Raw genomic sequence first — 72,089 nt, forward strand, 5'->3', positions numbered from 1 at the left:
CTCAACTCCGTATCCAGTGCTCTTGCTCCTGTCCGTGGATTTTTAGATATAGGAATGCTGGTTCATAAAGATGGATTTTTTTTTCTGGTATTGGGGATTGAACCCAGTGTTGCTCTACCACAGAGCTATGTCCCCAGTGTCTCCCTAAATTGCTCAGGCTTGCCTGAAACTTGCAATTTTCCCGCCTTAATCTCCCAAGTAGCTTGTATTACAGACATGCACCACTGCGCCTGGTTTAAATGTCACTATTATTATCACAATTAGCAATGTCTGCAAACCTGTTTAATGCAGGCCAGTTCAACAGTCTATAAATCTAGGAATTAAATTCAGCAGCAGACAGAAAGGAAACAATGCATTGCTCTGTTTGACAGATTTCTGAAAACTCATCATGGCAGAGTTTCCTAAAACTCCACAGCCTCCTACCCTGGAAAACTGCTGCTTATTTCTGGCAGATGATTAAAACCAAAATCTGATGCTACAATGCGAATTGGGAACTGGAAAGCTGGTGCAATATGAAATTCAGAATTGAGTGTGGATGTCAAGAGGCCTCTGTTGGCATTCTGGCAGCTCAGCCCTGGCACGTGCAGCTTTGAGTCAGGCTGTCCAGGGTAATTAGAAGTCTTTTTTATCTGTCTGGGGAATGGTGAGTTCTAGCACTACCAAGAAATGATGTTGCAGGAAAAGGCTGATGAACTATATTTATTTCGTGGAATTCCATGGGATTTGTATCTACTCTAAGTGGATACAAATTTCCAACAACCCACTCAGCCAAATATTTATTTATTTGTTTATTTGTTTATTTATTTATTTATTTATTTTTGGTGCTGGGGATTGAACCCAGGGCTTTGTGCATGTGAGGCAAGCACTCTACCAACTGAACTATATCCCCAGCCTCAGCCAAATATTTAAAAATGAAAAATGAGGGTCTTGGCTTGTTGCTCAGTGGTAGAATATATACTTAATATGCACAAGGCTCTGGATTTCATTTCCACCACTGAAAGGAAACAAGAGAGAAAGAAAAAAGAAGAGAAAAAAATAAGAAAAATAAAAATTAAAAAGCACCAATTCAATTCATGAAATTCCATGAAATGTATCTTCCTGAGAATCAGCTGCCTTTCTGGGGGGCAAGAAGACAAACCTTGTAGGCCAGAGAAATCCTCTTAGCTTACTTGAAGAACCATCCAAATGAAAATAGAAAAAAGGATTCCTTCCAGCAGAAGCCTTAGGACCAGCCTCCTCCACTTTTATTATAGGCAATGGAAACAGTAGCATAAATATCTTGGTTACATGATGTAATGACAAAAGAAATAAAGTAACAGGAGAAGACAATGGAATCCAGACACTGAGATAAAAGACAAGGCACAATTTTGTTATTTGATGTTTTCTGAAAAGTGTCATGGTCTGTCTGGATTTTTACTTCTTTTATCCTTGTGATGGTTGAGGCCCTGATTGTAGCAATCAAATTTGAGTGGAGTACCAGTTGAATCAGCTCCTAGGATAATGCAGCTCTCTGGGAGAATTGTTGAGATCAGAGCTTTAAAAGTAATGTTTATCAGAATCATACTGTGATACTGGTTGTCAGGGAGACAATCCATGTAGGGAACCTTAGATAGTACCCAGTCAGGTGGCTACCAGGCAGCCAGCAGCCCAAAGTGTTCATCAATACATCTCGAGAACATCTTGTCCCTCCTCAAAGTGACACGGCACCAGAGAAGCTCCATGTTATTTCAATCCTATCTCTTGTACCTTTGTTGTTCATATCTTGCAGCTCAAAGAAGGCCAATGGCAGAAACCTCAGGGCCTGTGAGTCTCAAAGAAAACCATTTCTGATGGTGGCATGAAGCAAATCAAGGGGTATCTGTGGTGTATTGGAATACTGAGGATCTAGAGGTATTTCTTCTATAGTTATTGAGCATCTGCTAGGTGATCATCTCTCCATGAGAGGCAGTGAAGATCAGAACCACAGGAAAGAGAAACCCAGCCCTCCAGGAGTTCATAATCAGTTTCCCACAATGAATTCCCTTCATGCAAGGATGATGATCTTATGTAAAGAGCACTTTTGTGTCTGTGATACTGAGACATATCTCAGTCCATCCTCCACCCAAGAATCATGGCTCCTTTAGAACTTGAGACTCAAAATAAAAAGACAGGAATTGATTGGTTCAAAGAATCTTAGGATACTTATTGACTACCTGGCATCCATCACATGGGAGTCAGATAGTGTCCCACCTGGTGTGTGCCTGATTCCAAGAGCTAAACATTACAAAGGTTTGACAAACCCCAGGACATCAGTATTCTTTCTGGGCTTCTCCCATGCCTTCCCATCAGTAAAGCCACCCATATAACACAAGGCTGAGGTAGAGGAAGGGCCCTTTCATAGACCATGATTTATACTACTATGTTATGGATTTTAAAGATGCTAGGTTGCTGCAATTTGAGCCATCAGGGTCGGGGTTTGTCTTGAATTCAAAAACAGCAGAATCATTACAAAGCAATTCATCATATAAATAGAAGAGCCAGAGAGTTGAGGGAGACTGTGTATGTGAGCGGGTGACTTTATGCAGATGTTCAAGAAGCCAAATGTGTTCAGTCTTGAGGTTTAATTAGCTAGATCAGTCATCTCGACCCCAGACACTTGAGAGCAGTGGTTCTCAGCCTTGGCTGCACATCACCATGCCCTGAGGAGCTTTTAACATATACAGATGGCCACATCCTACTCCAGATCAATTATATCTGAATCTCTGGGGGTGAGTCACAGGACTCAGAATTTATTAGAATTTCCACTTCTACTGAGAATCATCAGATTGTCTGAGAACCACTGAATTAGAATTCTGGTAGAGAATTTAAGAGGAGCAGATCTTAAAAATCCTCTGCTCTTCTGAGTATACTCCAAATCTATTCAAATATAAGACCTCAATGTGATGAGCACCAGGCCTCAGTAATCCAACTTGTTATACTATTCTGCACATTTTGTATGTGGAGACAATACTGGATATACATTTGCACAGACATGTTTAAGTATATAATAATGTATGTATGTTTCTGGAACCAAGATAAAATGGCTTTATATTTATCAGGTGGGTATTTGCTTCTTTTTGTGATCTGGGCTCTAGAAAACCCAGCCATTCCTTTCTCCAGAGAATATGTGCTGAGCCTCTGCTGGGTACCAAAGCAGATAGGAGGGTGAATGGGACAGTAGGGAAAGTTAGTGGAGCCTGGCTAGTCTGTGGGGAAAAAGAACATCCTGGCATTCAATGGGTGTTGTAATGAAGTCCACTGGGTGCTAACAGAGTGATGGGGTCAGAGAAAAAGTTCAGAAGAGCTGGCTTTCCTGAGATGAGAGATGAGAAGTAGCTTGCTTGGCAGTGCAGGAGGGGATGGAAAAGCAAGATGGGGAAGGTAGGTTCAGGGGCAGCAAAGGAATTCCTCCATGAACCTCCTTCTTGTCCTCATCTATAATCTATAATACACCATGGAGAAACAAGACAAAGTAGGAGTGAATCCTGTTTGGTCTTAACATGGATTTGAGACACTTATTCATGTGGGTGAATGTGGATCCTTGCCCTTTTGGGACATTTCAGTCTAGTCAGGGGCTCAGGATTATGACCTGGATTACTGTTCTTTCCTTTTTAATTTTATTATTACTTTTTTACATTTTGGTACTGGGGATTGAACTCATGGCTTTGCACATGAGCCCTTTACCACGGAACCATACCCAGAGCCCTTTTTACTTTTATTTTGAGATAGGATCTGGCTAAATTGCCCAGGCTGGCCTCCAACTTGTCATCCTCCTGCCTCAGCCTCCCCAGCAGCTGGGATCATAGGCAGGCACCACCTTAGCTCCATTCTTCCCTTTTTGAATGGATTTTCCCCTAAAGCATATTGTTAAATCTGCTATAATCAAGCACAAAATAAACCTTTTGGAGGAGAATGAAAGATTCTGATGTAAGTATCCAAAGCAGGGGACCTGAGAGTTTAATATGGTTATAACATCCTCTGCTCATCTTATAATCTTCATAAAGGCTTATAATCTTCATAAAAGCTCTGTGAGGTAGACAATACAGTCAGTATGATTTCTACTTTATTTGACTCAAAGGGTCAAATGACTGACATGGAGTTACAAATAACAAGTTATTCTAGAAACCACTGTCTTCCTAGTTTTCTTATCTTATCCTCATTCTGCACATTTTCCCCCCATCTGGCTAAACACCCATTTGTCACAAATATCTCCATGTTATACCATTTAAAAAGAAGAGAAGGCTAGTTCTGGAATGACTCAATTTGAGGAGAATGTGTTAAAGTTAATTCCTAGTCTCCGGTTCAGTATCTTAGCAACCACATATATTTAGTAATGACTACTTCTATGCCTATAAAGCATACCAATGTGCATTTGGTTTCAAGTTGGATCATTATTTAACCACAGCTTTGGTCTAAAAACCCTAATGACTCTTTCATATTCAGAAAGCTTAATTTTCCCTCTCTGTGCCATGCATATGATGTGTGAAATTCGAGCACTTTCTCATTTTAAAAAGAAATCTTTATAAAGAGGATGATGCTAATGAGGGGTTTTTAAAGTTTGTTTATGACTTTAGTAAACATGGGAATTTATATAGGCAGGCGACCTTTTTAGAGAGCAATTTGATAGTGAGTGTCAAAAACTTAAAATATGCTCTCTATTTGACTTGCTAATTCCACCTCTGGAATCTGTCCTAAGGCAACTACCAAAATGCAGACAAAAATTTATGCATAAAAATCTTCATTAAAGCATTATTCATAAATAACTTAGCATTATTTAGAACAGTTAAAAAATGAGAAGAACCTGCATGACTATTAATTTAGTGGACCAGTTGAGTTAAATTTTATATACTCATAAAATGGAATACTATGCTTTCATTAGAATAAATAATTCTTTTAGTGGTAAAATGCTTATTATAATAGGTTAAGTGATTAAGTGGACTATCTAAGCATGCGCATATTATAAACCTAGCTATGGAAAACCACATAGACGACAGGGAAATATAGCAAATGTCAATGGTAGTTGTATCTGGGAGGTATTCTACTGAAATGTTTTTGCCTTGTCCTTATTTTTCTGAGTTTCTCAAGTTTTCTACCATAAGCATGCATTTTTTACAATCAGAAACAATTGAATTGTAAAGACTTTGTGTATGAAATGTAGATTATTCACATGTTTTCACTTTGCATAGCTTTAAGAATGTGCTTTAGGGAGCCCTGTATTACCTGGTTTTGCATTTCCCCTACTCTTATCTTCCTTATTCTGTGTTTCTCTATGTTGCTGAGAACCCTCTGACACTCTACCTATTTGGCTGATTAAATCTACATCTCCCACAACTGGAATGGATGCACATATCCTGCGGGAAGGGATTTTTCCTGTTATGTTTGCTGCTCTATTCCCACTTTCTTTTACTTCATAGGTATTCAGTCAGCATATATGAGTCTAAATAAACATGTGAAAAGGGCTAGGAGAACTCTAGGTGTATGGGGGGAATGATTAATAAGTAAGGGGTAGTGAAATATATTATGCAACAAAGATAATTAAAACAGTTTGGTTCTGGACCAAGAATAGATTGAGCAGTAGACAACAGAAAGTTCAGAAATAGGCCCAAATCTGTATGATCATTTAAACTATGAGGCAAGTCACATATTAATCAAAACAAGAAATGATGGGTTACTCAAAAAATGATTTTGAAGCACCTGTCTAGGTATTTGTGCAAAAACAAAAGGAAATCTCTCTGTCTCCCTCTGTACAGATGGACCACAAATATATATATGAAATAAAACACACTCAGCTGGGCATACAATCCCAGCAACTCGGAAGGCTGAGGCAGGAGAATTCATGAATTCAAGGCCAGCCTCAGCAACTTAGTAAGACCTTGTCTAAAAATAAAAAAGAAAAAGAACTGGGGATATGGTTCAGTAGTTAAGTGCCCCTGGGTTCAAACCGATTATCCCTAAATAAATAAATAAATAAGTAAAACACATACTCAAAATTCCAAGACTAAAATTTGGGGGAGTTAATTTACAATCACAGAGACAGCCTTTTTATGCAGGATACAAAAGTAAAAAAAAAAAAAAAGAGAGAGAGAGAGAGATGTTGGAAAACACAAATTTCAACAAAAATTTAAAATGTTCCTACAGAGAAATTGTCATAAATAGAGTTCAAAGGACAACATATACTGGGGAAAACTTTGCAACATATTTAATTTAAGATTAATTTCTTACAATTACAAAAAACTCTTATAAATAATAAGAAATAGATGACCCTATAGAAAAATGGAACAGGACATGAATAAACAGTTCTCAGTACTGGAAATTCCAATGGTCAATAGTGACAAAATTCTTTTATTTATAATATTAAAAATGCAAATTGGGCTGGGGTTGTAGCTCAGTGGTAGAGCATTTGCCTAGCATGTGGCAATGGGTTTGATCCTCAGCACCACATAAAAAATAAATAAAATAAAGGCATTGTGTCCATCTACAACTAAAAATATTTTTAAAAATACAAATTAAATTATCAATGAAATACATTTTTCCCCAGTAACAGATTGGTCAAGATTCAACAATTAGTCAATAGCCAATATTGGCAAAGAAGAGATACAGGTGCTCTCATCCACCCTTGGATACATTGTAATTTAGAGTCATCTCTTAGCACTTTGGCAGTGTCTATGAAAAGTAAAGCTGGGGCTGGGGTTGCGGCTCAGTGGTAGAGCGCTCACCTAAAACATGCATGGTGCTGGGTTCCATCCTCAGCACCACATAAAAATGAATAAATAAAATAAATAAAATGTGGGGGAGTTAATTTATTAATATAATAATATAATAATATATTAATTATTATATATATTATATATATATTATAGTTAATATAATAATATATTAATATTAATAAATAAAATAAATAAATAAAATGTGTCCAACGACAACTAAAAATAAATACTTAAAAAAAGAGAAAAGTAAAGTTGGATGTCTCTTTGATATAGAAATTCCATGTCCACAAATATGTCCTACAAATGAGTGAAAAAGACTTATGTCCAAGGATGTATATGATAGCACTTTTTGCATGTGAAAATAAAAACATAGTTGTCCAGTAATAAGGAAATACTGTTTTAAGTAAACTATTCTGCATCCATGCAAAGAAATGCTCTAGCCACTTGAGAAGTGATCAGGCGACTTTCATGCAATATGTTTTGATACACGATAAAAGATACAGTAAATGCAAGCCACACATGTAGTGTATTTCCATTTATAATAGAATGGATATCAATATATATTATTGTATATGAACAAAGACTTCCTGGAAAGAATTATAATGGTACCTCTGGGTAGTGGGACTTGAGTCTGTATTTGCATAGGAAAAACTTCACCTCTCATTTTATAGGCCCCCTTTATGGTTCTTGGTTTTTCATTTAATGTGCATGCGTTACATTTATTCTAAACACACAACACAGGTTAAATTACCCTCTAAAAATGGTTCTGACTGTAAAGGAATAGGGCTCAACTACGGATGGTAATTTATTCCCCATTCATATTATCTTTGTGAGCAATAATAAAAAGAGCTTTGTGGGGCAAGGGAAACTAGAATCAAAAGAGAATTTGAGAAATGGAGACTTGACTAAAGTCTATGTGGTCAGATGAGATTAGCTTTGTCTCCCAACTAGAGTAATATCCCTGCTTTCCAACCAAAATTCAGAGATGATTAGCCCCAAGGATACTGCAGTCTGGGAAAGTTAGGTTTGCACTATGAATCTACCACTTATTACAGGGTCATCGAGGGTAAGTTGTATAACCCATCTCAGAGTAGCCAAGAATTGGGACAACCCAAGTGTCCATCAACTGACAACTTGATAAAGGAAATGTGTTACATATACATAATAGAATAGTATTCAGTCAAATAAAGGATGAAATTCTTATCACTTCCAATGACATGGATGGAACTGGAGATCATTATGTTAAATGAAATAAGCCAGGAACAGAAAGACAATAGTGTACAGTCTTACATATATGTTGAATCTAAAACAATTGCTCCCAAGAAGTAGAGAATAGGAGTGGTTACCCGAGGCTGGGGAGTGTGGAAAGGTAGATAGTCTCCTAGCTAAGTTACAGTTAGGAGAAAGAAGTCTGGTATGCTATTGTACAGGAAGGTGACTGTAGATGACAATAATGTGCTGAATATCTCATAAGGGTAGAAGAAAGGATTCTGGATATTTTCACCATAAAGAAATGACAAATATTTGAGGAAATATGTTTAACCTGATTTAACCATTATACAACATATACATGTATTGAAACATCACATGGAACACCATTAATACATATAATTTTGGAGACTGGGGGTATAGAGCACTTATCTATAGAGCACAATCCCCAGCTCTGCAAAAACAAATAAAAATATGTATAATTTTATAGTTTTTTAAAAAAATTTAATATTTATTTATTTTTTAGGTGTAGATGGACACAACACAATGCCTTTATTTTTATGTGGTGCTGAGGATCGAACCTGGGTCCTGCCCATGTGAGGCGAGCGCTCTACTGCTGAGCCACAATCCCAGCCCACAGTTTTTGTTTTTATATATCAGTTAAAATAAATTTATATTTTAAAAAATGAAAGAAAGAAAAAAATCAGCTCAGAGGCCAGGCAGTATGAAGAAATGGTTAAGAGCATAAGCTATAGAGTCAAGATTCTGGCTTTAACTTACCTAATTCCATACTAGTTCTGTGATTAGATTGTATTATGTGGCAAATGTAAAGGAATTTTGCAGATGCAAGTAAAGCCCCTAATCAATAGACTCACTAAATCAAAATGGAGATACTACAATCCTAGGAGGGCCTGAATTAATCAAATGAGCCCTTTAAAAGAGGAGTTCTGTTGTCTTAAAAACGCAAATTGCATAACAGTCTGGGTTTAATCCCCAGGAACCACACCCAACCCTGACCCACCAAAAAAAAAAAGGCCAGTTACAGTGGCACACATCTCAGCAACTTGTTGAGGACCCTGTGTCAAAATAAAATAGATTAATTAAAAGGGCTGGGGATATGTCTGTGGGAAAGTGCCCCTGGGTTCAATTCCTGGTACCAAAAAAATAGAAAGAAAGAAAAACAAACTGCAGTATCATGTAGAGGGCCACATGGCAGAGAATAGTGGCCTCCAGGAGCTAAAATGGTCCTTGGCTGACAGCTAACAAGAAAACTAGGACTTCCGTCCTACAATTATAAGGCACTAAATTCTGCCAACAATCACGTGAACTTGGAAGTGAACTCTGAACCGCAGATAGAATGCAGCCCAGCTGGCTCTTATTTCAGCCTGATGAGACCCTAAACAGAAAACCCCGTCACACAGTGCTCAGACTCTAACCCATGGAAACAATGAGACAATTAATTTATTTAAGATGCTAGTATTTGTTTCATAGCTATAGAAAACCAATACAGGGAATATTTATCCTGGATTTCTCTAGAACAGAGGTCAACAAATCATGGTCTGGCCAACATGTTGAATTCATCCTACTACCAAATTTTGTAAATAAAATTTTATTGGAACACAGCTTATGTCCATTTGTTGACCTATCATCTATGACTGCTCTCACACTTCAATGCTAGAGGTGAGCAGTTGTAACGTTAGCTGGCTCTTTACAGAAAAGGTTTTTCTGGCCCTGCTCTAGAACAACAACTTGAGGTAAGTATTTGCAAGCAGTTTGCTTGGGTGGTGATCCCAGAAAATACTAGGGGTGTGGAGAGGTGAGACAGATAGAAAGCAGTAATCAATAAAGGGTATGTTATTGCCAGGCGCGGTGGCGTGGTACACGCCTGTAATCCCAGAGGCTCAGGAGGTTGAGACAAGAGAATCACGAGTTCAAAGCCAGCCTCAGCAATTTAGCAAGGCACTAAGCAACTCAGTGAGACCCTGTCTCTAAATAAAATATAAAATAGGGCTGGGGATATGGCTCAGTGTTTGAGTGCCCCCGAGTTCAATGCCTGGTACCAAAAAAAAAAAAGCATGTGCTGTTGAGCTGTCTGTCACTGTGAGTGACTGGGATTTTAATTCTGTCAGAATCTTCTAGGAAACAGTATAGAACATACACGTATGTGATGGGCAAGGGAGCTGGGGTATTTATCAAGGTGAGTCAGTTGTTGGTTGAGGGCTGCTGCATTATGGTTTTGGAAAAGCCCTGGGGCCAAAAGATAGCCAGTTGGACATCAGCCTTAATTGACAACTCCTCATGGATGGAGTTGGGGTAAAAACAAGGTCTGCTATGGCATAAAGAGGACATGTGAACAAGTCTAGCTCCCTTCCATGCCCTCACCTAATAACTCCTTCCATAGTCAAAGATGATACTTCTATTTGGTGAATAGAAGAAGATTAGCATGCTTGGGTCAGGGTTTCCTGGCTTATTTATTTTCCAGATTTGCCTGCCCACTTAGAGGGTTTATTCTGCCTTGCTCTCTGAGAGGAGCTTACAGGATGAATACTGGCCTAGAAACAGCAGAGCCCACAGTTAAGTTCAAGTTAATAGGAAGGTATTGGAAAGTCCATTTGGACCTGTGTTTAAAGCCACACTCTTCAGTTATGAGTAACATAGCTGATATTTCCATCTCCACTGGTAGGACACCTGAATTTATTTTTCAATTAGCCTTGAACTTGGGTAGAAAAAAGGGTTGCAAATTATTATGCTCGTAAATTGCACAGATGACTATTTCTATGGACTGAGTGACTTCCTTAAGTTCTTAACAGAACCTAACAAATTACTGTGAAAAACTCAACCAATGCCCAGTTTGTAGAATGGATGTTTTGTGGCTATATTTGCTCAGTACATTTTACTTCTTTATATGAAACAAGACCAAGTACTGAGTACACAATATCGTATCAGAAATCTGCTTTTCCAACTCGTACACAAAACTCTTTTTCTGGAAAGATGACAGAAAAGTACTGTGTACTAGAAAATGATCATGATGGATTAATACTCTTCATAACTTGGGCAACAATGGCTTTTTGTGACCTAGAGAGAGACACTATATCATTTCTAAACAGAAATAACAGATGTGCATGTCTACCATAAAGAGACACTTGCACAGGGAGTGCCATTTAGCCCTGGGAAAGCGGAAGGGAGTCATAGATGAGAGAACAGTAATGCCTTTTATAGTTTCATTTTAGAAACTTGATTCTTAGACCCATTTGCTTTTTACTTGATATATAACGAGGTTCATGCATAATGAGATTCCCTGCTCTTGTGTTGTTTCTATTTGGTAATTACTTCTATTTCTACTGTACATTTTTTTTAAAAGCTTACAACATCTTATGAAATTGCTCTAAGTGAAAATAGAAAGAAAACTGACTACTTATAGGAAGATGGAAAAGTTGGACAGAGCAAGTTATTATAAATGTGATTGAGGTGGACAGGAGACGTGAGTTGGGAGTCCATGAGGGGAGGAATCTGCCATGGCTTTCCTCCATCTTGAAAAGTTCAGATTCTGACTGTCCTGATGTGGGGCTTTCTTGCATTATGACTGGTGGTTGTCAGAAATGATTAGGTGCAGCTGTAGGTAAAAGACTCCAATTCATAATGGCTTGAGCAAATGAAATTTATTTTTCTCATGTAAAAATCAGGATAGGGTAGCCCAGAGTTGGTATGGCTATTATGCTTCATGAAGTCCTGGAAGACCCTGACTTTCTTCATCTCACTGCTTTACCACTCCTAAAATGTGACCTTTCATCTGTGGTTGAAGGTGAAGGTCAGGACCCCAGCCACTACGTAAGAATTCTGGGCAGCAGAAGGAAGGGATGAATAAAACTACACAATGGGCATGTGCCAGCTGTCTTTAAAGGGAGATGCTTGGCAGCAGCCATGAGACTCTTTCGCCAGAATGTATTCATATCTAGCAGCAAGGGCGAGTGGGAAATGTAGTCTTTCCGCATACCCAGCTAAAAATCAGCGCATCTACTACTATGGAAGATGAAACATTAGGTATTGGAGGACAACTGTGCCCTCCATGTGTTGCTCCCAAAGGCCATTTCTTAGGATTGGTGCTAACCTTCAACAAAGTATTCATTGGAGTCTATTGAAATGTAAACACATTTGTGCAATGTGATTTTAAAACAGTTTTCTTTTTTCATGTTCCAATGTTTATTTTCTGAAATTATTATGAGAATATTTAGTAGTTATAAGCTACTCTGAGTCCTTATTTCTAATTTATTTTTGTTCTAGGAATTCCGCTGTACCTATTCCTTGACTCTGAGAGGTAACTCACTCAAATATTTCCAGGCTGTAATGCTATAAAATGGCTTATTTACTTGTGTAGTGAGTTCAAATTTTGGTTTTCCAGTCCATATGTACAGAAATGAAAAGTTATTTTTCTGGCTGGGGTTGTGGCTCAGTGGTAGGGCGCCTGCTATGTACATGTGAGGTCCTGGATTTGATCCTCAGCACCACATAAAAATAAATAAAGATATTGTGTCCATCTACAACTAAAAAAAATGTTAAAAAAAAGAAAATAAATTTTTCTGCAATTGATGTCAATTTCTATTTCTTTCCTTTTTTGGGGGGTTCTGGGGATTGAACTCTCAGGGGCACTCATCATTGAGCCACATCCCCAGCTCTATTTTGTATTTTATTTACAGACAGGGTCTCACTGAGTTCCTTAGTGCCTTGCAGTTGCTGAGGCAGGCTTTGAACTCATGATCCCCCTGCCTCAGCCTCCTGAGCTGCTAGGATTACAGGTGTGTGCCACAGCACCTGGTTTATCCCTCCTCTTAACAAGTTACTGGGTAGAACTTAGTCACTGGATGGATGACCATGGCTGGTTTAGAACAAAAATGATTTATTCCCTGGGACTTGGTATATTGTCACTCAATATCTGAACAGTTCTATGAGATAGGTTATGTTATTATCTTCATTTTTCATATGAGGAAACTAAGTCAAGAGGTGAAATTAACTTACTTTTCCTGGGTTACTGTTGATTGACAGGCTGAACTAGGAATGAAGCTCAAGCTGTCTGGGTCTAAAGCCTATTCTATTATCTACTACAATTTACTGAATTTGAGTACACTTCCAGTTCTACAATGAAATCATTGATGGTTGTTTTTTATATGTAATTTTTTGATTTAATTTTTAAAGTTTTTTAGGTGGACACAATATCTTTATTTTATTTTTATGTGGTGCTGAGGATCGAACCCAGTGCCTCATGCATGCTAGATGAGCACTCTACCACTAAGCCACAACCCCAGCTCCTTGATGGTTGTTTATAATGGGAGTAAAGGATAAAGATCAAATGTTTGGAAGTGTAGCCTTATGTAAGATCTTAGTCTCTCATTGGCTGTGTGATCTCAGACAGGTTATATAACTCTTCTGAACCTCCTTTTTAAAAAATAATGTTGTTGGGCTGGGGATGTGGCTCAAGCTGTAGCACGCTCACCTGGCATGCGTGCGGCCTGGGTTCGATCCTCAGCACCACATACCAACAAAGATGTTGTCCGCCAAAAACTAAAAAATAAATATTAAAAAAAATCTCTCTCTCTCCCTCTCTCTCTCTCTCTCTTTAAAAAAAATAAAAAAAATAATGTTGGTAAGTAGGAGATAATACTACATATGTTTTAGGACTGCTTTCAATTTTTTGTTGTTGTTGTTGTTTTTGTTACTGGGAACTGAACCCCAGGGCATTTACCCACTGAGCCACATCCCCAGTCATTTATTTATTTATTTTTGCATTTTATTTACAGACAGGGTCTCACTAAGTTGCTTAGGACCTTGCTAAGTTGCTGAGGCTGGCCTCCAACTTGCAATTCTCCTACCTCAGCCTCCTGAGCCAGTGGGATTATACCACCATACCTGGCTCAAGATTAAATTTTTTTAAAAAATATATTCTTAGTTGTAGATGGACACAATACCTTTATCTTATTTATTTATTTTTATGTGGTGCTGAGGATCAAACTCAGTGCCTCACAAATGGTAGGCAAACGCTCTACCACTGAGCCACAACCCTGGCCCAAGATTAAATTTGATAAAAGTTTGTTAAGACTAGCTCTTATTATTCAGTCAACTACCTTTGGATAGCAGTCCACCCTTAACTTTCTCTAACAGGTAAGGTAAAACACAAGATGGAGTTATAAGCCAAAGAAAAATACAAGTGAAGTGGGCTTCTGTTGAATTGAGGTTTGCCCAAAGGATCATCCACTAGTCTACAGTGGAGTCATACTACCATATAGCCAACCTTCGAGAAGTTACCTTGCCAAAACAATGGGGCGGGGGGAGTATTTAAATGTGTAGAAAATTCTAGCTAGCTTAAGCATGGGAGTTAGCATGAGATGGGACACGTGAACCTTCTTTCTCCCAGTCTTTGTTCCTCATAGCTCTGATAGTTGAACACTTTGGAGCATCTTGCCTCATGGGTGAGGCCCCAACTGACACTTAGCAAGTGCTCCAGCTTCTAACACACCAAAAAGGTAAAGGTCCTATTCTAGGAGCAGGAAAGGGAACTTTCAAGTCAGTCAACAGATTTGAATATTAACCTTTGTAATCACAAGTCTGGAGAGATGATGTTTCTGCTTCTTCAAAGTTTCTGATTTTCCTGAAAGAAAATAGAACTGTATTAGAGTTTGGATCTTGAATGACTCCCAAAGGCCCAGGTTTTGAAGACTTGGTCCCCAGATCATGGCACTACTGGGAGGTGGTGGAACCTTTAGTAGGTGGGACCTAGTGGAAGGAAGTTACATCATTGGGAGGTGTGTCCTTTAAGGGGATTTGGGACCCCAGCCCTTTCTTCTTTCTTTGCTTTCTGGCTGCCATAAGGTAAGCAGCAACCTCTGTCATGATGTGCCACCTCACCATAGACCCAAAGTTAATGGGGCCAAGTGGCCATGTGAGCTGAGACCTCTGAAACTGAGCCAAAATAAACTTTTCCTCCTTTAAGTTGATTTTCTCAGGTTTCTGTTATAGTAATTGAAAGCTGGTTCGTACAAACTGTGTTGTAGAACCCCTTGAATTAAGGCCAATTGCCATTCTCTGAGTAAGAGCAGGTTGAAAGTTCAAGCTTACACATGAAGAAAAGAACTCTTAACAAAGGATTGAGAGGTTATTGTCTATTGTTCAAAGATTTTTTTTTTTTTTTTTTGGTACGGAGGATTGAACCCAGGGGTACTTAACCACTGGGCTCCATCTCCAGCCCTTTTTATATTTTATTTTAGAGACAGGGTCTCACTGAGTTACTAAGTGCCTCGGTAAGTTGCTGAGGCTGGCTTTGAACTCACGATCCTCCTGTCTCAGCCTCCCAAGCTGCTGGGATTACAGGCATGCGCCAATGTGCCTGGCTTATTGTTTGAAGACTATGCAAATATAGATTTAATGTAAAATTTCCATCTTGCTATAGATGGGCCCTTCTTTGTATTTCTTAGTATTTTTGTAATAGCTTTACTAATCCATAATTCACATACCATACAATTTATTCAGCTTAAGTGTAGCACTCAATGGTTTTCAGTATAGATCCAGACTTACTTAACCATCAGCATTTTTTTTTTTTTGGTGTTGGGGATCAAACCCAGGACCTCACACATGCTAAGCTTTACCACTGAGCTACACCCTCTGCCCCATTACCACAACTGCTTCTAGAACATTTTCATCACTCTCACAAGAAACCCCACACTCATTAGCATGTATTCCTCTTTCCCCCTCCTAGCCCCCAGCCCCTGGCATCTGGCAGTACTCTGTGTCACTATGGATTTGCCTATTCTAGACATTTCATATACTAGATGGAATAATAAAATATTCAGATACTGTATGTGGCCATAATTTCATCATCCTCATGAGCAGCATCTCTTCAGTCAAATAGACTAGAGACTCATATTTGTCATTAAATGGACATAATCATATAACCAGACTATTATCCAGTCATATAAATAAACAGGGGGGATCTGACCATTAATTCCCTTAGAAAAATAATGGAGCTATATGAAAATTAACACGTAGGTGGTAAAACCCATATTTTTCTTGACTTGCAGTATTATTAGTTGTGTTTAAAAAATGTCCTTGGTATTTCTTTTGTCTTTTGTCTCTCCTATTAACTCCCAAATTCAAGCCCTGCCATTCTGTCTGGGCTCATTACAAGAGGAAGAAGGGTCGAGATGCAGTACACAGGGTGATAAAGAAGCACTTACTGGCTTTTCATTTCAAAAGCCTGGCCCTTAGGCCAGATTTGTGCAGCATTGTCAGGTGGGCCCATTGCATCTCAACTGACCCTACTGAAGTCACTGGCACAGAGCTGCATCTGTTGGGAGGGAGAGGTGCCTTGATCTTATTTACATAAAAATGCCATAGGATCTAGTAGCACCCTTGCCCTTAGCTGGTAACCTAGAGGCTAAGGTATAGGCAATAGATTTAAGGGAATACTTGCATCTGAATCAGGTTTCACATACAAACCCCACACACAAACCTCAGAGAGACTCCAAAAGGTAGATCATATCCTTTTCCCCTTTAAAGACAGTTATTTGCTTCTCAATGCATATAATACAAATACTCATTTCCTCCAATGCTGATTATAAACCAGTTCTGTCCCATAGAACTTCATGTGATGATGGATATGCTGTCCATGTAACTAATGAGCAACCAAAATGTGCCTAGTGTGACTAAAAAACTGTATTTAAATTTTTATTTGTAAAAACTAAAATTTAAGTGTCACATGTGGTTACTGTATTTGACAATACAGAGGGTGAACATTTTCATCACTGAAGAAGGTTCTATTGGATAGTACTGTTTCTTGGGAAACTAGCCCTGAGATTAGACTTAGAATTTGTTTGGAGGGCTAAGGGAGTAGAAAAAGCAGACAGTCAGGAAAGGGGTCGTGAATGAGTGGGTCTGACCTGGGGGCAGCTGGAGCTAAGTCAGGTTGGGGAATTCTGGGAACCAACATGGAGCCTAAGAGGTGAAGGAGTTGGGTATCTCTCCACTAATTCCTACTAGTCATGGATTAAAGGCTGCTCCAATGGGGTGTGTCTTCTTGGACACTTCCACCTGTCCAGAAAATAGATGGGGAAGACACTGCAGCCTGAGAGGGCCTCAGTCACAGGACAGGAAGGGTTGGGTTGGCAGGGCCTGAGTACACAGGGGAACACAGTGCCTGCCCTCTTCTGCTCCTGACCCTCAGTCTGTTCTTCAGACAACCATACTGTTTCATGCCCTTGAGGATATTTTAGCATATGTATATATGTAAATATATATATTTTTCCATTTAGACTAATGGGCTTATTCCATACATACTTTTCTGTGCTTTACTTTTTGTACTTAATAGCATATCTTGGAAATATTCCATTGGAGCCATTTCTTTAATTTCCTCTTCTTGGCTGTCTTTATCACAAACAAGTTCAGGCTGAAAGAGAAAAAGAGCTGCCATGGCTTGGCTGAAGAATGTAAAGAGCCTCGTGTTTAGCTTGTGGATTTAAAAGGCAAGCTGTTTGTTGAGACTGCGGAGTTTGGTTCAAGGCATTTCAGGATGGCGTGATTTTCCTGTTAAAAACAAACGGGAATTTGCTTGGTGATAAACTCAGGCAGTGTGTGGGCTGATTAGACAATAGAGTGTGCAATCAGTGCATTAGCCTCCCAGGATGACTGTCGCAGCAGAACGCAGCAGTTTCTAGGGTAGGGTATCTCCTGTACAAAGGCATTGGAAGTCTCAAATTCAAGCCCAACCCTGACATTGACTTGTGTGACCCCCCCACCCCACTCTGCACTGGGGATCAAACCCAGGGCTTCACACATGCTAAGCAGATGCTCCACCACTGAGCTATATCTGCAGCCTCTTTTTTTTTTTTTTCCTTATTTTGAGAGAGGGTTGCTAAATTGCTGGGGCCTGGCCTTGAACTTGTGATCCTTCTGCCTCAACCTCCTGAGTCACTAGGATTACAGGTGTGAGCCATCATACTGGACTGATTTGTGTTTGTTTGTTTGTTTAAATTTTTAAATTTTTTGGTACTAGGGATCGTACCCAGGAGCGCTTAACCACTGAACCACATCCCCAGCCCCGTTTACGTTTTATTTTGAGACAGGATCTTGCTAAGTTGCTCAGGGCCTGACTAAGTTGCTGAGGTAGGCTTTGAAACTGCAATCCTCCTGCCTCAGCATCCCAAATTGCTGGGATTACAGATATATACCACTGTACCCAGTTTGACTTGTGTCATTTTTGATGCCTCTTGAACTTTCAGGGCCTTTGCTTTCTTGTCTATTATGTAAGAATGGTAATGACTATTCCATCCCTTCTCAATGGGTTTGATGCAGCCCAAATACATTCAGGGTCTATGCAGGCAAGTATGAATTTTGTGAGGCTGTTGTAAGAAGCAGGGAGTAGTGGGAACTATAGGAGAATAAATTACACATACTTATTTCATTTTTCCCTTTTTCTTTTTTCTTTTTGGTACTGGGAATTGAACCCAAGGGTGCTTTGCCACTGAACTACCCCTCCAGTTCCTTTTGAAATTTAGAGACAGGGTCTTGTTAAATTGCTCAGGGCCTTGTTAAGTTGCTGAGACTGGCCTCAAACTTGAGCTCCTCCTGCTTCAGCCTCCTGAGCTACTGCTAGCATTACAGGCATGTGCCACCACACCCAGCCTCTCCTGTTTAAATATTTAAACAAATCCTATCTTAAATGAAGCATGAGTGTGGGCTACTTGCAGCCTTTCAGCAAGAGTTAGCATCCCATAAATTTGAGTAATGAGCCTGTGTGAAAGAAGTGGTTCTGCTGTGACTACTTACTAAGTAAGCATCATCCCTATTAACTCTTAAAAAACAAGATTCTCCCACTCCTGTGGTCCCTCCTGGCAGCATCAGGAGAAGCTGGTTTGGGCTGTGGGAATGACTGAAATGTCAATGGCTTTAAATAGCTAAGGTTTATTCCTTCCTCATACTATATGGCCATTGACCTTGGGGATGAGGCCGACCTCCACATCCTCTCTAGCACAGCCTTGATGGAGCTCACCATCCAGGGCCACACATCATCTGAAAGCTGCTGTTGCTAGGAAGGGAAGGGAAAATTATACACAGGTCTTAAAGACTTCACTTGCATTTCATTGGTCCAAGCAAGTCATGGGGTTCATCTACCCTTTGGTGTAGTCCGCCTCTGGGAAGAGGATCAGAAATCTGTGCACAGCCTTGAGGCGTGTTCTCCCTCACAAACCCAACCATTTCTATTTCTACAGTTAACTGGATAAAGATGTTCAGTTTCCTCAGTTGGAAGGTCTTGCCTGCATAGACCCTGAATGTATTTGGGCTGTCTGCATCAAACCCATTGAGAAGGGATGGAATAGTCATTACCAATCTTACATAATAGACAATAATAAGACATAATAGACTGAGCCTTCTGGCTGTTTCCACAGCACTTGACACCTGGGCTGTTTATAGCTTCAGTAGACTAGTAGCTATAGTGCTGGGATACTTTCTTTTGGAAATGGGGTCCTCAATTTGTAGTGTGTATGCCTTTATTCTCTGGCAGTTTTAAATCTCAACAAATGAAAGATTTACTTGTACATAACTTAGGGCAGACTAAAATATGTAGTCCCTTACCCCATCTCTCCACACCTGATTGTGTCCCTTAGAGGCCACCATTTTCACGTGGTGATAGGCATGGGGGGAGGGGTGATAAAAGGAGAAGAGGTGTTAAGGAATGCCCTGATGGTGGAGGCCTTGCTATTTCTAATTTATTTTTAAAAGTATATTTTATTTTTTGACATCATATTTGTACAGAATGCTGTACAAATTATGTTAAATTATGGGGTACAGTACACCGGTTCAAGTTTAATACATGTATACAATGTGTAGTGAACAAATCAGGATAATTAGTATTTTCACATCCTCAAACAGTTATCATTTCTATGGGTTGGAAACCTTCAGAATCTTCTATTTATATTGTAATAAAATCATAATTTTTTAAATATAGCTATCCTACTGTGTTACAGAATACCAGAACTAATTCCTCCTATTTGACTGTTTTGGTTCCCATTATCCAGCCTCTCTAAGTGACATTTGAGTATAAGAGGGAAGAAATGATTTCTATGGCTCCTCACCTAGATGGTAAACCATTTCCAGAGAAACAGTGAGGGCAAAATCCTGGGGCTGAGCGTATGCTAGGCTCTTCTGGATCAGTGTTCCTTATACCAAGATATGAAGGAATCCCCTGGGGGACTTATGTCAAATGCATAGTCTGATTCTTGGGTCTAGAGTTAGACCTGATACTCTGCCTTTCTGATAAGCTAGCTCCCAGTTAATGCTGATGTGACTTGTCTCAGGGCCACATTTTGAGTAGCAAGTTTCCAGAAAAAGTTAGGAGAGCAGCGGGCTGGAGCAGAATGAGATAGTGGGCAAGCACAAAGAATGGACACCCAACAGATAACAAAGGACCAGATCTTGTCATGGTTTATAGGCCAGTAGAAAATTGAGTTGCAAATCAGATGGGAACTGAAAAGGGACTCGACTTGTCTTATGTTCTAGAAGTACCTCTATAGGAGCTGGATTGAGACTAGATTATAAGAGGGCAAAGGTACTTACGGAGCTATCAAAATCATCCAGGTAAGAGATAGATGGTGGTGCTTTGGGCATGGAGGCAGTGGTGGGATATAAGTAGTAGGAGGAGCTAACAGGATTTCTGATGGGTGGGTTGGAGAAGTGAAAGAGCTGCCTGGAAGGCTGGAGTTGCCATTTTGACTCCATCTCTCACACCCACCTTCTCTCTCCACTCTCACTGCCACTTCCCCGGGTCAGGCCCCTTTGATTCTCATTGCTATAATCACATTTAAATGGATGCTGCAAAACTTTGTCAGAAGTGGGTTTGTTCAGTTCAAGTCAGGTCTTTGTAAAGACCTGGCCATTGCTCAGAGTCTACAGTTTAGAAGGGAAGACCTGCTATGTTTTGTCCCCTCTGAAACTCAGGCTGGAAAAATCATTATGAGAGATTAAGAGGTAGAACCAGATAGAAACTTTAAGAGGTGATTAGGATTTTGTCTTCATGAATGGATTAATCCAATCATGGAAGCCTGCTATAAAAGTTCATTTGGCTACATCTTTTGGGTGCTTCCTGTCCCTCACCATGCAATGCCCTGCACTGCCTCAGGATTCTGCCAGCAGGAAGGCCATCACCAGACATGGCCCGTTGACCTTGGACCAGAACCTTGAGCCAAAATAAACCTCTTTTCTTCTTTTTTAAAATATTTTTTGAGTTATACATGGACACAATATCTTTATTTTGTTTATTTTTATGTGGTGTTGAGGATTGAACCCAGTGCCTCACATGTGCAAGGCAAGTGCCCTGCCACTGAGCCACAATCCTAGCCCAAACCTCTTTTCTTTATAATATACCCGGTCTCTGGTATTATTTTATTAACAACAGAAAACAGACTAAGATCCTTCAGAAACTGGTCCCTCCCAACATTTCTATCTTATTAATCTGCTTCATAAACAAATTCTAGACCAGGGCTTCACAACCCTCTCCCCATTATGATGTAGAGGATATGAAAGATGATGAGCCGTGGGATATTTGCCAATTGTGGCATAGCTGCTCTGATGACAGCATGTTGTCTCCTATTCAACACTTTAATCTACTATCATTAAATATACTTTTTTGTGGGGGTACTGGGGATTGAACTCAGGGACACTCAACCACTGAGCCACATCCCCAATCCTATTTTGTATTTTATTTAGAGACAGGGTCTCACTGAGTTGTTTAGTGACTTGCTGTTGCTGAGGCTGGCTTTGAACTCTGGATCCTCCTGCCTCAGCCTCCTGAGCTGCTGGGATTACAGACATGTGCCACCACACCCAGCCTTCATTAAATACACTTTAAGAAAGCAAACCACTTGCAAATCTTCCTTTCCTGCTCCTTTACTATGTATCAAAGTTCTTACATCCATGCTACCCAATGTGGCTTCATGAACCAGTGTGGCAGCATTACTTGAAGGCTGGACGGAAATATAAATTCATGGGCTCCATCCTAGATTCACTGAACCAGAGTCTCTGACAGCAGGGCCCAAGAATCTATTTTAGTGAGCTTCCCAGGAAATTCTTGTACGTGCCAACGTTTGTGAAATAGTGGCTCTTGCCACCCTTCAAATGGAACAACAGTAGGTTCCCACACCATATTGAAAACAGACGATTTGGCCTAGTGGCTAGAATCACCTGCAGAGCTGTATTAGCATCACCTGCAGAGCTTTATAAAACACAAAAAATAAAAATAGTGATGTCTGGGCTCCCACTCCCAGTGACTCTGATTTTATTGCACTGGGGTGGAATCCAAATGATTCTAATATGGAACCACTTCTGAGAGCCTCATGAGTCTGGCAGATGGATCTACATTCTGTTTCCCATATGCAATGGTATTTCCTGCCTCACGCTGTTCCCTCTTCCTGGAGTGCTTGTCTGTGCCACCTCTAAGTTGCCAACTCCATCCGTTGGAGAAAGTGGAGCCCAAATGTGACTCCCCCACACTGCAGCCCCTGATCCTCCCTCTTCTCCCTCAATTCCTGTAGCATCCTATAGCTGTATTCCTCTAACTACCCAAATTCTCCACTATTTTTATTCATTTACATTTTTTCTCTTACTATATAACATTCGTGTAATATCCATTTCTGATCTATTTCATATCTCCCTGTGACCTAGAAAATGGCAGATGCTTCACAAATGTTCACTACAAAAAATGCTTTATGTGGCATCAGAGAGAAATTCTTTGTACTGAAGCCCCATGGGTGACTACTAGGGCATTGGTGACCAAATAAGACCCCTACAATAAACTCTGCTAAAATGAGGCCTCATTCAGTGAGAAAGGATTTCTCTCACTGTTCCATGGAGTAGTGTTCTGGCATATTCTTTTTTTTTAATATTTAATTTTAGTTTTAGGTGGATACAATATCTATATTTTATTTTTATCTGGTGCTGAGGATTGAACCCAGGGCCTTATACGTCATGCTAGGCGAGCACTCTACCACTTGAGCCACAAACCCAGCCCATGTTTTGGCATATTCTAATATTATTCTATGGAATAACTATTCTTTGGGGAAAACAAAAAATTGAGAAATATTATATACCATGTGATTTCTGTGCATCACTCTTCAAGTTTTTCCTCCCATCTCCAGATCACAGTTTCTAAGGCAACTTTCAATACTCTTTTCATTACTTCCTCACACGGCAGAAATTCATATAACATAAAAGTAACCATTTGAAGGGGGCAGTTCAGTGCCTGCTAGTCCTCCACAGTATTGTGCAACCACCATTTCTAACTAGTTCCACAACATTCTGGTCACCCCCAAAGCAATCCTGGACCTATCAGCAGTCATTCACCATTTCTACACAACCCTCAGTGCTAGGCAACTTACTAATGTTTTCTGTCAGAGTTTGCCTGTTCTGGACATTTCATATGAATATATCAAGCAATATGGGGCCTTTTGTGTCTGTGTCTGGCTTCTTTCACTGAGTATAATGTTTTTGAGCTTTTTTTTTTTTTTTTTTTTTTTTTTTTATTAGTTGCTCAAAACATTACNATATATATTTTTAGCTGTAGTTGGACACAATACCTTTACTTTATCTATTTTTATGTGGTGCTGAGGATTGAACCCAGAGGGGCTTAACCACTGAGCCACATCACATCTCCAGAAGTTTTTAAAAATATTTATCTTGAGACAGGGTCTTGCTGAGTTACTGAGGCTGGCTTTGAACTCATAATCCTCCTGCCTCAGCCTCCCAAGCCACTGCACCTGGCCTGTTTTTGAGATTTCTTAGTTTCCTGTTATAGGTACTTTCTACTTATCCTTCAAATACGGAGTTTCCTCAAAGTTCTACCCTTAGCTCTTTCCTTTTAGCTTTTGTAGCCTCCCTAAAAGTTCAATTCTGTTCCCATGAGCTCTCCCACCACAAATAGACCCATAGTTGCTATTTCTGCCTCTGGCTCAAACTTCTCTTTAGGTCCAGAATTGTGTATTTAAATGTCCACTGAACCACTCGGAAACTGTAGGAAAACCTCCTCTTCACCTCTTTCCTTCTTGAATTCCTATCCCAGTCAGTGATGACATTCCTCCTAATCTCCCAAACCAGCAAGCTGGGGCTCACTTGAATCTTTTTCTCCATTTCGAGTAACTATAGCACAGAGACAAAGAGCTCAGAGAGACTCAAAACCCAGATTCAACTTTCACTCCTGACATTGACTAGGCTTGCTGGCTCTGGCAACTTATTTACTCCAAGTTCATTTCTATATCTGGAAAACGAGAAATTGACCTGTAGGTGTTGTGCTGGGATCAAATAAGGTAGCGTATATGAAGTGCTCTCAGCACATAGCAAGTTGTATTATTATACTCATCACCAATCAATCACACGTTTCTCATCTCTGAGTTTCCTGTTGCTGTTGTGACAAATTACCACAAACTCAGCAGCTTAAAGCAACATAAATATATTCTTTTACAGTTCTGGAGGGCAGAAGTCTGAAATGAGTCTTACAGGGCTAAGAGCAAGGCATTGGCAGGACCACATTTTTTCTGGAAGCTCTAGGGGAGAATCCATTTTCTTGACTTTTCCAATTTCTAGAGGCTGCCGGCTTTGCCCGATGCACAGCTCCTTCCTCTCATCACTCCCACCTCTGCTTCTCATATTCCTTCTTTCACTCCGACCCACCTGCTCCCTCTTATAAGGATTCCTGTGATAATATTATGGCCACCTGGAAAATCCAGCCTCCTGTTCCTATCACAAGATTTTTTAAAATATATATATTTTTAGCTGTAGTTGGACACAATACCTTTACTTTATCTATTTTTATGTGGTGCTGAGGATTGAACCCAGAGCCTCGCATGGGCTAGGTGAGCGCTTTATTGCTGAGCCACAATCCCAGCCCACGTGATTGTTAATATCATCCCATCTTCAAAGCCTTCTTTTGCGATGTAAAGAAATAGTCAAAGGTTCTGGGGGGTTGAGGGGAGGTGGCTACCACCCTCTGTAAGACCCATGTTGACAGCCATGCCTTCCCCTGTCACTTTTTGTTTAATTTCCACTCTGTTTGAGGCGAATTCTCAGCTCAATTAAATCTAGCTGGTGATGAGGAAGAACAGTTTGAAGACCTGCGTACTTAGTAAATATGCAACATTTGTCCCGTATACCCAGGCTCTTCACTTCAGTGCCAAGGGCTAACCCTGTCCACCCCCAGCTCCCCCCCCCCATTCCTTCCAATATTATTATCTCCTGCCCGTTTCCAACAACAGAAATCAAAATTTCTCAACAACCTAAGCTACTCTAAACTGCTTCTGGTGTCCTGGGCCTTAACTTACTTGGAATAAAATCCTAACAGCCCTGAATTTGTGTGGGAATACTTGGCTCTCTGGTCTAGGCTCTAAACCTCTGGTTATTTTCAGGGTTGAAAAATGATTTGGCTGCAAAGGGCTGGAGAGAAGCCATACTTCAGCTCTGTTCAGGTGCAAACCCAGACCCATCTGGGCAATTTTGCTTCTTGCCACCACTTTAGAGTACAATGATATGTGTAAAGTACAAAACAAATATTCTTTTTTATAACCACATAAAAAGCATGAAGAACAAAACGTGCAAGTGTTATCTGGAAGCATCTAGAAGTTCCCCAGTGAACTCTTCCTTGGTGAGAGTCCAGCGTACCTCACTGTAGGCAAACACAAAATGAGGGATTATACAGAATAATATTCACTGAAAAGTGTTCAAAATATCTACCACAATGGAGATGTAACTGAGTAGCAGAGTGCTTGCCTACCAGGTATGAGGCCCTGGTTTTGATTCCTAGCACTGAAAACAAACAAACAAACAACAAAAATGATTTTAGGTTTATAAAAAGTTACAAAGATAGTGGAGTTCCCGTGTACCTTCACCCAGTTTCCCCTATTGTTAATATTGTACGTGACCTTGGTATATTTGTCAAAATCAAGAAATTAACATTGCTACATTCCTTATAAAACGACAGGCCTTATCTGGATTTCATAAGTTTTTCCACTAATACCCTTTTTCTGTGCCAGGATCTCATGTTGTACTTAGTTGTCATGTCTCCTTAATCTCTTCTGTGACAATTTCTTAAGTCTTTCCTTGCTTTTGATGATCTGGAAGATTTTGAAGCATACTGGTCCTGTGTTTTGTAGAATGTCCCTCAACTTGGGTTTATCTGATGTTTTTCTCATGATTAGATTGGGGTTATAGATTTTGAGAATTCCACAGAGGTGATGTGCCACTCTCATTACATCTCATCAGATGGTCCATGATATCAATAGAACTTGTCACTGTTGATATTGACCTTGATCACTTGGTTAAGTTGGCTAATTTCTCTGTGCTTCAGTTTCCTTATCTGTAAAATGAGAATAACACCCCTTCACTACATTTTTCAGATCCCCAAAGCTCTGAAAGTTTTTTCTATTTTTTAAAATTTGTTTGGAAGCAAACCCTTGACATTGATGTGATGACAAAACCTGACCTGAATGGAATTGAAGACATTTATAGTCTTTATTCCACTTCAAATATTCTTCCATTTGATAGTACAACCATCTCGATGGCAGACTACTGCCTTAGCCCATTGGGATTAGTTCTAAAATTTGCTGTTTTGTTTTTCAAAAATACAATGTCTGAATTCTGAGACACACCAGATCTAAAGGTTTTGGAATCCAGAGTGTGTACCTGTCATAGGCTGATTGCTAAAGGAATTTATACTTGTAAAGCATTCATAAGTGTGGGGTTCATATTAAGTCAAATATAGGTGTTTGATAAATAAACATTTCATGCAACATTTAATGCTAGCAAGCAAGAAAGATAAACTCTTTTTATGTCAGAAGAGTTAGATGGATATGGGAGTCTCCATCAAAGCTGGGTTATTATCATAGCCTTTCTTATTTTTAATATTTTGTTTTAGTTGTAGTTGGACACGATACCTTTATTTTATTTTTATGTGGTGCTGAGGATCGAACCCAGCACCCTGCACACGCTAGGTGAGTGCTCTAGCCTTTCTGTTATAAAGAAAATAAGCCAGGCGTGGTGGCGCATGCCTATAATTATAGCAGCTTGGGAGGCTGAGATAGGAGGATCATGAGTTCAAAGCCAGCCTCAGCAACAGTGAGGTGCTAAACAACTCTGTGAGACACTGTCTAAATAAAATACCAAATAGGGCTGGGGATGTGGCTCAGTGGTTGAGTGCCTGAGTTCAATCCCCGGTATCTACCCCCATAAAGAAAGAAAATAAATATTAGAGACATGGAAAAAAGCCTTTTCAAATGGTGCACCACCCTCTTCCTGCTCAGAACTAACCACTGTTCTGAAGTTGGTGTATGAATCATTTCCATTCATGTTTACAGATTTTAGTACATATATGTGTTCATGGTATATTTTTTTAAGGCTTTGTATAAATTCTATCATACTATACCCATATAGCTTCCTTTTCGAAAACTCAACAGGATCATCATTGTGCATGTAGTCTATGTAAGGTCGCCCGAGAGCAAAATCTCAATAGAGCCTCGTTCAGTAGCCTTTTTAAATCTTCCTCCTTTTGGTTGCTGCTGCCTGACCTTAAAGTCTAGCTCAAGTCTCTTAAAGGCTCATATAGTATTGCTCTTCTGTGAACATTCTATAGTTTATTTACCCATGTCCCATAGATGGCACACTTAATTTATTTCCTATTGTGTGCTAATAGTATGCTGCAGTGACCATTGTCATGTGTGTTTCCCTGTGCCCACACTGAAGAGTGTCTCTTGGGCATATATCTGGGAATAGGATCACTGGGTCACATGTGTGGGTTTTAACTTTATAGGTCCCTGTGCTCTTCAACATGGTGGATTGACCTTCACTCTCATCTCAGCATGAATTTCTGCTCTCTACATCCTTGCCTTTACTTGGTATTTTCACTCTTTTTAAACAGTTGCCTATCTAAAGGGTGTGAAATATCACTCTTATTTTAATTAGCAGTTCTCTAATTACCAGTGGGGTTGAACATTTTTTTTTTTTTCTGGTACAGGCAGTCAGTATAGATGGGTAAATCAGGTCAGATCAAGGAGGCCAATGAGTGAGTCCTCAAGTTGAAGACTGTCCTCTGAGGGATTGAAATGTTAATTTCTTCAGAGCCCTTTCTTCACCTTTATCAAGAATCTCCCCCTGCTCCAACCTGTTGCCAAGGTAACCTGTCCCAGGAATTGCCCCTCCCCTATGGGAGCTGTAAGGTTGTTAATGTGTCCTGGGCTGCTCCATCCTGCCCTTCCCCCTTCAGCCCACCTGTTTCCCACCTTTTGGCTATCCCACTGAGCATTCCTGGGCCTAGTCATGCAAGCAGGAAGAAAAAAGATGAGGGGAAATGGGCAGGAGAATAAAGGAAACCTAGAATAAAAAGGGCAGAACACCTTGCTTCTTGGGATACTAGCTCTGGCCCCCTTCTCCCTCCAGGGAGAAGTCTATGTTACCCCTTTTTAAATAAATCCTGCTTTATATGCTTGCCTTGGTGTGTTTCTCTAATGTTCAAACTTCAACATTTGAGGGAGCAGAACTCGTCACCAGTAACCAGCAATATCAGTATCAGGGATTGAACCCAGGGTACTTAACCACTGAGCCACATCCCTGGTCCTTTTTTATTTTTTTGAGACAGGGTCTCCCTAAGTTGCTTAGGACTTTCCTAAGTTGCTGAGCCTGGCTTTGATCTTGTGATCCTTCTGCCTCCGCTTCCTGAGCTTCTGGGGTTATGGGTGTGACACCATACCTGGCTTTGTTTCTTTTTTCTTTTTTAAAATAGGTTTGTAAGTGGTCTGCCTGCCTCCACTGATGATATTGTGATACAAAATAAGAAATACTTATTTGGTCTTTGCTTCTGGCTCCCTACACAGAGCTCCTCAATCCCTTGGGATTTCCTGGTGACAGGAGCATCTTTTGTTCTAATGAGGCAACCCTTGGTGGGCTTCTGGATGGCCTCAGGATGGGCCAGGGAATCCAACCTTGTGATTATAGGTGTGAAAATTGTCAGAATCAAAATGGAGTTGCTTGTGTCAACCTTAACAAAAAATAAAGCCAGAAGGTATTGAAGGAAGGTTCTCACACATGGTAGGCTGATAGTAATTATCACAAAAGACCGCCAGCAACACAGCTTTACACAAAGGCCACTGCAACCTTATGCAAAAAGTACTTTCACAAGGACATCTGTCCAGTGACTGTTCAACCTTGGACTGATATCACTCTGGTTACTAATCATTATTGAAAAGGATTGTTTCAAAATATCTTATGTAATCCTCCTCATTTTGCCTTTGAAAACTTCCCCTTGCCTCAACCTCTTTGAACACACTCATGGTTTAATGGCATGCACATTCTCCTTGCAATGCTATTCTATTCAAATAAATATCACTATTCTTTGGAGAGCATCTCTATTTTTTTTTTAGCTTGACAGAGGGTCAGAACTTTTAGCCCCAACCATCTGAGAAGGGGAAGGAGCTGAAGGTCAAGTTGAGAACCAATGATTAATGATGTAATCATACCTACACAATGAAGCCTCCACAAACCCCCCAAAAGACTGGATTTGGAGGGCCTCCAGCAAGCTGAGCACTGTGGGTTGCCAGGAGGATGGTGCACCCAGAGGCATGGAGCTCTTCATCCCTTTCCACAGACCTTGCCCCAGGCAGCTCTTCCATAAGACCTCTTTGTAATATCCTTTAAAATAAATAGGAAATGTAAGGAAGGATTTCTCAAGAATCCTAGGAAATTCATCAAATCCAAGGAGCCATGGGAACCCTGATTTATAGTCTGTTGATCAGAATTATAGGTAACAACCTACTAATCGTGATTGTTATCTGAAGTGGGGGGCAGTATTGTGGACTGAGCCCTTAACTTGTGGGAATCTGATGCTAACTCCAGAGAGTGTCAGAATTGAAGTTCATTATGAGATACTCAGTTGGTGTCTGCTGAACTGCTTGGTGTCACAACTGGTGTCAGAAGTATTCTATGTTGTAGTGAGTTTGAAGGTAGAGAGGAAAAAAAAAAAACCTATTTTTTTTCCATCCAATATTGCATGTGCCAATCTGGGTTTCCCTCAAGGGCAAAGGAGACCTTTCGAAAAGGCCATGTGAGTCTATCATTTGAGTCATCCAGATTCTTTTATGACTGCCCAAAGAGCTAGAGACAATTAATTAGCTCTGTATGCCCTAATAGTCTTATATATTTATACATGAAAGATAAAAGCCATCATATTCCTGTCAACAGCAAAACTGGGATTTAGAAGAAAAAGGGAAAAATATTCGTGTACTGGGATCCACCGAGACTGGGATAAACTCACTGGCAGGCAGCTAGTAAAGAGGTAAGAGCAGATGGTCCACCCTTGAGCGGGCTGGTTCATATCCAAGAAAGCTATTTTAGCTCTGTGTGGACTTTGGGAATACCTTTGAGAGCCAAACTGAGGAGTTTACCTGATAGGCTGATTCCATGTGGTGTTGGGAGCACCCTTCCTTCAAGACCCTCCACCATTTTCCTGTCAGAATTCTTGGCTTCTTTTGCAGAGAGAGCATTGGGATAAAGTTCAGATTCATTTGTCAAGCACCCTTTGTGATCTGACCAATGTTTACATTTCCAGTATTTTCTGTAGCCAGCAGCCAAGGGACTCTGCCCTAGTCTCCCCAGACCATTGGGAGTTCCCCAACCACAGAAAGCTATTCGGCAGTCCTGAACTTAACCTGACAATCACTTTTCTCCTTCTTGCCAAATTTTGCCCCCCCCACCCCGGGAATGTTCAGCAATATCTGGAGGCATGCTTGACTGTCAAAATGGTGGTGGGAGTGCTACTGGCATCTAGTGGGTAGAGGACAAGGATGCCACTGAACACCCTATAACATACAGGACATCTCCTTTCCCACACAATAGAAAATGATCTGGCCCCAAAGACCAGTAGTACTGAGGCTGAGAAGTCCTCCCTCAGTGTCTCTCCTCTTTGCTTCCTGCTGCTGCCTCTAGCAATATATAGATGCAATTACTCTCATGGCACCCATTGGTCTCACTACCTAGAATATGGGTTTCCTGAGAGACTGTGGTGTAGCTAACTGGAATGGAAAGGACTCAAATATTTGCTGAATAAATGAACAAACAAGCCATGAGTGCTATCTATCAAATTATCTGAGACACTTGGGAAGGATGGATGGATATAAGATGTCCAGAAGCTAGCACACCCATTTGAAGAGCTAACAGGGAAACATTTCTCCATATTTAGAAGTTTTATACCCTGCATTCCTCCTGGCATGTTTTGGCAATTTTTAAAGACAGAGAATAGGGCTGGGGATATAGCTCAGTTGGTAGAGTGCTTGCATAGCATGCACACAGGCCCTGGGTTCAATCTTCAGCACAGATGTCAATGTCAATGTTAAGTATTTGCTGTGTGGCCAGTGCTATGTTTTGTAGGTACTACTCAATGTGGTACTCACAATGACCTGTGGGGGAACTATTAACACTCATTTCAAGGATGAGGAAGGAATGAGAAACACCAAGAAGTGAAAGGAATTCACCCAAGGGACCGCTTCTTTGGGGGAAGGTACAAGAGGCTGTGGCAAAGGGAAACATTTCATTTTTAAGTGCCTGCTGTAAAGACATGCTTTGGTTTGTATTTGTGTCTGGGTCCCATTTATTTTATAGTTAGGCATATGAGTTTTTAATAAAACAGAGAAATACTAAAGCTTTGAAATTTTAGTCATGTGTCACCTCAGGGGCAAGTGAATTCTGATTTTCATCTGTAGTACCTAAGCACAAATCGCGACTCCAGTAATGAGAGCTTGGAAAAATAAGCACCCGAGGCTGATGAAAGTAATGCATTTGTCTCGGGGCAGGGGTGGAATGTGAAGCTTAGCGTTCTTGGGGAGAAACATGTCAATACTAAATCTTTTCACCAACCTTTGATGGATGTGCTAATCTTCTCAGGTCAAGCCGGGCTCACCCTGGCAATGCACTGTAATAACTTATTTAAAAGGCAGGTGGCTATTATAAATGGACTGTTCCATCAACTTTTAGATTTTCATTCTCAGAAATGTATTCCCTTATCAAAGCAATATTTGCTATATATAGTAAGAGCTTAATTGTGCATTTTCTACAACAGAAGACGCTGCAGAAGTGAGCAGGTTGGGGAATTACTGTTCTTTGCTCTCAAATCTATATGACTTTCAAGCTCTGTAGAGAAAACAAGATTAACAATAATGTCAGGTGATTTTCATTCCAGTAGAGTAGCAGTTGGCAAACTACCACCTGCAGACCAAACCTAGCCCTCAGCCTGCTTTTATAAATAAAGCTTTATTGGAACACAGCCAAATCTATTTGTTTATGTACCATGTATAGCTGCTTTCACACTATAAGGGCAGAGATGAATAGTCACAATGCAGACTATGTGGCCTGCAAAGCCAAGAGTATTTATTCTTTGGCCCTTTACAGAACATGCAGGCTGACTCCTGCATAGAAAGAGGTGGTATTTGTCTCATTGCACATTCACATCAGTTTCAGCAAGGATTAGAGGAACTGCATTAGGAGAGAACGTCTGGCTTATTTAAAGCATTTGTGAAGTTCAGGCAGGTTAAAAGAAAACGTAAGAAGGCAAAATGGTAGGCAGTTATCACTAGGCAAGAATTTTTAATGCACTGAACACTATTATTGACATTAAAAATGAGTGGAATGATGATTTTTTTTAAACCAGGGATTGAACCCAGAGGCACTTAACCACTGAGCCACATCCCCAGCTCATATTTTTAAATTTAGACACAGGGTCTTGCTGAGTTGCTCAGGACCTCGCTAAGTTGCTGAGGCTGGATTTGTACTCCTGATCCTCCTGCTTCAGCCTCCTGAGCTGCTGGGATTAGAGGCGTGTACTACTCACTAAGCCTGGCTCAAAATGATCATTGAGAGAGAAGATACTTCATGTTGGCAATAGTATACATCCTGCTTACTTCCAAGTGGCTGACATTACATCCTCCTTCTGATGGTCCACCAGGATTTTGGTGACCATGCTGTATCTCGGTATAGAGGCCTCTTTCCCTGAGAACTGTATAGAAGAGAGATGATGGGAGTGCGTCCGAGAGGCAAAGGGTGAGGCTGGGGACTGTCTTTAGGGAGCATTCCCTGGGGGCCCCGTGCCCAGGATTCAGAACTTGAGGGGAATGACAGGCCAGTACTTGGGCTGCTTCCTGTCGCAATGTTTGTCGAAGCTCAGTTGCACAGCGGCCTCCATGGCCTGGATCTTGGCAGCACTCTCTCCATATAAGCGCTTCATCTCGGCCTGGCGCCGCTCTCCAGGCCTCTCACTTGGGGGCTCCACCGAGCGCCGGGTGTTGCAGTACAGGCCATGATCAGCATTCACGTAGTCATCTAGGCGCTCTGCGTCCAGCTGCTGCTGCCGCCCTAGAAGTACACCTGAGCATGAGCATGCATGAAACACACGTGCACACAGACACAGGCAGAAGAGCAGGATGGTGAATGCTGCTGCCTGTGGCCCTGAGGCCCTTTGGTCTTCCCTCCCCAACCGTGAGATGGGGCCCCGTTGTGCCTTCTCAGTAGCCCTCCAGATCCTGAGGCATGACCTATAGATTATTATCGTCTACTTAGTTATGAAGCTCACTCTTCACTTTCTAGGGATGATTATACACTGATAGAAATGGTAAAGAGCCTCAAGGACACTGGTCAGTCTGATCCACCAAACCTCTGCAGTGTGCCCTAAAAATATAGAAGACAAATGAAACCACCTGGGTTTCCTCTCATCATCTGCATGGATACCTCCAAACCTGCCAACCAGGAATGGATGAGGGTGCTCGCCTGCTTTCAAACACCATACCAGGCCAACATAGGAACAAAAAGCTTCCCGGAAAGTCCAGAGTTGCAAGAAGCAGTACATATCACCACAAATGAGGTGGTGGTAGGGGGAAATCACTCCTCTGAAAGAGGTTATTGATTTTAGGCAAGCTGGAAAACAAGCCCTAGTAAGTCCTGCCAGCACCCATGATCCAAGATCCTTCCACAGATGCAAAATGCAAATCATACCAGCAAACAAAAGGTTAAATGAGCCCATGCTTGCTAAAGATAAAAGAGCAAGGAAATTGCAATTCTACAAATAGATTTAAGATCCCCGACTTCTAATCTTGCTATATTAACAAATTTGCCACCAGGGGTTGGGTGGGGGGGGTTCCTCACTGGGATTTGACTTTCCACCTCTAGCCTAGGTAGAACTGCAGTGCAAAGCATATAATGGTATGTATAAATATCTCTGTATTTTTAATACTACTAATTTAAGTGGATTCCTGTAAAGCAAGAAATGCTTTATTCATTTTGCCCTCGTTCTACTTTTTACTATAGCAAGTCCCAGGATCATCATTTTTATTCTTATGTAAATACCAACATAAAAATGTCAACAAAAGAATGCTGCATAAGGTAGAATTTAGCCAACTCACATAGATTTTGTAAGTGACTCTGTCAAGAGAGAAATTGATAGCAGAAAGTACATTATCTGTAGCCACTATTGTTACCAAGAGAAATGCCACTAGATAAGGAGTGAAGATGGCTGTAGGGGAATAAAACAATGATATAAATCATTCTTTCCTTGTTGCTCTTCTCTCCACTTAGTACCTGGAAAGGAACACAGTAGTGAGCTAATCAACTGTGAAGGGAAAGATATTTATAAGGCTATGCACTGTCACTCTCATAAATCCCGTTCTTTATAAATATCACCTTGGAGTTGGAGAGAAGGAGTTTTACAGACTCGGAAACATTATTAAAAATGGATAAGGCCACATGTATGTGGCCACTGCTGTCTTAGTACATCTGCAGTTTGTTTTCCTCACACAGAAGTAATACCCAGATAAACCAAATGACTGTCAAACAAAATAAATGCCCGATGACTATGATCTTACCCACAGAAAAGAGATATGATTGACTTATTGTGAAATGCAGAAACAAACTAAAAATATGGGCCGAATACGCAAATGAATTAGAGGTCAACAAGTGTTTGATTCCAAATTTTGGTCTTTTTGCCAAGTTTGAAGAAACATCACTATTTATGCTATTCAGTTCAAATTCTATGCCCTTCTCAAACTGAGTTCTGTTGAACAGTGTGAGAGTAGATGAACTGGGTCCTAATTAGGCAGAAAAAAATGGCCATTTCTACACATTTTTCTGACTTCCAAGCTAACTTCCAGGGAGAGAAAAATAAATGAAGCAGTGGGTTAGAGAAAAGCACTGTGTGGTTGCTGTGCTACTTCTAAGACCCCTGTGTGTTCCTGGCGTTGAAGCTGGGGTGGGGAAGGAAGCCCAGCTGCATGCCAGCTTCTCCCTGGGAACATCTCTGTCTTTCTCTTGCCTCTCTCTATCCTGGGTAGGACTTTGAACAAAAGCTTAGCTTGTTTGGTATTTGCAGAAGGAAGAAGAAAGATGCCTAGGGCACTAGTGGGCAGTTACAGACTGGTAAGGTATGTCTAGTCACTAAGCCTTTCACACTCACCTCTTATAAAAGTCATAGGAAAAGTACTCTGTAAAACCCTGGCCAGGCAGGGGTGGGGCTGATGGTGGCCCTTGGGCTTTCCATTAAAGGCAGAATTTGACTGAAGGATCTCTTATTCAAGGAGTATTCTGAAGGCCTGACATTCCCACATTAGCACAACAGAGTCACTCTGCCACGTATGAGCACCTTAGATATATTACCGATGCTTTGGCTCGTGTCTTGTCCACCCAGAAAAGATGACCCCACACATGTGGTGCTGGGTGCCTCAGAGCCTCTGCATCCAGAGGGCAGAGCCTGCAGTAAGACATTCCCAGCTAACCATGGTATTACTCTCAAATTTGTCCCAAGACTATAATCCGCTTCACTGACAGATTCAGTGACACAACAGATGTTCAAGTGCTTGTCTAAATCTGAGTCTGTGAGTTTAGATGTTTTAACAAACACCAGGATCTTAGCTGTTTAATAAATGTTGCTCTTAGTTGGCCATTAGGGTACGTGAATTTAGCCTTTTTACTTCTGCACCTTTATTCTTTTTTTCCTTAAAATCGAAAGTGGTTATAACTATGCTTTTTGTTACTCTTCTAACAAAAACTATCTCGTGGATATTAAGTAGGCATGCGGATTACATGGAGAGATGATGTCTCTTGGTGCTGGAGTTTGTGAGAGAAACCTAATGTTAGCGTGTGGCAAGCCCAGTGCAGTCAGGAAGCCTGTGCATTTGCTTGTGTGTCACCAGCATGAGATTTTATTCTTAATCAAGTTTGTACAGTATGAGAACAAAAGAAAGACAGAGCCCCATGCTCCCAAATCTCAACTTGTATTTCCTTCCCATTCAGGCTTCCTCATGAAAATTTAAGGCTCAGCCTGGTGTGATGGTGCATGCCTGTAATCCCAGCCACTCAGAAGTCACTAAGTTAGGCAGCAAGGCAGGAAGACTGCAAGTTTGAGGATAGCCTGGGCAATTCAGTGAGCCCCGTCTTAAAACAAAAAGAAATAAAGAGGGGTAGGAATGTAGCTCAGTGGTAGAGCACCTAGTACCCACCTCCACAGACACAAAAAAATTTTAAGGCCCGGCACTTGTCCCCTCCCTGCCTCTTAGGAGATTTGTAAGTTTCATGGTTTCTTGCATAGTGGATATTGGATTTTTTTCTTTTAATTGAATCCAGTGGTGCTTAATCAGTGAGCCACATCCCCATTCCTTTTTACATTTTATTTAGAGACAGGGTCTTGCTGACTTGCTTTAGGACCTCACAAAATTGCTGAGGCTAGTTTTGAACTCGAGATCCTCCTGCTTCAGCCTCCCAAGTCACTGGGATTACAGGTGTGCACCACGGTGCCTGGATGGATAATGGATCTTAAAACACTGACCCAAAGGGTTAAAAGCCTGTCATCTGCCCTGACAGATATATAGGTGCTTGTGGTGTGCTTTGTAAGGACCATCTATGAGGCACTATGTCACCTTTATTGACTGCTGCATGCCTGGCTCTGGTAGGACACCATGCCTAATGCAAAGCAGGTGCTCTGGAAATGATTATTAAATAATGCTCCAACAAAGGTCATATGTTATTTGTTTTTAAACAACTCTTCCTTTCAGATGCTGTCAAAGAAAAAAGATGATAAGCCAAGGACAGAGAAATAAATGCTCAAATCTCACAAGTACCAGGCAAAGCTCCCCTGCCTGTGGGCTTCTCAGGGCCTCCATGGCAGATGGCAGAGAGGCACCAATGAGTAGGGGTTGGACCCTGATCCCAAATAACCTAGTTGCTTTGCCTCTGCTTACTCATAAAATTAAGAAAGAAGAAGTTTCAAGGTTGCATTAGAAATTTGAAAACCAGTTGGTTTAAAGTCAACTACCACAGGGTGTGGTGGTGCATGCCTGTAATCCCGGCTACTTGGGAGGCTCTTAAGTTGCAGGCCAGCCTCAGCAACTTGGCAAGGCCCTAAGCAACTTAGCTGGATCCTGTCTCAAAATTAAAAAAAAAATAAAAAGGGTGGTGTTCAGTGGTAAAGCCCCTGGGTTCAATTCCCAATGCCCCTGCCCCACAAATAAAGTCAACTACCCTTAGACTGGCTGTGTGATGATGGTCACGGCTAGCATCAGAAAGTACTTTAGTGTATCCTGACTAGGCGACCAAGTCAACTTTAGAATGGAATATCTGAGTTTGAAGGCCTCCACTTATTCTACTTATTTCTTCCTTCTTCCTCCTTCCCATTGAAAGAAAGAGTTCTCAATCACTGGCAGATTTTCTCCTGTCAAGGTAAGGTGAAGGCTCAACCATCTGGATGGAGAACCACTCAACTGAAGCAGAGAAGTTTCAACATCACACTTTGGATGTAATTGAATGGTTGTCTTGTCATGGACAGTTGTGTCATCTTATTAAAAATACCTGTAGGACTCCATATTACCAAGCACTTTTTTCTTGTAGGGTATGTGGCCAAAGGAAGTTATTTTACTACAAATCAGAAATAACTTTTTAGATTCTATTACAGCTTTAATATAGGGTTGAAGTGGATTGAATAATGTCCCCCCAAAAAAGTTCATGTCCACCCAGAACCTCAGAATGTGAGCTCATTTGGAAACAGTCTTTGCAGATAATAATTAACAATAAAGATGAGATCATACTGGATTAGGGTGGACTGCAAATCCAGTGAGCGTGTCCTCATATGAGACAGAAAAGGACACAGAGAAATGAGGAAAGCCATGTACAGATGGAGACAGAGACTAAAGTGACACTGTCAACAAGCCAAGAAATGTAAGGGAACACTAGATGCTAGGAACAGCAAGGCCCTAGAGCCTTTGGAGCAAAGATGGCCCCATTGACACCTTGATTTCCAACTTCTAGAACTGTAGGGAAAGAATAAATTTCTGTTGTCTTAAGCCACCAAGCTTGTGGCAATTTGTTACCACACTTCTAGGAAACTAATACAAGGATTAATATGCACACAGGGTTAAAACAAGAAAAATAGTCATGTACTATTAAGGAAAAACTTGACTGGTTTCTGTCTGGGTTTAGGATATATAGTCTTGATTTTATTTGTTTTTGGCTTCAATCTATATATCTACATGATGTAACCAATGTAGATTTATAGTCTATAAAGGAAAAAAAAAACCATGGGAAGTTACTTGGATTTTAGAGAATCTTACATAGCAGGAAAATATTCATTAAATATTTCATGGATAATTAGCCCAGAGGCAGAACATTTTAAAGGACAAAGCACTAAGGTAATGAGTGTTAAGAATGTTATTTCCCCTCATTTTTCTAGGATTAGCATGTCTCTCTGATGAGATTTGCTGCTATGTTGCCAAAATTAATGCTGGTAGCACAACCAAGGGAATGCATAAACTCGATTAGATCAAGAATGCCTCCATTCTGGCTCGTCAGCAACTTACTCAGAACACAGGCACTTGCCAGCTGAATGGGAGCCATTTTTGCTTGGTCTCCTCACCCTGTGTCCCTTGCTCCATGACAAATGTAATCCCCAAAATACTGGACAATCAACATTTTCACTTATACAATAAAAATACATCACACCCCCCTTCCACTTTTCTGTGACCTTTGATATCTATGGTCCCAATGACTGGTTTTATGAACATCTGGACAAGATGAAGGAGAAACAGGTGGGTCTGCAGCACACTGACTGAAGGCTCATTATGAAAATTAGAGTGAAAATCTTCTGACCTGGGTGCATGGAACACAATGGAGCAGCTGTGTCCCACAGGATGCATAAATGACACATGAGGGCCCTTTGGGAAGAACAGCACATTCTACACAGGGAGTAGACGCTCGTTCCAAACAGATTATCCCTTAAAGCCTAGAGCATGCTTTGTTTCTCCACAGCTACCCCACGAGACTCTACTCCTCATCAACATCAGTCTCGTGGACTAGACCTTGATATTCTTTTATGTATCATTTTAAGCTTGATTTTATCTCCTTTTCCAAACTGTTTTTAAGACTGTTACAGTCTGGGCTGGGGATGTGGCTCAGTGGTAGAGCACCTGCCTGGAATGTGTGAGGTCCTGGGTTTGATCTCCAGCAGTGCAAAAACAAAACACAACACAACAACAACAACAACAAAAGAATATCCTATTCTATTACTATTTCCCTATTTTGAATCAACATCCATCCCTAAAACTGTGGGCACAACCCCAAGACAATAGGGGCAGTGTTTGTTTTAGAGGGCCTGCTTCTCTGTGAGGGATGATGACATTCACTTAGATTCTAAGTATTAGGAATATGGTCTTGTAGTCTCAACTGATGGCCATTTATGACTAAAAAATACTCTTCTTAGTCAATGATAACATTCTCCCTAAGAAATGACTGAAAAAACAGCTGACCTTGAAAACTTCACAACTGTTTACTTTATCATATTACCATTGAAGTTTTAAGTAATGGGAATATCTTGTTAGAAATGATGACACATAATATAGTTGAAAGAATTCATGTTCTCATTGTGCAAAAGGAGACTTATGCCACTTAACTGTTTTGTGTTTTTATTATTGAAAGCTATTAAATTAGAGGTTACCTGGAAGGGCAGCAATCACAAACAAAAATATGCTGTCTAGTCTGAAGGGTTTCATCCTAAGAAAGTATTAGGCCTCATGTGGCCCTATGGTAGTGAATAATACTAAAAAGTTAAATCTTTTAAATTTAGCTACATTTTCCCTTGCTAGTAATATTTTATAAAATCCTGTGTTGTCTAAATGATTCAAGTTCCAAGATGAATTGGCCTTCACTTATTTTTAGTACTGGGGATTTAAACCAGGGGTGCTTTACCACTAAGCCGCATCCCCAGACCTTTTTATTTTGACTCAGGGTCTCACTAGGTTGTTTAGGACTTAAGTTACTGAGGCTGGCCTCAAACTTGCAATCTTCCTGCCTCACCTCAGCCTCATGAGCTGCTGGGATCATAGGCTTGCATTACCATGCCCAGATAAATTGGCCCTTACTGAATAAGTAACTTCTCATTGTTCAAAGAGCAAAACAAAACAAAAACCTTTGCCAATTATTTGCACTATCCAGGTCCCTATCTCTTTTTCTTTCTTTCTTTTTTTTAAGGTACTGAGGATTGAACTCTGGGCTTCAAGCATACTAGCCAAGCACTTCACCGCTCATCTACACCTCCAGCCTTTTTTATTTTATTTTGAGACAGGGTCTTGTTAAGTTGCCCAGGCTAGCCTTGAACTTGTGATTCAGCTTCCCGAGTAGCTAGGATTATAGGTGTGTGTCACCATGCTTGACTCCCTTATCTCTCTTTCTCTCTTTGGTACTAGGGATTGAACTAGGACTGAAAGTAAAGGGCACTTTACTCCAGACCTTTTTTTTTTTTTTATTTTTTATTTTTTTAATTTTGAGACAGGGTCTTGCTAAATTGCTGAGGTTGGCCTTGAACTTTCAAAGATGCTGGGATCACAGGTGTGTGCCATTGCACCCCTTATCTCTTTGTTAAAAGCTTTTCTGAATTGTGTTTGTTAACTAATCTCCATGAATATTTCTGGTGTATGTAGTGGGTTAGAATGGGCATTCAAATTACATGTGAATTCTATCCTTCTTGCCTGCTCCAAAGAACATGTGTCTATCCTGTACCCACCCAGAGTGCTGCTGGGGGGAAAAAAAATGCTAGTGACTTGTGGCCTGATATTTTCAATAGGAAAATAAGGTGCAGGATCAGGCCCTGGCAGCTTCTTCTAAAAATGACCAAGTCTTTGGATTATAGAGTCAGACACCATACCCTGTTCTCACCCTCACCAGACAACTCTCACATTTCCCAGGGACCTAATAATGCTTTCAGGGAAAGCTGCAGGACATGAAAGCATGGCAGAGACTCTAAGATAAGTAGTTTTGAACTGTGCTTTAACTATAAATTTTATTATTTTATTGGGAATAAAACAATGATATAAATCATCTGCAAACCCGGGGTCTCATATATGCTAGGGAAATGCTATATTGCTCAGTCCTAACTGCACATAAACCTGAAGCTTCTGTGTTTGGTGCTATTAGTGATATGAAATGGGTTCACTTTCCATGTATTTTACTATGTTAAATGTCAAGTAAGAAAAAAGAATGTCAAGAATACCCTTGAAACAGAACTAAAAATTGTGTTAATGACTAAATTTGACAGATAGCAAGATTTTAATCCTTTCATGTTTTTCATGTTCTAAATCAGTTTAAAAGTTTGAAAGGTGCTGCCTAGAGCAGAAATATATGACCCCTTTGAAGCCACATAATGTCTTTATGAAACATATGCAGACTCTCCACCAAGCACTAATCCAGGCAAACTAATCAGAGCAAAACTGATGCATGATTAACAATACATTTTAAAGGATTGGTTATTGCAACTAACCATAACAATTTACATTTATTGGGCACTACCTTTGTTGCAAGCACCATTCTAGTTACCCCTTCTTATATCATCTCATTTCATCTTCATAATAACCACCTGATTAATTAGGATCCCCATTTCACAGGTGAGGAGACTGAGGCACAGAACAGTGAGGATAGGGGCTCACAAGAAGATAAGAACTTCCGGCTAGTGAGTGGGGAAGCTAAGATGAAACCCTATGATTTCTTTTGGGTCTGGGATTGAACCCAGGGGCACCATACATCCCCGGCCATTTTTATTTTTTTATTTTGAGGGTCTTGCTAAGGTACTGAGGCTGGTCTCAAACTTTCGATTCTCCTGTCACAGCCTCTCAAGTCCCTAGGATTATAGGCATATGCCACCATGCCCAACTAGAAACCCTCTGATTTGAGTGGTTCTGCCATAACTCCCTCTGTATACTGTTCCTAATGATAATGTAAATATTGTAGAGTGAGGTTAAAGATGGAGATGGCAAACATTTTCATAAAATCCTCATTTTTGATGGTTTGCTATCTAGATTATATATGACCTTCAGGATGACTGAGGTTTATTCCCATTTTAATTATAACTTCTACCATAAAATATCAATCTCTGATGGGAAAAGTATGATATTTCACCTTCTGGCAAGCAGCACAGGAATAAGCCCTATCTCCATCACATTATCTTTTTTGAAAGTTATAAAAATAGCATTCCAACCAAGTGTGGACATGTTCCAATATCTACTCTTCCTCAGTTGTATACTTTTAAATTAGACTAATGGTGCCTGGCATGGTGATGCTGTAATCTCAGCTATTTGGGAGGTTGAGTCAGGAGGACTGTAAGTTCAAAGCGAGCCTCAGCACCTTAGCAAGACCCTGCCTCAAAATAAAAAATAAAAAGGTCTGAGGATGTGGCTGAGTAGTTAAGTGCCTCCAGGCTCAATCCTGGCACTGAAAAAAGTAAAATGTCTAGACTGATGGTTGTTCTGTATGAATTTTGAAAAAAGGTAAAATTTGTTTTGGCAGATCAAAGAAAGAAATATACCTGAATCAGAAAGTACTGTTTTAAAAATATTCATTTGGATATAGTATATATCCTATTGGCAGTTTAATCAAAAGAACGAAAGTAAAAATAGTTGAAGGAGTAATTTAGTGAAGAATCACAGGCAAATTTCCTAAAGAATATAATACTTTACACCCAGTCCATTGCTTAGTTCCTGGCATCCAGTGGGGATCAATAAATGCTAGCCCATAATTAGGAAGATACAGATATTTTAAGATGGAGACCCAGGTTTCTCTGTTTCTCCTTATTAGAAAATTCTGCTGATAGTGGTGGTGCATGCCTATAATCCCAGCTCCCTGGGAGGCTGAGGTTGGAGGTAAGTTTGAGCATACCTCAGCAACTTAGTGAGACCCTGTCTCAAAATAAAAAATAAATGGTCTGGGGATGCAGCTCCGTGGTAGAGTGCTTGTCTGGCAATGTGTAAGGCTCTGAGTTCTATCCCAAGGCTCATACACACACAAAAAAGAAAATTCTAGGTAAAATATTATACAATTTGACTGCACTTAAAACATTGAGATTCAATACTGGTTATAATAGGGAGAAAGTATATTTGTCAGAGGTACTTAAAGTATAAATGGTCTAGTAAATCTTAGTAGGTCTTTGCAGCAAGGTATTAAGAAATTAAAAAAGAACATTTCTGCTTTCTAACTAAAGATTTAAGACCTTTACTATAATTCTCTAACTTGCAGTATGAGACCAAACAGGAAAACTGTAAGTTCTAGGCATTTTGTTATTCTGTTTAGGTTCACACTGATCTCTACACTGAAGGGAGCTATTTAAGATTCAGAAATGTCTCTGGGTTGTGTCCCAGAGAAGTGGCAGTCTCAGGGACAAGCCCTGGCACAGAAGAGGAAGCACAGGAAGTGGAGGCAGGCAGACATGACTTGAATCCTAACAGCAAATTACTCGTTGTATAATTAACTTTTTTAAGGTTCACTTTCTTCATTTGTAAAATGGGTTTAATACCTTGAGGGACTACAGCATAGATCAGGGAATGCAGGCACACATGCACATATCCACTCCATCTGGCAGAATGTCTAAAGTTCAATAAATGGTAGAAGTAATTATTATTAGGATAAGCTCTGCTCTGGAAATAAAATAAATAGTCCTATACTAAAAACACTCTGGAAAAAAATATAATCGAGGTGCAACACCCCTGCAATTCTTCTAGGCTTAGGACTGGATTTGGAATATTACCTGCACCCAGTTGAAGAGATACAATAACTTGATATATTAGGTAAAAAGAAAGATGCAAAAGTCAGGGCAAGGAATGGAAGCATGAGGAAACAGAGGCTGGAACTTACTTCGCTCTTCTCTGTGTCTCTCTGTCTGTGCAAAGTACTGGCGGAGCTCGTCGGTGATTTCCATATTGCTCAGGTCACATTCTACCTCCTCGTCTGACTCCGACTCCATCTCTTCCTCTTCAAACAATGCTTGATCTTCTCTTGTAGGTGTCTGGCTCCTACTGTCACATGGAGGCTGTCCAGACCTTCTGTTGGGTGTATAACTGTAGTAGGAGTCCTGCCAGGCCACATGATGGTCATAGAATGACTGTGGATATCCACCCTCATTGTCATAAGAGCTTTGGGGAAAACCTGCAGAAGGGAAGTACCAGGGGAAACTGAAATAGGATTCCACGGCCTTCCTGTAGGCATTCTGGTGGCTTCGCATCCAAGCCATTGCTTGATGGTAATGCTGCCAATATCTTGCGTATACCGGATGACAATACCAAAGCTCAGTAGCTTTCGATGTCGATGCCTACAAAATGAAGACAAGCATAAGACAGCCACCAAATGGCACATCCTCAAGAGAAATCTTCAAACATTTAATCAACTAAGCAACAGACATTACTAGTATTTATTAAATACCTACTCTACATGAGGATGTTACTGGGCCCAAAAGGGCACAAGATAGGTCTATACCTACAACAGAAACCAAGCATATGCACACTTGTTTTCTGCAAATGTGTATATCAGGTACCCATGGGACAATTAGTTCAAAGTTATGGAGGCTTATAATGTGGGAACAGAGGCTAATAATGGTCGTTTTTAAGTAAGATTTAAGGAGAGATGAAATAATGATCGTTTTTAGATAAGATGCAGGGAGAGAGAAAAAAACCAACACTTATCATCTTGGCCATCTCTACTAGCTCAAGTTAGAAATGACATGTCAGTTCTAACTGATGATCATGATAGCCTTTGGTTCTTCCTCTTCTGCTTCCTTTCTAACTGCTGATCCAGCTCACTCCTCAATGTCTGGGACAAGATGTATAGTAATGATGGTGCTTTTAGTTTTCTTTCTTTCTTTTATTTTTTTGGTACTGGAGATTGAACCCAGGGGTGCTCTACCACTGGGCTACATCCTCAGCCCTTTCTATTTTTTTACTTTAAGACAGAGTCTCACTAAGTTGCTTAGGGCCTTGCTAAGTTGTTGGGGCTGGCCCCGAACTTACAATCCTTCTGCCTCAGCCTCCCAAGTAGGTGGGTTATAGGTGTGCACCACAGTACCTGGCTTTGTTTTCTAATGTACACAGTGAGTATCCTTTATCCAAAATGCATGGGACCAGAAGAATTTCAGATTTTGGTGTTTTTTGGATTTTGGAATATTTACATAGATGTTACTGGTTGAGCCATCCTGATCTAAAAATCCAAAATATGAAATAACCCCAAATTTGAAACCCTTTGAGCATCATGTTGGTGCTCAAAAAGTTCAGGATTTTGGAGCATTTCAGATATTTGGATTTGTGAAGCTCAATCTGTATTTACTCAGTCTTCTCCATCATGGAATGGGAGCATCAAGAATTTAAAGACTAAATTTTTTAAAACTCATATAAAAAAAGGTAATCTTACCTCTGCTGCCATCTCTGTGAAAGTCCAAATGGGCACTGAAACTAGGAAAAAACAACCAAAGTGAGAACACGTGATCAGAACAGCTGTGGAATATTCATGGCCTCTTCTTGAATTGCAAAACAGCTCCTGAGAGGCTGCCTTTCTGTAGCACCAAGCCTGCTTTTTAAGCAACATACTTTCCAGACCCTGGCACCTGGGTTATGACCTTGTGGTCTTTGCACAAGAAGAAACTCTTCTATTGGAGACTCAACTGAGGTACCATGTCGATTGCCTTTGCCAAATAGTATTGCTCTGGCACAATTACTTCTTATCCCACTGCCCACCTACTTGTTGCGATTTATTGATTCACTGCAAGAAATATGTAAAGTTTAATCTGTAGCTGCACACTTTTGACAACTTATTTAAAATACATTTTTTCCCCCTGTTCAGGGTTCGGAGCTATTAAAATGCCAGCCTACACCAGAAAGTACTTTTACGAAAGTTAAACAAAAATAGCATTCTCAAATGCATGTAAATTTAAGCTTCTGTGAGACAAACCAATAACAATGTGATACCAAGCAAGTAGCTATTTAGGTTTTGAAACTTTAGAAATCAGATACTGAAGGAGTCCTATTTTTCCTACTTCACTGAAGTATAGGGAATAATTTAAAAGTTTCCAGTCTTTTTTTTTTTGAATTTTTAAGATGTTGGTGGATCTTTATTTTATTCATTTATTTATACGTGGTGCTGAGAATTGAACCAAGTGTCTCACACATGCTAGGCAAGTGCTCTACCACTAAGCCACAACCCCAGCCCCAAAGTTTCCAGTCTTAAGAAATAAATGTGACTTCTTTTGTAATCTCTATCAGACTATTCAATATGGTTATGCTACAAACTAAGATGTCAAATTGATCACTTCTTTTTAAGATTTAGCCTGGGGGCTGAGGTTGTAGCTCAGTGGTAGAACCCTTGCTTAGCACATGTGAAGAACTGGGTTCAATCCTCAGGCACCACATAGAAATAAATAAATAATATAAAGGTACTGTCTATATCTACAACCAAAACTATTTAAAGAAGTTTTTTGTTTTTTTTTTTAAAGATTTAGCCTAAAGAGAATCATTTATATTCTCTCTTTTTTCCCCCAGTACTGGGGATTGAACCAAAGGATGCTCTATCACTGAGCTCATGCCTAGCCCTTTTGTATTTTTGTTTTGAGACAGTCTTGCTATGTTGCCCAGGCTGGCTTTGAACTTGTGATCTTCTTGCATACTGAGTAGCTGGGATCACAGGTGTGCACCTGGTTCATATTCTTTTAAAATATAACAAGCTTTAAAACGGGGTATTTTTAAGAGGACCGAAGTGAATTTCTATAAATTTATCTTAAACATAGCTCATATCTCTTTTTCCCTGTCCTAAATTCAGGTGCACAACATAATGAATGTAAACTGGGAAACAATTAACAAATAAAATAAAAAATGAAAATTGAATTCACATTACTTTAAAGCTATAATTTAAAGGTTTAGAACATGACCAATTACCTGGAAACCTAGCTAATGGCTATGTGCTTTATAGGCTACTGAAGAAATGTAAAAAGTCAATACTTGGGTGTCTTACTACCCAAAGAAATAAAACTAATACAAATTAAATTATGGTAGAAATTAGTACATATTTGAGTGCTAAACTGTAAGGTGATTTTAAGTGTATAATTCACTAAAGCAAGGTTTCATATTTCTATCCTTGAAATCTGAATAGCTTTTGGAGAGCCTGCGGCACATAATGATATTAAAGTGAACTCCATGTGTGCCTTAATCAAATTTGTTTCATAGATTAACAAGTAGCACAGAAATTACATTTAAAAAGTCTAGAAGACATCTGTTTATCTTCTAGAAATTAAGAGTTGTGAATCTAGACTACTTTCCGTGCCCTATAAGGCAGTCAGAATCAGGTCAATTATCCTCAATTGGGAAATCAGATAGGCTCAAATATTTATAGTAAACACCATTGTGATGTGTGTGGTGGCACTTGCCTTTAATCCCAGCAATTTGGGAGGCTGAAGCAGGAGGACTGCAAGTTCAAGGCCAGCTTCAGCAACTTAGGGAGGCCCTAAGCAACTTGTTTCAAAAATAAGAAAGCAAAGGAGATGTGGCTCTGCGGCAAAGTACCCCTGGTATCAACACACACACACACACACACACACACAAAAGGAAAAAAAATCCCACCACTGTGATTCAACACTACTGCAGACTAAATCCTGTTTTTTTGCACAGTTCTAGGGACTAAATCCAGGTGCTAGTGCATACAACCAAGGGCTGTACCACTGAAGTATCTGCCCAGCTTTTTAAAAATTTTGAGACAGCGCCTTACTACATTGCCCATGCTGGCCTTGATCTTGCAATCCTCCTGCCTCAACCTCCTGAGTAGCTCGGTTTACAGGCATGAGCCACCACAACTGGCCCCAAATATTGTTTTTATTTATATCTGGGAATATCCATTCTGGCATTAAAGGTATTCTGAAGGTTCATGGCCAAGAGAGGCTCCTTAGGCAGAACTAGAGGTTTAGGTACGGGTGATCACAGTAGACAACTGCTGAAGAGGCTGCTCAATGGCTCTGATTAAAAAGGGGGAAGGAGTTGGCCTGGGGTCCTGGCTCAGTAGTAGAGCGCTCACCTAGCATGCATGAGGCACTGGGTTTGATCCTCAGCACCACATAAAAATAAAATAAAGATATTGTGTCTACCTAAAATTAAAAAATATTTTTTAAAAAAGCAGGGGTGTGAGTGTGTGAAGGAGTGCCAATTTGAGGAGAGGATGCTTTTAACTTTGGTTCAACAGATAATCTGGAAGAAGTGCTGTGATCCATTGCTGCAGAGATTGTCCAGGCCCACTCAGCATTTTGGAAGAAAGAAGCCAGGAAAGCCAGCTGAGATGACTGAAGAATGCAGCTTCCAGCTTTCCAACCAGCAGTAGTTCAGATTCAGCCAAGGGAGCCCACTATCTATGGTATCTATCAGCTAAGGTACTAGGCCTTTTTTCTTTTTGTAGAGGGAAGTGATGCTAGATAAGTGTCCTATCACTGAGCCACAAACCCAGCTCAGGTGCTAGATTCCTTTAAGACCCAGGCCATGAAGAAAGACGAAATTATATTAATGATGGAATACAGGGAACACTGTTAGCAATTCTGCTTTTGGGTAACAGTAGCAGAGGAATTAAATTTGCTTTGGCTGCTGGGATACCTGTAATAAAATGTACTGTCATCCTCCAGCAAGTTTAGTATCACTGGGGCTATAGATCCAAAATGCTCATTTCACTCCTGGTTTTAACATTTTCTCTTCCCAAATTCCAAATGCTATTTGTCATATCCTTTTAAATTTTAAGTATTTTTTAAATCCCTAAAATCCTACAGATATTAAAATTAACCATTTTGAATAACTGATTTGAGTTTATAAATTAATCTCTTAAAATCAAATAGTATTAAGTATAGGAAATCACATCTAAAGGAACAGCAACTTGCATGGAGCTTTATAATTATTATTACCTTGGTATTTCCAGTATTACTTGTTATTTTATGCTAGCATTTTTTTCTATAATGGTCCAAATAGCAAATATTTTAGGCTTGTGGGGCACATATAATCTTTTCCATAGTCTTCATATTCATCTTTGTTTTAAAAACAAAATGAAACACCAAACACCACACCAAACAACACTTTTAAAATATATAAAAATAATTCTTAGTTCCTTGGAAGAACAAAAGACAGGCTGTGAGCCATCTTTCGCCCTTCCCCATTTTATGATAACATATTATTAAGTTGTATACTGTGCCCTCAATACATTGAGCATTCTAATTGCTCCTCACTTTCCATTTAGAAACCAGTGGATTCTCATTTCATGAATTATTAGGCTTGGAGTAAGACTAGTAGAAGCAAGAGAACCAAATATCCACAGCAATCTTGGTGACTGATTCGTAATATTTTGGGGAAAAAATAGTCCCCATGGCTAAATAAAGAAATGGGGCCATTTCTTAAGGATCTGCATAGACACTTAGCCAGGCATGGTGGTACACACCTATAGCCCCAGCTACTTGGGAGGCTGAAACAAGAGGATTATAGGTTCAAGGTCACTCTGGGCAACTTAGTGAGACTGTGTCTCAAAATAAAATGAAAAGGGTTGGGGATATATAGCTCAGTAGCAGAGCACCCCAGGGTCAACCTCCAGTACCACAAAAGAAACAAAAAAACCCCACAAACTACAGACATTAAAAACAAAAAAATGAACAAAAAACTTTTGCAAAACCATATCAATCCCTGGGGCTTAGAAAGCACTGACAGTGCCATGATTTCTGATGGAGACCCTGCTAACTGCCACTGCCAAACAGGACCACAAAATGACACAAAGCAGCATGGAGTTCTGAGTATCTATGCCCTAGGAGGAATCCATACTCACCTCTGCTGAATACCCAGGTTCATCAGCACCTATCAGTTTGTTTTTTAGGGAAGAGGAGAACCTCCTCTGCAAATGGATCCTGTTATATTGAAGCTGGTTATTTTCTCCACCTAGACAGCTTAAGGAACTAAGTAGAATGCCTGGGTTTCTGAAAAGTCAACATTTAAATAATTCTAGGCATCAGAAAAACACTTCAGACATAGCCACCTCTCACAGAGAAGGAAGTTTGTGGCTGCAGCAGATTTAGACACCCTTTCAATGTTTTTTCATTTTATCTTTCATCCTCCCCTCCCCAGGTGGCACAAGCCTTGGTGGACTGAACAGCAACTTTTCTCCCAATGGGCTGGTGGGGCTGAGAAGAGATTGACAATGTCAGGGAAGGCCAGGATCCACAGCTCCTCAGACCCAGCAGCTCTTCCCAGTGAGCACAATGGCATAATAGTCACCACCCAGCTGAGCCCTGCTGAATATAGAGACCATTCATTGTCTGTCCTCAACTAAGAAGGAAGGAAAACCACAGGGATGGGTTATTCACTAAGCACTGCTGAGGCCTATCAAGACAGAGCCTCTGAATCTTGAGTGATATATTTCCCAGATGGCCTCTTTTAAAAAGGCATTTATTCTGCAGTGTATCTGCTTACTCTGGAAGATTATTTATTTATTTATTTAGAGCTGGGGATCACACTCAGGGGCACTCGACCATTGAGTCATATCCCCAGCTCTATTTTGTATTTTATTCAGAAACATGGTCTCACTGAGTTGCTTAGCACCTTGCCATTGCTGAGGCTGGCTTTGAACTTGTGATCCTCCTGTCTCAGCCTCCCTAGCTGCTGGGATAACAGGCATGTACCATGGTGCCCAGCTTGGAAGATATATTTTTAAATACACAAATATATATGAAAAACAACAAAGAACTTCATAGTTTTCAATGGATGAAATGTGCCTATTTCCATCAAGTTACTAAAAAAAAAAAAAATCCTACATATAAGTAATGTGGTTTTGTTGAAAGGGAATGGCATCATATATACTTTTTATATTCTTATAAATACAGATCTAGGACATACCATGGCAACCACATACATAAAATGAAAACACAAATCCCACTCAAAACTATACGCAGTAACTAGATTTCCCTTTCTACCTCATCTCCTTGTTCCACTAGAATTGCGAAAACTAAATTTATGAAAACTCATTTGCTTTGACTTTTGCATAGAAACACAGTAAAAGTCAATCATTAAATCATTACTCTGGTCCTGAAGGTTGAACCTTCCTATTAGGATCCCACTGATCTGGCTGAGACAATCAGATAATTTGGGGATCTAATTAAGGCTCTCAATATATACTGTTTCAAAGAGGAAGGGAGTCCATAGGCGAAGTGAAGGTATGGAGAGAATTTGAATAACATAAATTGAGTCATGTGGCTCTAAGAAATCTTTCTATACAGGCTAACTCTATCTGGAAGATGTCTTTCAATAAAACATATTGGTATGAACTTCAACTCAGATAAATAAATACAATAGGGATTTGTGAGAGCACTGCTTCCTGCCCCCACCTACTTGGGGAGCCTTGCTGCCACCCCTCGCTGGTTGCAGAGGCTGGCAAGCTCCTCTGGCTTGATGCCCTATGGGCTCCCTCCTGTGGCTCTGCATGATCCCTGCTTAGTTATTTGGACATCAAAGATGGCACAAGTCCCAGTGGCCTTGTTTCACCGGCAGGAAGAGTGAAAGCTCCATCTTTTGGCTGGACATGGGCCTGTTCAAAGAACACATGCCACTGTGTTTGCAAAACCTGCACCTCCCTATGACAGTCACTGTTAAAACTGAGGGGTGAGGGAGTCAAAAAGCTGTTTTTTTTTTTTCTTTTTATTCTCTTAATCCCAAACCCCAATTTACCTTCTTCGGGATGTTGCACTAAGAAATGTTGTCACAAAGAAGGCATGGTGTGGGGAAGAAGATGGAAAGGATGTAGCTAACAATTCTTTTTTCCACACAATTGTCAATCCACCCACAGAAGGGCATTGTTTAATTTGTCAGCAAGGGTGATGGGTTTGTGAATGGATTTATTTGCAAGTTCACTGAGTCCCCATGTGATTGGCATCAGAGCCAGAATGCCACAAAAAAACAAAGTTACCCTCTGACTCCTGAGCACAACAGGAAATGGGAGAACTGAAAACTGGGATAACTAAGAAGGATATAATGGTCATAGTTTAAAAAAGGAAATGGAACTTTGTTTCACCGAAGGCATTTCTATCATACAGCAAAACCTGGAGTGATCATAAAAGAATAAGGGCTGAATAAGCAGGTATAGCAAATTAAGGATGTAGCAGCAAAAACCTTGACTAGTTTAAAAGTTTAATATCACTTTTCCATTTCCAGGGCCTTATTTCAAATTTACTTCTATAAACATTCATAGTAATTCCATGTTAATTTTTCTCTTTTCTAAATCCATATGATAGTCATTATGCCTCATATATTTGGGCACTCAAATAGAAACAGAATTTGCAATTTATTCCTTTTAAATTTCCCACTTTCCTTTCAGCATAAAATAATAGCTAGCATCTTCTGCCCCAGGATATTGTTGTAATTGCTGTTAAGATTGCCCATTTTATCCCTGTAACATTATTTCCTCTACCTCTACTTCTCCAAATTATTGAGGAACTCAAATAACTGACAATAAAGTCCCATGTCTTTTCAGGAAGCAAATATTTAAATATATTAATGTTTTCGAGATATTTTCAATTTGTCCAACTTTTCTATAGGTGGACTCTCTATTATGGAAAAGTCGTTCCGAGAGCTCTGTACCTAGTTCGTAAACTCTCCAGCTCTAGCCTTAATTGTTAAGTCTTCCTCTATCCTTCTCATCTCACCCTATCCTTAAATGCGGGATCTTAAGAAATATAAATGAATCTTTCATTATCTTGTAAAATTTTTAGAAGAGAATTTCTGTGGAAATTTAGTTTGTATACTTTTCCAGCTAGCAGTGAACATAGCAATTTATATACCTTATTGTGAATTTGCCTTCAGTTATGCTTATCCAAGGGTAGTAAAAATCTTTTAAAATGTAGTTTCTGTTCACATAGCCATCCCAAAGGAGCTTTTAACTCTGATAAATTATACTAGTATAAATTGTATTTTTAAAGAGTGTCTGTCCTAAGCCCTACAATTCATGCGAGCCATGCGAGTAAATAACCCTAGAAGCCTTGTTTGTATTCTTAATCTTTAATCTAGATTTTTCAAGTAATATTGTTCTGATTTAAGGCGAATAACACCTGAATACAGAACCTATCTTGTTAATTAAATTTAGCAATCATTTCTGAAAACAATAAAATTGTTCAGAACCATTTTAACTGTACTCAGGATTTCAGAGCTAAAAACTTCTTTGGCCACTGATTCAACTCCACCTCATTATTACAAAGGACAAGTGGGCAAAGGTATTCTCTACCTCAATAGGTAAGGCTCATCAAAGATTGCAGCTGCCAAATGGTCTCAAGATAACTACCACCAAAAACTCCAACCTCCCAGAGGCTAAAGTGCAAGGGTAAAGGAAGAAAACATTTTTTTTTTTTTTTAAGTAGATGGGCCAATATCCTACATATCCTGCAAGGATATGTCCTGGGCGCTCTTCTATTCAGATATTGGAGTCGATGGGCAAAATCCGAATTCATCTACAGAGCTAGCATAACACGGTGATTTCCAGCACATTAAAATCACCTGGGGAACTTAAAAAAAAAAAAAAACACCCACATCCAAGCCTCACTTCTAGAAATTCGGATTGAACTGGACTGGGACGGGGGCCAGGACATCAGAATTCTTAAGTCACCCAGGGATTGGGAAACACGTCGGGGTTGAGAGCCTCTAGAACTAGTCTTCTCTAAAAATTAACCTGCAATGATTTAGGAATCTCTTGGGCCTCTGGGCCCACCTTTTGCCGCGGGATGCTGATGGTTACAATGTGACCGCCGAGCTTCCCCCTGCGCCTAGGAAGGCAGGCCCAGCGGCCATCAGGCTCCTCCCTTACTCCCCCCAAAGAAACCCAGCCGACCCGAAGTCACCTCGTGGGCTCGCAGCTTGCAGATCCCGGGTGGTGGGCGAGCAGGGACCTATTTTTCGGTGGGGAGACAGGGATAATGAGGAGGGACTGTTGCCCGGGCAACTAAAACGCGGTTCCGAGGAGGATCCACGTGGCAGTGTCGCGCCGGAAGCCCCGCCTACGCCGTAGACGTCAGGTTCCCATCAAGGGCTACGCAATTCCGGAGACCGGCGCGGGATGGGAATCAGCTGCGTGGGGTGGAGCTTGGGGATGGCTGGTGACCCGGTTAGAGAACTGAGTGCTGAACCGGGTCCGGGCACCGGAGCGAGGACAGGAACGGGGGTCCTGGGCGGCGGGTCTGCACTGATGTGTGTGGCGGGACGGGAAGGCGAGGGATGCTTTTGCAGGGTCCCTGTGCTTTTAACTTTTTACCCTGCTCTCAAGCTCTCATTTTTATTCCCTTGTCTTTAGCCTTACTTTCTTCCTTTCTACTTTAACCAAAACGGAGGGTGGGAAATAACCTTGCTTTGAAAACAGATTCACCCAGATCAGAGCTAGTGAGATTCCAGTGCTAGTTTATTTAACCTCCCCAGTCTGGTGTTTCCTCATACCTAGGACGTACAGAACCTCTTGTAGGGAGTATTATAGCAAATAACCAGTACCTGCTATATATTTATTTATTTTTTGTTATCATGATTATCAGCAGAGAAATCCTTAAATAAGCAATAGACATCAAAGGGACATATCCTTCCTGGGGTAATTTGGCAAAATACAGCAATCCTTAAAAGGGGGAATATTTTGTGAGAATTTATTCCAAGAAAAAAAAAACAGGCATGAGTTGGATGTTTATTGCAGACTTATTCCAAAAAGTGAAAATTGCAAACAATCTAAGTGCCCAATAGGAGGAAATGGCTGACTATTAGGCGACCTCAGGAGTGGGACATTATTGTCATGCTATTTGTATACTGTAGAAGAATCAAAACAGAAGAACACTTGTTTAACAAATATATACTGGTTGGGTACTATTCTATATCTGCAACCTGTCCACTGGGGTGGCCACTAGCCATATGTGGCTGTGAGACCTTGAGATGTGACAGTCTGAACTGAGATATGCTGTAAGGGAAAATTACACACTGAATTTTTGAAGAAACAATGTAAAATATCTCAATTATAAAAATTAATGATAACACCTTAGGGAAGGACTGGTTAGTCTAAATAAAAGATTAAAATTAATTTAATTTTTAACTTTTTACTTATGTGGCCACTAGAATATTTAAAATTATAGGAAAGACAGTAGAATGAAGCAGACATAACTTTCCTACGCTCATATATGAATACATGACTAGTGTAATGTCACATCATGTTTAACCATGAGAATGGGATCAAAATTGTAATGGGTTGCAACCCATATGTGTCAAAAAATACCCTACTGTTATGTATATCTAAAAACAAAACATCAGAAATGTTGTATACATTATAATTTTATTGGGGAGTAGTATTTTATTTACTGGACATACAATGGTGAATAACTGTTTTTTTTTTTTTGGAGGGGGCATACCACCAGGGATTGACTTCTATAAACATTCATAGTAATTCCATGTTAACTTTTCTCTTTTCTAAATCACTGAGCCACATCCCTAAACCCTTTTTTTGAAAATTTTGAGAAAAGAGTTTCTATAAGTTCCTGAGACTGGCCTTGAAGTTTCCATCCTCCTGCCCCAGCCTCCAGAGCCACTGGGATTACAGACTTTGTGGACCACACCTGACTTTGAATAATAGTTTTTGACCTCATAAAATTATCAATCTGTTGTTGGGTAAAGCATAAATAATAAGTGAAATAGTACAATTAAATGCTGTGGTAACTTATGAAGAAAATGCTGTAGAGTATGGGCTGAGGGGGATTGTTTTAGACAAAATTCTTCCTTCACTGTTCAGAAAATGTATGTGGTAGGACAGGAGTCCTCTACAAATGGAAAGGGTAGGTTGGGGTGGGGGGTGGAGTGTGGTGTTTTCAGGGAAAAGTAAAAAATGTAATTGAGGCAGGTAAGTCAATTTGGGCCTGGTAGAATATTTGCTACAGGGAAGAAACCAGCATCAAGGGAAGAAGAAAGGAGAAGAAGGGTAACACAACCGAAGGAAGAGGTGAGGGGACTTCTGGGAAAGGCAGAACAAGACAGACTGAGAGTAAATATGTTTCAGGCAGAGCAATTATGGGAATACTATAAATATAAATAAAAGCATACATACACATTGGTTACAATATTATTGTTATTTTGGCTGCTGTCAGAGACCTAGAAAAGTGCTTAAACCCTTGGGAAGCATGTTTCTGTCTCTCACAGCAGTCTGGGTGAAGGCATTCAGAGTAGCATGGCAGCTCTGTGGTTCTAGAGACTCAATTCTACCTATCTTGTAGCTCTGTCCTTCCTGGTTTCTTGCTAGGGCCTGCATAGTCCAAGATGGCACACTGTTGTACCTTTTTTCTTGCCATTGGTAGCAGGGAAAGGGGAATCTGGGGGTAATCTCCTTTCCTTTAAGGTAGGATTTCTCTACCTCAGCACTATTCACATTTGGGAGTGGATAATTTTTTGTGTTGAGGGTTTACCTGTACATTATGAGATGTTTAGCAGCATCCCTGGACTCTAACCCAGTAGATGCTAGTAGCACCCCTCAGTTGTGACAACTAAAAATGTCCCCAGATATTGCCAAATGTCCCCTGGGGGCAAAGTCATCCCCAGTTGAGAACCACTGAGTTGCCCACAGCACTTCTGCTCACATCCCACTAAGAGTGTGAACTTCATTACTCATCCATCCAATGATAAAGCAGTCTTGGAGGTTTGTATCTTTCAGGTGGGCAGGTGTCTAGCTGAAAGTTGACTAAAAAGGAAACTAACATTTTCTTCATACCCTTGTTGCTTAGAGGGAATGGAAATTCTGTAGTTAACTGAGGAGGTATCTTTGTTCTGTTTATCTTCCAGAGTTTTAATCATTATTCATTTTAACTCATGTGAAATTACTGGAAGTGGAGAACACTAAGCACCTAAAAGGTGAAGATTCTATTTGAAAAGGATGATCATTATTACTCCAGTGGGTGATGAGGGAAAGAAACTATGGGGATGGGGGGCTGTGTGAAAATGGATGTTGGATTATTACTTGTGTTTTGGCGCCACCTGATGGAAGTCAGTAAATACTGCCATTCTTTATCCTCTACTATTTTCTTTCATTCGTTTGTTCCAGGCTTAAATTTTAAATGATAAATAACCATTAAATAGATTCCAGCAAAATGTAAAAGGGTCCTATCAGATGAGGAGCTCTTTAAAGTATGATTTGTCACCTTTCACATTTGGGTTAGTGAGTTTTTTGTCACTTCGACAAAATATCTGAGAATATTAACTTAGAGGAAGAAAGATTTATTTTGCTCAGAATTTTGCAAGTTTTCTGGGTCTTTAGTGAGACAGAATATCATGGTGGAAGGGCATGACAGAGCAGAGTTGTTCACCTTATGGCAGTGCAGCAGAGAAGCAAAGGGAGAGAGAGAGGAAGGGACCAGAGGACAAGATCTAGTCCCCTCCTACATTTTCCACCCCTTCCTAATAGTCCATTTAGTTATGAATCCATCAATGGATTAATCCAATTATGAGGTTAAAGCTGTCATGATCAACCACTTTAAAAAAGTTCCGCCTCTGAACTTTAGTGCACTGGAGACCAAGCCATAAACAAATGAGCCCTTGGAGGACATCTAAGATCCAAACCAAAACAAAAGTATTAACATTTGGGGCTGGTCAATTCTTCATTGTGGGGGCCACCCTGTGCATTGGAGGATATCTAGAAGCATCCCCAGCCTGCACTCACTGGTTGGCCTCCCCCATCTGTGGCAATTGAAATGCTGCTAAATATACTGCAGGTGGCAAAAGTGCCCCCAGTTGAGAACCACTCCTTTAAGCAAAGCATCTAAAATCCCATGATCTATTAAAGCCATATGCCATAGTAGTCTCATGTCAATGGATCCTGGAAGTGGAGTGTTTGGGACAGTGCTGGGGAAAAATGAGGCTACAGATGCAGCAGGATGTGTCCTCTTTTTAATCTTTGCAGAACTCTGTTCCTGCTAATCCAACCATAGGAGATAAGATTTATGGAGTGATGCTGAAAGTCATGGTGAGAGGAAGTCATTTCTTTAAATTTCACATTCTAGGGAAATCTACACAGGAATCAGAATGGGATAATTCCAGACTATGTACCTAAAATTTCCCTTAGGGATGATCAGGTGTGGATCATCCTGCCAACTGTGGAAGGCCATAGCTAATCTCTTGGGCTTTTTGGATCCCCCGCCATTTTGGGACCCATATGTTACTTGAGTGCTGTGGAGAAACAAGTTGGAAGCTAGTCCCCTTGCCCGGGTCAAGTAAGTGGTGCCACCTGCAAACAGCCCTGAATTCTTCCTTTAAAGCTGGGCAAAAGTGATTTTTCTAGGAGCACTCCCTGGCAGGTCCAGGCTTCAGGTCCCTCTTAGGTCCTTTCCTTCAGTATCTCCTTGATTTTACCTTCTTCTCATGCTCCTCCCCCACCAGTCAGACAGTCCTTTTCATCAGATGATCCCACCTGCTAATGACAAAGAAGGCTGGGCATAAATTTCATCACTTAAAAATGTATCGCCATTTGAGTACCATGCTTACCGTACCTTTTGTTCCAGAGGAGGACGGAATCTTTGCTTCTGCCTAGGCCAATCTAATTATGTTATTCTCTGGATCTTATGCCACTTCTCACCGGCAGCTCTTTCTCTTAGTTATGCACCTGTGTCTTCTATCACCTTTCTTTTTGGATCCCTTCACCATCATCATCGAACTTGTTCAGGTTCTTTGATCTTTAAAAAGTTTGGGTTGATACTCCCTCCCCAGCTTCCATTTCTTTCTTCCAGTTCTGTTTCTATTTCTCTTTTGGTTGTACTTTTGTAAAACGTTGACTACCTTTAGATTTTCACCATTTTTTCCTTTCTTCCCACTGCTGTCTCTCTTCCAGCTTGTTCATTTCAGTACAACTGTCTCCCTGATGTCATTGTGGATTTTTTTTTCTGATCTTCTATCTACTATTCTTTGGCTTCTCTGCAGCAGTTGATACTACTTATCATGTCCTCTTTCTTTGCAATTAGTACCCACCCCCCAAATTGCAAAAGTAACAGGTACTTAAAGAAAGAAAGAAACTGGGTACAGTGGCACGCCCACCCCCCAAATTACAAAAGTAACAGGTACTTAAAGAAAGAAAGAAACTGGGCACAGTGGCATGTGCCTGTAATCCAGAGACTTGGAAGGCTGAGGCAGGAGAATCACAAGTTTGAGGTCTGCCTCAGCAACTTAGCGAAGCCGCCCTAAGCAACTTAGCAAGATCCTGTCTCAAAACAAACAAACAAACAAACAAACAACAACAACAAAACGGGCTAGAGGTGTAGCTCAGTGGGTAAAGCACTCTTAGGTTCAATATCCAGTTTAAATAAAGAAAACACACACACACAACACACACACACACACACACACGAACAAAATCTCAAAAAGCCTGGGAAATTTAAGCTCAGAAGAAAACAAGAATCACTCTCAACATCACTACTTTAAAATAACCAGTCTTTATATTTAATGTATTTTCTCCTAGTTTTGCTCTACATTAGTAAATTTATACACATATTTACAAATGTATAAAACTAAATGGTTTCTTGTTGGAGATACTGTTGTATAATGGTATGAGTTCTTTTATTGAGAAGTACTTATTTGATAGTACTAAATGCGATTAAACTAATATTTAGTGATGTTTTGAATTTTCTGTGGATGTGATTCTTTATTAGTAATTTAAAAATGGTATTTCTGAAATATTGCTTAGAAAATAAGTATTAAAAACTTTTACTTTAAGTAGATATGACTATTAAAGCACTGTATTTTCTCTATGTATAATCTCACAAATAGTACCCATTTTCATCCAGCAGAGGGCACAGTTGTACATAGTTTTTGATGGAGAAATATTGTATCTGGGAAGATGAAAGGAAGTGCATTAATCTCTCAGTCAGAGAGATACTGTAGTGACATGTCACTCACATGTAAACCAGTCTAATACACCTAAAGTTCAATAATGAATTTTTTCTAGACAATATTTTACTAATGCATTTCTGACTTTATTCTTTCATATTAAATTATTATATCTTCAACAAGATCAGAAATAGGTAAAATTGATCTTTAAGTAATACTGTTAATTTCAACTGGCTATTGTTGTTTGAACCCAACAGCACATAAGGATTTTTTAGAGCATAATTTCACGTATGGTAGTGGAGCCCCAGAAGTAAAGCACACTTACATGTAAAGCACATATACTCTTCACTATCACCCTTAGAAATTAAGAGAAAATCAGGCTGGGCATGGTGGTCTCACCTATAACCCCAGCAGCTCAGGAGGCTAAGGCAGGAGGGTCAAAAGTTCAAAGCCAACCTAAGCAACTTAGTGAGGCCCTCGGCAATTTAGCAAGACCCTGTCTCCAAATAAATAAAATGGGTTGGGGATGTGGTTCAGTGGTTAAGCACTTCTGGGTTCAATCCCTATTACCAAAAAAAAAAAAAAAAAAAAAAAAAGGGAAAATCAGGTTAATAGTGCCTCCCCCACAATGTTGTCAGATCTTGCTTGGCATCAGTATTGTACAAAATGAGCTTGCCTGGTGAAATGGATGAATACCTTGTTCCAGGTCTAGCTTTGTCCCTTACTAGTTATGTCATTATTTCTCAGAACCTTTCTACCTTCATCTGTTAATACAGGAACAATGATGCCCTCTTGACAGATGGGTGACAAGTGTTTATAGTATAAGAGCTGTGGGCATCCCCTCTTCAGGTGCATGGCCCTGTCACAGTGCCACAGTATAGTAGTAACTGAACCAACAGCAACCATAGTGAGGTTTCCACTGCCCAGGGGTCAGAGTCTCTAGTTTTCCCTTCTGTGCTTACTGAATCAATCTTCAAGTTTTTGGGCAATTCAGGACAGAGGGAGAAAGCTGGCTTCAAGTGAAAGGTTGGATTTCTTTTTTTCCTTTTTTTATTGGTGCATTATAGTTGAACATAATGGTGGGATTTGTTGTTATATATTTGTACATTCACAAAATATAGCAGTATAATTTAGCCAGTATCATTTCCCCTTTCTCTCCTCTCCTCCCCCTGGTCCCTTTACTCTACTCTACTGATCTCCCTTCGATTTTCATGAGATCCCCAACTCTTTTTCTTTTTACTCTCTAGCTTCTACATCTAAGAGAAGACATATGACTCTTAACCTTCTCAGTTTGGCTTATTTAGCTTAATATAATGGTCTTAAGTTCCATTCATTTTCCTGCAAATGACATAATTTTGTTCTACTTTATGGCTGAATAAAACTCCATTGTGTATATATACCACATTATTTTTTATTCATTTGTCAACTGATGGACACCTAGGCTGGTTCCATAGTTTGGCTATTGTGAATTGTGGTGCTATAAATATGGGTATGCAGGTATCACTGTAGTATAATGACTTTAATTCTTTCTTAGGATAAATACCAAGGAGTGGTATAGCTGGATCATATGGTGGTTCCACGCCTAGTCTTTTGAGGAACCTCCATACTGATTTCCATAGCGGTTGTACTAATTTACAACTCCACCAATAGTGTAAAAGTTTTCCTTTTTGTCCACATTCTTTCCAGCATTTATTATTGTTTGTATTCTTGATGACTGCCTTTCTAATTGGTGTGAGATGAAATCTCAGTGTAGTTTTGGTTTGCATTTCAAAAGGTTAGATTTTTTTTTTGATCCAGAGAAGAAGCTCTTAATTAGTATTCTGAACTTACTTTCACCTTGTAAAGCAGGTCAGTGTTCACATTATTTCTTGCTTTACTTTAGATTATGTTTCTAATTCAACTTTGTGGAATTTGTCCTTTGACAATAGTTCAAAATTATAAAAGGACTGAATAGTTATACATGTGAAGATGTTTATGGTGGTATTATTTATGGACAGTTAGTGAAATTGGAAACAATTTAGCAACATAGACTATTAGGCAACCATCAAAATGAAAATTATGCAATGGTACATGCCTGTAATCCCAGTGACTCAGGAGACAGAGGCAGGAAGATTGCAAGTTTAAGTCCAACCTCAGCAATTTACTGAGACCCTTAGCAATTTAGTGAGACCCTGTCTCAAAAAACCCAAAAGAACAAACATAAAAAGGACTGGGGGTGTGGCTCAGTAGTACAACACCCCTGGGTTCAATTCCCAGTACAAAAAAAGAGAAAATTATGAATATCATAAAGTTGCATCAAAAGTAAGTTATAAATGATAAGTAGAATGGAAGAAGAATAAATTATATATTGTATTAATAACTATGTAGAAGTTGAGAGCATATGTGGTTGGGAAAAAATGGCAAGATGGAATGGTAATAACTTCTAACATGTTCATGTTGGGAGTTAATTCTCTCTCTCCCCTTCCTAAATTACATTATTGTTGTTATAGTGATATTTGTTGAAAAAGACAGTTCTAAAGAGATTTTCATGCTTAGTCTGAAACACAGTAATGCTGAATTTATCCAATATATTAGGGAAGAAGTGACATATTTTGTCCCGTCCAGCAGGACACATCAGCGAACCTAGATGGGCAGGAATGAAGGGACAAGAGACACGAAAGGTGACAGCAAGACAGGTGTCTGATCAAGCTGCAAACTTTTATTGTTCACACAGGGGTATTTATATGCTGGGGATGGGGAAGCTCTCTAATCAGCAATTGCTGGATGTGGGTGGTAAAACTGCCAGGTGCAAGATGTCTGATGATCCTGATAACCGCAGGATGTTCCAGGGAGATAGGTGGCTGCAGGATGCCTCCCAGGGGGCTGTCAGGCTAATCTTTGAAGGAGAATTTCCTTCTAGTCCCTGACAATATTTGAATGACTTATGAATTAGTTTTTTTTCCTTATTTACTGATACTTGCTCCTCTAAACTCAATGATAAAACCATTTTAACTAGAAATCTTTCTAAAATGTATACTTTACTTTTCTGCCTTCTCCAGAAGTTTCCCAAACACATTTTAGTCTTTTCTTTATTTCTCAGGCTTACATGATGAATGCCAGTCTCCCACACTAGTATACAATGATGTCCTTACGTGCAGCTCAAGTATAGGGTTGATCATCATCTCTACATGGCATCATCAAATCTCCTCTGATTTTTTATTGTTTGGTTCTTATTTTTGCAGTTTTTCCTGGTCTGTTTTTCTCTTTCAGTCGATGAAGTGTCATTTTCCTGGCTGTTAGTGTCCCAGCCTTTGGCATTCTTCCTTTCCCAACCTCCCAACAGATTTGTTGCTTTTAACATACCTTGTTAGAAAATCACACAATTGAATTTACTAAAATTATGCAGAGAGCTCTACACGGTGTTATGCCTTACATTAAATGTGTGCACAGTGGAGACATGGGGATATCAGTTTTGGTTGCTCAGAGGTCCTTTGGCTTACTTCTCAGCTCTTGGCTGTTTCCTGTATTTGGTGAGGTTTCTGGGAAATGACCTGTGCGTAAGGGAAATGTTGCTGCAGGGAAGATAGAATTCTGGCTCCCTGAAACAGGGCATAGTAACAGGAAATCCAGTCAACTCCAACAGATCAATGGAAACTCAAGCAGAGTCAAGCAATCAATAATTATATAAAAAAAAAAAGAAAGCAAAATCCTCACATTTACATTTGTTTTCTTCTTTTTTCATGTTACTTAATCCTTTCCATTCATAGTCTTCATCCTGGTCTGAATTCATCTCCAGTTGATAAAAGAGTAATGGAAGCAGGAGAAACAGAAATCATACAAAACAAATGAGAAAATAATAATTTGTGCGATTTATGAATTTTTACCCTTAGCTAAGCAATAAATAGCACATATTTCAAATGTATAAGGCATAATTTTGAACATATAAAACAGGTTGCTGAGGGCTGGGGATATAGCTCAGTCATAAAGCACTTGCCTAGAATGTGTGTGGCTCTGTTCAATCCCCAGTATAAGGAAAAAAAAAATCAAAAAAAAGCAAAAATATCAGGTTGCTAGTCGCTTTCAAGATTCAAAACAAAGAATGTATTTATACTTCCTACCTTCATTTTTATCTTTTTGTGGAAGAATTAAATTCAAGAGTAGAGTGGACTATTTGTGCAATTAAAATTTAATTAAATTATACTAACTGTGAATACACACGTTTTATAAATTTGAGTGTTTCTACTATTTAGGGTTGGTGGTATTTTCTTTTAGTTCTGGTGTCTAAAGTAAAACTCCAGTTTATCCCTAGCCTAATGAATAGGAACTCCTTTAAAGAGTTTCTTTTAGGGGCTGGGGTTGTGGCTCAGTGGTAGAGTGCTTGCATAGCACACATGGGGCACTGGGTTCAAACCTCAGCACCCCATAAAGATACAATAAAGATATTATGTTCACCTACAACTAAAAAATAAATATTTTTTTAAAAAGTGTGTGTTTTTTTAATAATTTGTTGAACTCTACCCTACTCTTGAAGGTATTTATGGAGTTCCAGGACCTAGGAAAACTAATATTTCCCAGCCTTCTCTTTCTTCCAAAAACTACCCAAGAAAATTGACCAGAATGACAAAACAGAATAAGTGAATCCACATCCTTTTCTTCAGAATAGTGGTTGAAAGATAATTTGTAAAGGGACATAATTTTTTTGTTTTCATTTCTTATTTCTCAAGAACCTTACAGATTCTTTGGAACAGTGTGTGACAGGTGGCCAACCCTTTGGAGGGGAGAAAAGATTTCTCTCCTCAGGCATCACAAGGTGTATTACTAATATTCCTATAACAAAAAAAGATTAGCAAGAGAAACTCATAACCAATTTATATGATATAAATTTGTATGTAACATAGGAGTCAGAAACAACAACCTAAAGACCCAAAGAAAATTGTATTTTAATGGATGGTCATGCAGACATATTATTGGAGGACAAAAGGGTATGATCTAGTGGTCACAAACTGATGGTAATTTGAATAAAATAGATGTTGCTAGATTCTTCTTGGTCTGTGTGACATTTTCCCTCTAAGATTAGGGCAAATACCAGTCACATGAAGTACTTCAGGGAGAAAGGAGGGAAAGGATCAAAGAGTGACTTTCCTAGGTGTTATTATGGCTTGCCTCAGGGAAGAACAGCATGAGAAAGTCAGAGGGACCTTCCTGCTTCTACTCTTTTCTCAATTACCAAACTATCATATTTTGGGGTATTGTGTTCTGAGCCCTGACTACTTAGAATAATTTATGAGAAATGACCAACGCTTATCATTGGATAAATTTTTGTGATTAATAATGATCATTAATGCTGAAGAAATGATTTGATTGACAATACTATTTTGATTGTCATATGAATGTATAGACCATCTAGGAAATGAAAAGGAGTATATTTGGTGTGTTGTGTCTAGATTAGGACAGATTTGCTGGTCATTCTGATAGAAAACTATTTGAGCAAATGGTCATCTCTTCTATAGTTTGAAGGCTATGGGAATGAAACCTAAAATGTCCTGTTGTGACCTGAATAATTTATATATTAGAAACTAATGTATCTATTGAATTTTTGATTATTTATGTGATGGGGACAAGGTTAACTTTCAGGAAAATCACCTAATCAAACATACTGGAATACTTAAAAATAAAGTGCTGGGAGACCTGAAACCATTCCAAATCATGTTTCATTTATTATCATTTACTGGGGTCTGAATTAGAGTAAGATATATTCCATGCTTGTATAATCTTGTGAAAATGGATTTACTATCATGTATAACTAAAAAGAACCAATAAAAAATAAAATCCTTCCATCAGACTTTTATGATATTGTTAAAAATTATAGGGGGTATGAAATGGACATCATTACCCAAAGTACATGTATGAAGAGACGAATGGTGTGACTCTACTTTGTGTACAACTAGAGACATGAAAAATTGTGCTTTATTTGGAATGCATTCTGCTATCATATATAACAAATTAGAATAAATGAAATAAAATAAAAATCTTAAAAATTATGGAATAAACAATATCCTTTCTATCTTTTTTTGTTCATTTGCTGTTGAGAACAATGATAGGAGCCGATATGACCCAAAGGTTGGAAACTAGAAAACACTTTCCCTTCTGGCTATAGGATGTTGTGAACATCTAGAAATTTAATCATTAGTAGCTTAATGAGTGTTGAGGGTAATGGATATACTCTGTTTATTAGGTATTGATTTAGTTTTCTATTGAGTAAAATGTACAATAAATTTAATAGTCATAACTGATAAGAGTCATAGAGATAAACTATTAGTTTAATTCTTCATAACAGTGCTTCTGAGCTTTGGATTCATATCAGAAGTGCTTGGCAAACTTTAAAAAACCCCAAACGCAGGCCACATCCCAGACCAATTAAACTCAAATCTCTTGGGGATGAGACCCAGATACCAATATTTTTAAAGCTCACTAGATGATTCTAATATGTAGCTGAGTTTTAGAAGCACTGCTTTATAGAACATCTTTGCTTACTCTTAGTTAAGCTTAAGTACCTTAGGGACTCTTTCTTTAACAATATTTAATAGTCTTCTTTAACAGTCTTCAGGACCCATTTGTTTCCTTAGCTTTAAATAAAGACAAATCATTCCAAAAGAAAAATCTGATTTGTTTCCTTTATTCAGCCTTTTTATTTGCTCTTGTTTTTTTTTCCCTGTCATATTGATCAAAATAGTATCTTAGCACATGGAGTCATGTCAGTCTAAGATTGAATCCAGGTTGGATTATTTATTAATTGTCTAAGCCAATTCCCCTTCACTTCCCCCAAAGCAGTGGTTCTCAGAGGAAGGTAATTTTACCCACCAGAAATATTTGGCAATATTGGAGATGTTTTTGACTGTCACCATTAGGGAGTTGCTTGTGGCTTTCAGTAGGCATAGGCCAGGGTTTCTGTTAAATGTTATATAATACAGATATCCCAGCAAATAATTATCTGGCCTCAAATATCACTGGTGCATAGGCAAAGGAATCTTAATTCATAGAATACAGCTCTAGAATCTGACTGCTTTCAAAGTTTCATTCCTTTATTTTCTAGCTACATAACTTTGAGCAACTTACTGTTTTTGCCTGAATCCCATCTGTAAATGCAGTTAGCACTAGCACTTACCTTGGAGTTGATGTGAGGCTTAATTGGGACAATGCACCTGGACCATTAACACAGTGCTAATTATCATCACAATTTGTTTCCTTCTGGGCTGGGGATGTAGCTCAGTTGGTAGAGTGCTTGCCTCCTATGCACAAGGCCCTGGGTTCAATTGTAAGGGTCCCACAAAACGTCGGAGAAAGAGACCACCAAGTGACCACTCATGCAATTGGCAAAAGGGGATTTATTGAACCAGCATGCTGGGGCTCCGTGCCCACTCAAGAAGGGAAAGCAGCCCAGAGCCCCGAGCAGGGGCTGAGCACTGCTTAAGTACACTTTTTTGGGGAGGGCGGAGGGCTTTGTATACATCAGAACAAATCATCATGAGGCGCGGGAAAATTGAATAACAACTCCTAAACATGATTGGTTCATTCATTGGTGGGAACAGGTCAGGCTGGAGTGAAAGGTCATTCCTAAGGAGGGGGTTACATTTAAACTGATTGGTCCAGGCCCTGTAATGCCTACGTGCGACCACACAGAGCCCTTATTAAACAACCAATAGTCAGGGGAAATATTTACTGGGCAGTTCCAAGCATTGTCTCAACAGCTACAGAAATTTCAGGTTTTGCAGGTAGCATAGATACCTAACAATACCTAATCCTTTACATTTTAACTCAGACCTTGCAGCTTAGAAACTTTACAACACCCGGTCTTTTACCCTTTAACTTTTACGCTTTAACTTCAATTTCTTTTACCCTTACACAATCACCAGCACCAAAAAAAAAAAACCTCCTATTCTGGGACATTTATGGCCTTTGTCAGTGTTCTTGAGATAATTTGACCCCTCTCTTGATACTCTCAGAGCTAGTATTTTACAATTCAGTTTTTTTTTATATTTATTTATTTATTTTTTTAGTTATCGGCAGGCACAACATCTTTGTTTGTATGTGGTGCTGAGGATCGAACCCGGGCCACACGCATGCCAGGCGAGCGCGCTACCGCTTGAGCCACATCCCCAGCCCTACAATTCAGTTTTAAGAGGGGGGAAAGGGGTTAGTGGCTGGTGTTGCATTTGAACATGTACTTATTTTGGATTCCAAGTGGAAATTCAGAGGAGACAGTCCCACAGAACACTGTTAAATTCCTTCACCTATCTTTCATATGCTGGCTCCACCCTACCACTAGCTTGACACTTGGGTTGAGGTGGAGTGTTCAAATAGACAAGCTTGTATTGGGCCAGATAAATAGTTAAGGATATGCTTACAAGTACTGATTCTAGTGGAAGAGAGCTTAATGGCAACGAACACAGTTTGTCAATAAACTTTATTATTAACAAGAGGCAGATAGCTAAAAGAGTTTGAAATCCAGGAAAGAGCTCTGTGCTGGAAATAGAGATTTGGGAATCATTACTATAGAAGGAAGTCAAAGTTATGAGAGAAAATGAAATTGCAAGGGAGGGGATAGAGAGAAAACGGGGCTCAGGATGTAACTTGAGAAATAATGTTCAGCTAATGGTCATTGCAAGCAACTGTGTGCTTGCCAGCTACCTTTATCCTGTATTATACTACATTTGACTATTAGGAAGGGTCACTTTTTACTCCCTCAGTCCTTGTCCCTAAGTGTGGTAAGTATGGCTTGAAAATAAAATGAATCTCTACTGAAGAAAAAAGTGGAATGCTCACAAAACTAGGTAGGAAATTTCTGCAGTGAATGCTCTTCATTAATCAAATTTATTTTAAATGGTTGCCATTACAATTATATAATCACACAATGAAATATTAGAAAACTGAATTTCCCTCTATGTGTATGCTTTTATCTGATTATAGTGTATATATATGTATATTTTTAAATAACTGCTTTATATCACATACATTTCAATGATTTTTAGTATAATCACAGAATTGTATAACTGTCAGTACAATTTTAGAACATTTTCATCATTCCAAAAGAAAAGCCACACCCATTAGCAGGCATTCCTTATTTCCCCCCCAATACTCCAAGTACTAGACACTTTCTGACACTATAGATTTGCCTATTTTGGACATTTCATATAAATAGATTCATAAATAATGTGGTCCTTTATGTCTGGCTTCTTTCTGAATAATGTTTTCAAAGTTAATCCATGTTGTGGATGATTCATTCTTTTATTCCTTTTTATTGCTGAATAATATTCCATTACATGGATATAGCACATTTTGTTTATCCATTAACTAGTTCATGAACATTTGCATTGTTCCCACCTTTTGGCTATTGTGAAGAATGATTCCATGAACATTTTTTTGAACAAGTACTTTTTTTGACCACCATTTTTTTTCTTTCCAGTATATACCCAGGATTGGAATTGCTGGATCATATGTTCCTCTTCTGAGGAAATTGCAAGCAATTTTACCATTTTAACATCCCCATTGGTAAAGCACGAGTATTCAAATTTCTCCACATCCTCACTAACAATTGTTATTATTTTTGATTCTAGCCATCCTAGTGGGGGTGAAGTGGCATATTATTATGATCTTAGTTGTATCTTGTTTAAAAATGTCATTATTTGATATGCATTTTCCAGGTAATTATTCATCCTTCATAGTCTACACTTAAACTAGTTTCAAAATATTTCTTCAAATGGCTATATCATAATTTGTTAAGTGATTTTTCTATCTGGTGGGGCACTTAAATTGTTTCCATTTTTTTACCATTATAAGCAATTTTTTTTCATATTGATTTATACTATTTGGATTATTTTGTTAAACTACATTCAAAATCCATTTGAAGACATTTTTTATCCATGAAGAATGCATAAAGGAATACACAACTGGAAAATTGTGTGTGATGGAGAAACTATAATGCATTAACATTTATTATCAAAAATTTAAACAGGCAGAAAACTCCCAACAAACAGGAGTAAACCAAGGTTGGGCAACCTAATCCCATCTTTTTTTTGTGGTGCTGGGGATTGAACCCAGGGCCTTATGCATAAGAGGCAAGCACTCTACCAACTGAGCTATCTCCCCAGTCCCTGATCCCATCTTCGACCAAATGAAAAAGCTTTGTAATCTCTGCTTTAAGAAAACTGAACTTGGGCATTTCCCCAAATTCACCATTAAACTGGTAGACTTAAATTTATAATCAGCTAAAAATATTTTTATTGTAAAAAAAACCCCAGGAAATACAAGCAAAAGGAAGGAAAGAGAATTTCCCCACCTTGGAATACTCATCTCCACTTTCTAAAGGTTCCTTGGATAAGCATCTTTGGCTCATAAGCAGGTTTGAACTATCTCTGATGGTGGAGCCTGAGGAAAACCACCTGCTGGGGTTTCTCCATGGAAATCCCCTTGGGGAACAGTAGCACTTTCTATTTCCTTTGGTCTTTGGGGTTAGTTTAAATGCATTTAAGTGCAGAATTCATACAAATATGGAAAGAAAATTTCAGTGGGCTTTTCCATTTACTTCAGAAAATTGACTTAAAATTGGAGTGACAGTAATTCCCAATACATTAATTAGACAGCTTGCAGGGTGCATCTTCTGCTAATTTCAATAATTTCCCTAACTTTTACTTTACCTCTTTTGTATGCAAAGATGTGCCACTGAAGTAATTTGATTGTCACTAAAGGGAGTTTTTTTTTTAAGAGTTAAAAAACAGATCTTTAAAAAAATCTCAAACTCTGAAGAAGGCATACTTCTGTACATTTACATTAATTTATTAGGTATTTACTGCATGTAAGGCAAGTTGCTGGGATTATGAACTCAATTCCAAGACAGCTTGGGTGCTAGGGAGGAAAAAGGCTAATCTCAAAGAAGAAAATTTATATTATGAACAGAAAAGACCCATTGCAGAGGGATTCTCAAACTGAAGATTTTCTAGACCCCTGCTTTATTTCAGTTTCCAAACATGGTGGAGGTAGGGAAGGCCCCTGGGTGTTGGGCAGAGTTAGAACAAAGTGTGGAGCTACTGTGTTTGCGTACTGCTTGAGAGGAACAGTAAGCTGTGTCAGGGGACCCAATGGTCAGGAGAGAGAGGCAGAGTTATCTGGGCAAATTGTCTTGGTCCCTGAAGGGTGAAAAGTGTTCCTAGGCATGTTAAGGATGCTGCCTTCCCTTGGGAATCTCTAGTGCCTTTTTAGAAAAATACAAATAGCTTGACCTTACTTCGGAGATTGTGACTTAGTTGGTGGCGAGGGGCTCAGGAATTTGTATTTTTACAAAGATTTCCCAGGCAATGTTAATCACAGGCAGGTTTAGGAGCCTCTACAGTGCCATCATTCCATTGAAGGCAGCGGTAACTGACCTTCTCTGCACCTGGGAAGCATCAGGTCCCACTCCCAGAGATTCTGCTGTCACTGGTTTGCAGTGGTGCCAATTATCTATTTCCCAAGCTTCCCAGGAGAGTGCAATGTACAGGCACATTGAAAACCACTGGCTTAAAGGCATTCAAAGCTAAAAATGAAGAAATGGTGGCAGTTTGAATAACTGACTCAGAGAATTCAAGAAAATTCAAAGAACAGAAGAAAGGATGCGGAGAGAACTGTTCCAGAGGGCATCGTTAAATGCAAGGCCAATAAGAGCCCTTTCCCTTGGAGATAGGTGTGGTTTATCATTTAAAGGTGAGGGCAGGAGAGCTGGAGAAACAAACACTCTTTAAAAAGACCTGCTGCTTCCCTAAAGTTCATAAAGCAGCCAGTGCTTTGATTAGGAAATGAGCCCTTTGTTTCCAAATATAAACAATTCCGACAGGCATTCAGGTGGGCAGAAACATTGGCAGAACTCACTCTGCCGATTTCTTCACCTGAAGACAGGACACCTGTGCAGAGTGAGAGACAGACTTCACTCAGATGGCAC

The 72,089-nt window shown here is 39.7% G+C and overlaps 1 protein-coding gene across 2 annotated transcripts; it reads right to left on the bottom strand.

Annotated features, from left to right (window-relative positions):
- Positions 1 to 32,333: 32,333 nt before the first annotated feature.
- On the bottom strand, positions 32,334 to 54,319 carry Gemin8 (gem nuclear organelle associated protein 8). 2 transcript variants are annotated; one of them, XM_015488044.2, is made up of 4 exons: positions 54,157 to 54,319; positions 45,687 to 45,727; positions 44,142 to 44,595; positions 32,334 to 33,347 (listed from the first exon to the last, which is right to left on the bottom strand). In XM_015488044.2, the coding sequence occupies exons 2-4, from the start codon at positions 45,696 to 45,698 to the stop codon at positions 33,091 to 33,093; spliced, it is 723 nt and encodes a 240-aa protein (XP_015343530.1). In that variant the 5' UTR covers positions 45,699 to 45,727; positions 54,157 to 54,319; the 3' UTR covers positions 32,334 to 33,090. The 2 variants fall into 2 exon arrangements, with proteins under 2 accessions (XP_015343530.1, XP_048652261.1); XM_048796304.1 differs by lacking the exon at positions 54,157 to 54,319 and adding an exon at positions 50,106 to 50,674.
- Positions 54,320 to 72,089: the final 17,770 nt, after the last annotated feature.

This window comes from Marmota marmota, unplaced genomic scaffold, assembly GCF_001458135.2.
Source record: "Marmota marmota marmota unplaced genomic scaffold, marMar, whole genome shotgun sequence".
Classification (NCBI taxonomy): Eukaryota; Metazoa; Chordata; class Mammalia; order Rodentia; family Sciuridae; genus Marmota; species Marmota marmota.

What these genes read in the sequence shown, in the direction of transcription:
- Gemin8 (XM_015488044.2), bottom strand. An exon ending in GAGACACAGAGAAGAGCGAA is followed by an intron (nt 33,348 to 44,141) that starts GTAAGTTCCAGC and finishes GTGTACTTCTAG; the next exon opens with GGCGGCAGCAGCAGCTGGAC.